This window comes from Pistacia vera, unplaced genomic scaffold (genome assembly GCF_008641045.1).
Source record: "Pistacia vera cultivar Batoury unplaced genomic scaffold, PisVer_v2 Contig693, whole genome shotgun sequence".
Classification (NCBI taxonomy): Eukaryota; Viridiplantae; Streptophyta; class Magnoliopsida; order Sapindales; family Anacardiaceae; genus Pistacia; species Pistacia vera.
Window position 1 is genome coordinate 236,502 of NW_022196549.1, and position 71,013 is coordinate 307,514.

The window sequence follows — 71,013 nt, forward strand, 5'->3', positions numbered from 1 at the left end:
CTTACATAGCCATAATTCCTGCCAAAGAATGACACTTCCAAAAAGGATTTCTCAATATCCTTCAATTCCATCTCAAACTACCTTTCCAACCCACATCTCACTTCTTATACTTGAAATGTATGAACAATCACAAAGCATTAATAATCTCCATTTAAGACTCAATAACATAGCATATAACATGTATATAACATACATCCATAATTGTTATTAAAACCCTAATCAAGAAAATTCTCAAATCTCACTTGGGTTGGGATTACTTACCTTGTTATGAGAGATCTCAGTAGCTCTTCCTTTCTCTTGGTTTGCTTGACTTTTCTCTACTCTTAAAACAAATGAACAAAAACCTCAATATTCAAATATACTCAAAATCTCACAAAATCACATCCAGCAAGAATCCTTACCTTAGGATGCCTTAGATTGATTTTCTACCCCAATCACTCCAAAAGCCCTCTAAAAATCCTTGAACAAAGAAAGAGAATTTGAGAGAAAGTAAGAAAGGAGAGGTGGCGATGGAGGAGAAGAATGAGTTTGCAATGACTTAACTCCTTTAATGAAATTTATGCACAGCATTCCCATTTTGCCCTTACTCTTCCTTAGGAATTCCATCTATATCCTTTGATTCATTACAAACACACCCCCAATCAACATATTCTCTATGAAATCCTTCATATTACTCTCCACTTTTCCTACTAATTAGGGGTAGAATGGTCAAATTGCCCTTAGGGAAGAAAATATCTAAAACTAACAAACATTTTGGTTGGCACGTCGCCGCGGCGAGGAAGCTTCTTTCGCCGCGGCGAAACTGTCCAGCAGCTTCCCGAGGCTTCAACACCGCTTTGCCGCGCGAGGATTATTCTTCGCCCTGGCGAAGCCTGAACACTAAACTTCTTCTATTTTCAACCAATTTCAGGCAAGTGTTCAACATATCACTCTAAGGCCACACAAACAATAATACTAATGAATCAACTCAAAAAGAGCAAAAGAAGAAGCATTAGCAAAAGAAGAGCATTAACTATGTAATAGCCACTACTACAAAAGCTTATAATGAAATACATATAAAAATAACATAAGAAATTGGGCCCAAAATTTTCTTTTATTAAATATATTTATATTATTCTACAAACATATACTTTTTTACATAAAATGTATAACATATACAAAAGTCATCAAAAACTAAGGGACAGTGTAACCGCTTCTTCTCGAACGCCGACATCCATCCGACAGTGTCCTCACCTAGGTCCTCAAACATGGAAAAATAATGGGGTGAGCACTAAATGATGCTCAGTAAGTAAATCCTCTATTCATGCTAGCCCGTAACTCTCTCTCTCTAATTCTTTCCTTACAACACCTCGTTCAATTTCTCTTTGGGTACTTTCTCTTTTTCTCTTTCTCTTTCTCTTAGAACTCTTTCTATTACCTCTTAGCAAGTCACGACCCATCTTACCGGGGCACGGCCGGGACTCGCTCCCACTCTACGTGACCTCTACTCATTCTAGCTGATCAGACTCGGTTATGCATGGATTCGGAACACCTTGGCCATGTGAGTCTATAATCTCTCTCTCTGGGTACTCGTGTACCCTCCGCATGCACTCTCACGGGCTACACCACTTCTCTATCTGATACCATGCTGCTCTGTCAATGCGGCGTACATGCGGGAATACTCTACCCATTACTCACGGGTTCCCCATCACACAACCTACTCTATTCTCTTAACTCTTAAGGAACTTATACTCAAATTCTCTACTAAATCTCAAGCTACTTCTTACTACTTAAGTGCATAAACAATTGTGTGGAGCTAACTCATGCTCACTAGGCACTAATGAAATGCCAACTACAAGATTTCCTCAAAACCGTCATTCTGCACAGGTCCACTAAAAGCGCCATAACTTGTTCTATACACCTCGGATTGCTACGGTTTTGGTCTTGTTTTAAAGCTTAAACACAGGGCTACAACTTTTATGTTTTGGTCTCAGCCCAGTTCAAACCGTAAATGTCTACATATACTTAGAATTACAGCAGTGACAGGGCAGATTTCACTTAGGCATTTCATCAAACACTCATGTGCATATAAACACTCTACTAAATTAATACTATACTTCATTCTCTAGCCATCCAAATTGGGGAAAAACTCCCTCAATACTCATAATCCCGTCAAGAAAAGCACTTCCAAATCTGTTTACACAACATCTCTCAACTTCATCTCAAATTTCATTTCTCAATACACATTAAAACACTCTCATACATGGAATCTATCCAACAACTACAAAAATAGCTACTCTCTCAGCTCAATTTTCTCATCATCATACTACATACTGATCATGCATACATCTCTACTCAAAAACTTATACAAAACTCAAATTGGTAGGATCTACTTACCTTGTGCAAAGATGACTTCTTTAGCACTTTCCTTCCCTTTGTGGTCTTGTCTCCTCTCTACAACCCAAAACAACCACAGGACAACAACAACCAAATAAGACTTCACTACATTATAAGAAAACTCACTCTAAGCATGAATCCTTACCTTAGGATGCTTTAGATGAATCTCTACTCAAAACCCTCTTAAATCCCTTAGAAATCTTGGAAGAATGGAGAAATTGAGAGAAAATGGGCAAATGGAAGAGGTGGTGGAATGAAGAAGTAAAGGGTTTCTCTACACTTAACCCTTTTTAGTTCATATATAAGCATCATTTCCCTTTTGCCCTTGTCCTTCCTTGAAATTCCAGTTTATAGCCTTTTTTACAAATACACCCCCATCCAAACACAATCTCTACTAAAATTCCTTTCATTTTACTCCCCACTTTTCCTACTAATTAGGGGTAGAATGGTCATTGTGTCCCAAAAGAAGAATTCTCTAGAAAACTCAAGAAACTTTGTCTTAGGCTCGTCGCCGCGGCAAAGCACTTTCCGTCGCCCCGGCGAAACAGGGCAGAACCTACCCGTGGTTGCAATCTCCTCCTCGCCGCGGGGAAGCTTCTTCTTCGCCCCGGCGAAGATTGGATTTTCCAAACTTTACCAAAATTCAACCAATTACAAGGCAACCATTCAACCAACTCAACATACAAACTCAATTAAAGTTGAAACAATAAACTTTTAACTAATACAGCAAATCTTAAATACGTACCTCAAGTGGGATATTACAAACTACGTACCTCAAGTGGGGCGTTACAGCATTAGATGATCCTAAATGGAGAGAAGTTGTAATGGAAGAGATGAAGGCCCTTAAAGAAATGGAACATGGGAATTGGTGAGCTTACCTGAGAGGAAGACTATTGTGGGCTATAAATGGGTGTTTACTGTTTACAATAAAATATAAGGTAGATGTTTCAGTTGAGAGATAAAGGCAAGGTTGGTAGCTAGGTGATTCACATAGACCTATGGAGTAGATTACCAGGAAACCTTTGCTCACGTAGCCAAGTTGAATACTATTCGAGTTCTCATTTCCCTGGCTACAAACCTAGACTGGCCCTTGCAATAGCTGGATGTAAAGAATGCTTTCTTGAATGTGACTTGGCAAAAGAGGTGTATATGGAGTTGCCACCAGGTTTTGAAGGTAATCAGATAAGGAGGAAGGTTTGTAAGCTAAAGAAATCCTTGTATGGCTTAAAACAGTCTCCTAGGGCCTGGTTTGAAAAATTTACCAAGGCTATTAGAAGTTAAGGGTTCACACAAGGTCAGACTGATCACACTTTGTTTTTCAAGAATAATGGGGGTTAGATTACTGTCTCAATAGTATATGTAGATGATATTATTCTTACAGGAAACAATTTGGACTAAATGGAGATGGTAAAAAAGGTTCTTGCCAATGAGTTTGAGATAAAGGATCTGGGACAATTGAGATATTTTAAAGGGATGGAGGTTGCTAAGAGTAAGAAGGGAATCTCTATTTCTTAAAGAAAATATGTTTTGGATTTGTTAAAAGATACTAGAATACTAGGGTGTAGGCCTGCCGAGACTCCTATTGAGCCAAATGTGAAGTTTGACCAAGAAAGTGGAGACACACCAGTTGAAAAAGGCAGGTATCAAAGACAGGGTGGGAGGCTGATATACTTGGCTCATACAAGGCCTGACATAGCCTTCTCTGTAAGTGTTGTAAGCCAACACATGCACAACCCATAGGAGAAGCATCTTGAAGCTGTAAATAGAATCTTAAGGTACTTGAAGATGACACTTGGGAAAGGACTGTTTTTTGAGAAAACTAATGAAAGAAAGGTGGAGGCATTCACAGATACAGACTGGGCAGGTTCAATAAGTGATAAAAGGTCAACTTCAGGGTATTATACCTTTGTTTAGGGAAATTTGGTGACTTGGAGAAGCAAGAAGCAAACTGTGGTTGCAAAGCTAAATTCGAGCAATGGCACAAGGTATTTGTGAGCTAATATGGTTAAAAAGACTTTTGGCAGAACTAGAAATCAAGAGTAAAGATCCTATGAAGCTCTACTGTGATAAAAAGGCTGCAATTGGGATTGCGCATAATCCAATACATCATGATAGAACCAAGCATGTGGAGATTAATAGGCACTTTATTAAAGAGACAATTGACAACAAGTTGCTATGTGTTATCTATCTACCTACTAGCCAAAAAACTATGGACATTCTTACAAAAGGATTGTCTAGATAGAGTTTTGACAATCTAGTTTTGAAGTTGGGAATGCTAAATATTTTCTCACCAGCTTGAGGGGGAGTGTAGAAGTTCTTAATAAGGATAGTAAGGGTTTTTTAAACTTAGGATTTATCTTGTTTTTATCTGTTTGAATAAAGGGATAATCCTAGACCTAAGAGTTATCAGGATATCATAATAAAGTCTATATAACTAGACTGTTGATTAACCTATGCAAAAGTAGAATATAATAATAAAAATTATCAGGTGTATTCTTTATGATTTTAGGGGTCATATAAGATAACGAGGTTAATCTTCGTTTATTTTGCAAAATTCCGTTATTTGGTTTATGACAGAAGTTATGTGTATAGAGTTAGGGGTAAATGTGTAAATGTAAGGTAAAGAAAAAATATATATAGGGTGTAATATTATTTTATTATGATTATTGAATAAACTACAATAGAATATTTTATCACATGGTATCAAAGCACTGGTCTTAGGGTTTTTTTCTGGTGGCTGATTGCGTTGTTCATGGTGGCACTCTTCACGCGATACTGTTTGCGAGACATTGTTCACGGTTGTCACTTTTTCGGCGACTAAGTCTGTCACGTCTCCTATTTTCTGGTCTTGTTTTTCGGTTGGTGATATGTTTCTATTATTCTGCAGTTTCCAGTTATTGTGTTTCTTTTTTTTATGTTTATTTTATACTGTTCTAGTTGTGGTGTTGGATTTGAGTCATGAATTTGTTGTGAATTGGTGATTTGGGTTTGTTAGACATTGGTGATTAGAGGTGATCTTGTTTGTGAGCTTAGTAGAGAATTCATTATTGGTTTGATTAAGCTATGGCAGTGGAAGGTAAATAGGTGGTGACTGAAATTTCAGTCCACTCATCTGCAAAGATTACTATAGGAAGATACTGGGAAAGCAGAATTATGCTCAATGGAGACAAACTATTAGGAGATATGTTTCTAGCATTGACACGGGGGATCATTTGACTGAGGATCCACCTACGAATTCACTTCCACAAACAGAGAGTGATAAGTAACCAAATGGAAGTGATAAGAAATTAGAGTGTTACTTTAGCTAATGGGTTTACTATACCGATTATGGGTTGTAACGCCCCACTTGAGGTACATAGTTAAGATTTGATGTTTGGCTTGAATGTTTATTGATTTATCCTCATTGGAGCTTGCATGTTGTCATTTTTGGTTGGTTGGCCCTTAGTTGGATTGATGAGTTGCTTTGGTTGAGTATTTGCCCTGAAAATTATGAAGAATTGGCGAAATTTGGGGTTACAGGATTCGTCGGGGCGAAGAAGAAGCTTCGTCACGGCGAGGAGGTGCTGTTACCCACGGAGTAGCTGCTGGAGTATTTCGCTGTGGCGACAGAAGCTTCTTCGTCGAGGCGACGGGTCGGCTGAAAAAATTTGTTAAGTTTTAGATATTTTTTTCCCTAAGGGCAATTTGACCATTCTACCCCTAATTAGTGGGAAAAGTGAGGAGTAGAATGTAAGGAAATTTCATGGAGAATATGTTAGTGTAGGGGTGTGATTGTAATGAATCAAAGGATATAGGTGGAATTTCCAAGAAAGAGCAAGGGCATTATGGGAATGAATGAGGATATTTTGAGCTAAAAAGGGTTAAAGCTTAGTGAACCCTTCATTCATTCTTTTTCCACCGCCTCCTTCATTCTCCATTCCTCTCAAGTTTTCCTTCAATCTTTCAAGGATTCAAGAGGGCTTTTTGAGTAGGTTGAAGTGGGAAGTTACCTAAAACATCCTAAGAGAATAGACAAGTTATCAAAGGTAAAGAGAAGTGCTAGTGGAATCACTCCATCACAAGTAAGTAAAATCCAACTCAAGCTAAAGTTTAAGAAATCATTTGAGTAGAGATTTCTTCATGTTTGTATGTATTAAGCTTGTTGAGAAATTGAGTTGAGATGTTATGAGTATTTATCCATGTTGTGATTGATTACACTTCATGTAAGAGAATTGTTAAAATGTGATGAGAGGATGTAGTTTGAGATGGAGTTTGGAAGGTTTTGAATGAACCTTTTTAGAAGTGTTTTTCCTTGATAGGAATTGTAGCTTTGTGGGGAAGTTTTCTCCCATTTTGGATGGTTAGAGAAAGAAATAGAGCTATTGTTATAGTAGAGTTTGTATATGCACTTGAGTTGTTTGATGAAATGCCTAAGAGAAACATGAGAATGAGTTATGAACCTTAATTATTGCAACATTGCATATTGGCATTTCATAAGTGCATTAGTGGAGATGAACCATCTATATGCATTATTTGTGCATTGAGAATTGACTTAAGAAAGGGTAGAAAACTTTGTGTATGCACTTGCTTTATGAGTAGAAAACTTTGTGAATGCAACTATTCTACGGGTAGAGAGAATAAGAAGTGCGAGAGTAGGGATAGTTATTAGAAACGGGTTGGTACTTTGTGATCGTCACCCGATAGTTATTAGAAACGGGTTGGTGCTTTGTGATCGTCACCCGATAGTTATTAGAAACGGGTTGGTGCTTTGTGATCGTCACCCGATAGTTACTAGAAACGGGTTTATGCTTTGTGATCGTCATCCGATAGTTATTAGAAACGGGTTGATGCTTTGTGATCGTCACCCGATAGTTATTAGAAACGGGTTGATTCTTTGTGATCGTCACCCGATAGTTATTAAAAATGGGTTGATGCTTTGTGATCGTCACCCAAAAGTCATGAGAAACGGGTAGGTGCTTTGTGGTCTCCACCCGATAGTTATGAAAACCGAGTAGATGCTTTGTGATCCCCACTCGGTAGTCACTAAGAGCGGGTTAGTGCTGTGTGAACTCCACCCGACAGTCATGAAGAGTGAGATGGTGTTGTGAGAACGCCATCCAGCCATGCCTCCGGTCAGAAGAGGTCGTGACATACATTAGAGAACTTATAGAGAAGAGTATGAGAAATAGAAATAGAAATAGTAAGAAAGCAGAAATGAGAAAAGGTCACAAGTAGTGGGAGCTTTGTGATCTTCCAGTCGTGCCTCCGATAAGACGGGGTCGTGACCTATGAGTGAGTAAAAGTCACGCAGAGCGGGCTTGGGTTCCTGGCCGTGCCTCCGGTGAGATGAGGCCGTGACATTCAAATGAGAAAGAACAGAGAGAGAAAAGTATAAGTCACGAAGAGTGGAGCGAGTTCCAACTGTGCCTCCGGTAAGATGGGGTCGTGACAGTTAAGAAACAGTTGATAGAAAAAAGAGCTATGTGGAAGAGAAACAGAGAGAACGAGAGAGTATTGTAAGGAAAAGAATTAAGAGAAAGAGTTACGGGGATAGCTTAGTAGAGGATTTACTTACTGAGCCTTTTTGTGCTCACCCCGTCATTTTCCTTTATGGTTGCAGGTTCTGGGTGAAGATGCAGTCGGATGGGCGTCGGCAAGCGAAGTGAAATAGTTACACTGTCCACCCTGTTTTTGAGAGCTTTTATATATATAATACTTTATATTTGTGTAAAGTATATGCATATTTAATAAAAGAAAAATTTGGGCCCATCAATTTATGTTATAATACATGTATTTTATTATATGTATTTTCTGAGTATATGAGTAGAAAGCAGCTGTTACATGGGTTGGGGTATTGCTAATGCCACCAAATCTATGTCTCTTTCCTCTGTTCTGTGTCTTCCTCACTTTCCCTTTAATCTTTTATCTGTTAGTCAAATCACTACTGCGTTTAATTGTGGTGTTTATTTTTTCCCTAATCATTGTATCTTTCAGGATCTTGGGACAAAGTAGATTATTAGTAAGGGTCGTTTCTCAGGTGGCTTGTACATGCTTGATGGCATCTCTACTCCAGTACCGCCACATGTTACATGTATTAGTGATTTATCCTTCTCTCTCTTCCATGGTTGTTTTGGTCTCCCTCCTCTTCCAATCTTGAAGAAGTTATGTCCTAGTTTACAGCCATTGTCATAGCTTAACTGTGAACCGTGCCAATTTGGGAAATACCATCAAGTGCCTTTTAGTCCTAGAAAAAATAAACGAGTTATTGCTCCTTTTGATGTTATACATTCTGACATTTGGGGTTCTTGTCCTGTTTTATCTAAATCTGGTTATAAATATTTTGTGGATAATTTTTCACGTGTTACGTGACTATATTTTATGAAAAATCGTTCTGAATTATTCTCTATATTTTGTGCCTTTTATGCTGAGATACAAAACCAATTTGCTTCATCTATCAAAATTTTGCGAAGTGATAATGCCAAAGAATATTTTTCCGCCTCTCTCTCTTCTTTTTTGTCCACCAGGGGTATTATTCATCGTCTTGTGTGTATACGCCTCAGCAAAATGGAGTTGCTAAACAAAAAAATTGTCATTTGTTAGAGGTTGCTCATACACTTCTTTCATATGAAAGTCTCTAAAGAGTTTTGGGTAGATTCTATTTCCACTGCTTGTTACTTAATTAATCGTATGCCTTCATCTATTCTATCTGGCCAAATACCTTATTCCATTCTTTTTCCTTCTCAACCTTTGTTCCCTCTCACTCCCAAAATCTTTGGGTGTACTTGCTTTGTTCAAGACGTTCGCCCTCATATTTCCAAATTAGACCGTAGATCCCTCAAGTGTAGATTCTTGGGTTACCCATGGTATCAAAAGGGCTATCATTGTTTTTCTCCTACTTTAGGTAAGTATATTGTCTTGGCTGATGTTTCATTCTTCGAAACTACTCCTTATGTTGACAATTCCATTCCATCTTCTTCTCTGGTCATTGATGATTTTCTTATTTATACCATTACTCACTATAGTTCTCCACCCCTGTATTATCCTCCTGTCACTCAGATTTACTCTTGTCGCCCTCCACCATAACAAATGGTACCAGTACTAGCACCAATATCGGCATCTAAGACACTTAAGACATTGTCCCTACTACCTGCCTTACCCCCGGATCTGAATCTCCCTCCTTCAAACCTAGATCTTCCTATTGCTCTATACAAAGGTAAGCGCTCTTGTACTTATCCTATTTCCTCTTTTATTTCTTATAACTCATTGTCTCTATCTTCCAAGTCGTTTGTTGCCTCTTTAGATTCTGTGTCCATTCCCCATTCAGTGGTTGACGCAATTACTCATGATGGATGGTGAAGGGCTATGGAAGAATATGTTAGAGTAGGTACCCTAGAGCCAATCAATTATTGTAGAATTGACTCTTTGTAATAATATTCATTGATCAATACAAGGCATTTCATTCTATATCACGTAAATCATTATTATATGTATTGATATATGTCCTTAGAATGGTAGAACCGTGACGAGGGTATCAAGTGTTTCAAATCTTGATAGTGAGAACCCTATGAGCACATATGGTGGCTATTCTAGAAGCGTTCGTAGCCCCAGTATTATTCTGAAGTAAGGGCACAAATAATACGATAAGGCTATCATAGTGTTGAACAACCTTGTTGAAAGACAGTGACTGATCTCACTTGTCAAGGTTGTTTGGTGACAACCTGGTGCAACACATGGGTGCTTGCTATAGGCAAGTTCACTGGACTGTCCTACTAGAGGATTCCATATGGATGGTAACCCCAGTGTCTATGGAACAAATCCTCTAACGAATGGTGGTGCATGTGATCCTTAGACTTGACATCACCGGAGCGCTTTGTGCACCGATTGGTGTAGTTTGACACTAACCCAACGTGGTTCTATTTAGAGTTGTCAATATAGTAGTGATTGGCTGCATCAAGGAGTGTATCAAGACTATGGTGGATCGACAGAGGATTCATCCCTCCCGGGTATGGGGGAAGTTATCTCACGGCGCAATTCAGTAAATGGCAATGCAATTAAAACTGTGGCCACAGTTGGATTGAGTTGTTGCTCCATCCAGTTTATAATTTCGGTCATTGGTCCAGTAATTGAATACATACATATCGAGAGTAACTAAGGTTGACACTATTTCTATGTCTCGGTCTTGTTGAGATAACGGATGACGAAAGGATTGAATTGTACGATAACCATATCGTTGACAAGTAGCTGCTTCGCTGAATCCGAATCTATTGGATGGCCATGTTGCCTTGCTAGGGGCCAATCTTGGTCTGTGAGTAGTGAGACGATTAATTGGTGTTAATCGCGATACTACACACTACTGGTATGATAAAGAGCCTACGAGTCACACACATAGAAGATAATTTAAGAGCTAGTTTATAAGAGGGGCATATTTGTCTTTTTAGGCGAAAGGGTATTTTTGTAATTTCATAGTGTCATTAAATTTGTTGAGGTCGTTGCCTTTATTTAATTTGTTAATAAAATTAAATAAGGGCAATTATATTTAAATATGTGTTCGCATATATTTAAATGAATTATAGTTATTGTTAAATGTTAATATATATAAGATGTATATATTAATTGAATTTAATTGATATAATAATAATAATAATAATAATAATAATAATAATAATAATAATTAAAATATCTAAATGGGGCTGTTTGGACATACGGGTTGTTTGGGTTGTTGTCCAAGCCCATTCCATGATTGAATAGGCCATAATGTGCACTATATAAGTGCAACACTTAGTGAAATTATTTAATTAATTTCATTTCATTCAAAAGAAAAACCTCCAACCCCCTTTCCTCTCCTACGCCAAATTGCCTTTTTGCTTGAAACAAAATTTGCTTGATTTGTTCTTGGTTCTTAAGGCTAAAGAAGATCTAGCCAATCCCTTTTTAGTTCCTTGGGGTTATCTTCGTGTGGACTACATTGGTTCGATCCTATTCTTGGGTCGGTAGTGAAACCCATTCAAAGACAAGTTGGAGGAGCCTCCAAACATGCGTATGATTTCTTAACTCTAGACTGAATTTTTTTGCAGATTCTAATATAATGTATAAACTGTAAGTTTGTGCCCTGATCTTGGTTCTAAGGAACGATCCATGTTGTAAATAATTTTTGTTTTCCGCTGCCATGACTTGATTGTTTCCTAACAGTGGTATCAGAGCCTAGGGTACCAGATTTTACAGTTTTTGTGAATGGTTGATTACATGTATTTGATTGATAACATGTTGCCTTGATGAATCTGCACAAAATTTTCCATGAAAGCATGTTTTAAGAAATTAATTAATTGATTAATTTAATTGTTGATGATCTGCAATTTTGGAATATATTGGGTTATGGATTTTTGTTGAAATCAGTAGCTAAGATTGATTACAAAATCTGTTTGGCATATTTTTGGTGGCTGGTTGAACTGATCTGGTGTTGCAGACAAGTGTACGCTCGCCGCGGCGATATAACCCATTGTCGCGGTGTGCGTTGTTTGGCGTACTCGCTGATTGCAAAAATCAGCACTCGCTGCAGCGATATAACACATTGCTGCGGTGATCGTCCTTAGCACGATCGCTAATTAAATATCAGCGCTCGCCATGGCAATATAACTAATTTTTCACGGCAATCGCAATCTAAGGTGCGCGCTGACGAAAATCAGCACTCGCTGCGCGATATAACCCATCGCTGCGGCTATCGCACGTGGTGCATGTACGCTACGCAAATCAGCACACACTGCGGCGATCTAATCCATCGCCGCAGCGACTGCACTTTCGAGTGCACAGGGGCCAAAGTAAAAAGTTTCAAAACTTTTAGACCAAATGTAGATCTACAAATTGTCAGGGGTAATTAATAATTCACCCACCCAATTNTTGCATTAGATATCAATCGGATCCAGGTGAGTGTCACTAGATGTTTGTCAAGAATATTCTTAAGTACCTGAAGAGGACTAAGGACATGCTTTTGGTTTATGGAGGGGAAGATGAGCCCACTGTAAGATGCTAGTTTCCAAACGGACAAAGATGATTATCGATCGCAATCAGGGTTTGTATTTTGTCTCAACGGAGGTGCAGTGAGCTGGAAGAGCTCCAAGTAAAGCACCGTAGCAGACTCTACAATAGAGGCTGAGTATATTGCATTATCAGATGCGGCCAAGGAGGCAGTCTGGATTAAGAAGTTCATTACCGAACTTGGTATGGTTTCCACGATTGTTGATCTAATAGACATCTATTGTGACAACAATGGAGCAATCGCTCAAGCTAGGGAACCACGGTCTCATCAAAAGTCCAGACGCATACTCAGATGATTCCATCTAATCAGAGAAATAGTTGAGAGGAAAGATGTGCAGATCAGTAAAGTGCATACTAACGACAATCTCGCAGATCCACTAACAAAGCCTTTGTTGCAGTAGAAGCATGAAAGGCACTTGAGATCGTTTGGTATTAAATACATGAATGATTGGCTATAGTGCAAGTGGGAGATTGTTAGAGTAGGTGCTCTAGAGCTAATCAATTATTGTAGAATTGGCTTTTTGTAATAATGTTCATTAATCAATAAAAGACATTTTATTCTATATCGCGTAAATCATTATTGTAAGTATTGATATATATCCTTAGAATGGTAGAACCATGATGAGGGTATCAAGTGTTTCAAATCTTGATAGTGAGACCCCTATGAGCACATATGGTGGCCATTCTAGAAGCGTTCGTAGCCCCAATATTATTATAAAGTAAGGGCACAGATAACACGGTAAGACTATCATAGTGTTGAATGACCTTGTCGAAAGGCAGTGACTAATCTCACTTGTCAAGTTTGTTTGGTGACAACCTGATGCAACACATGGGTGCTTGCTGTAGGCAAGTTCATTAGACTGACCCACCAAAGGATTCCATATGGATGGTAACACCAGTGTCTATGGAACAAATCCTCTAACGAATGGTGGTGCATGTGATCCTTAGACTAGAGATCACCGGAGCGCCTTATGCACCGATTGGTGTAGTTTGACACTAACCCAACACAGTTTTATTCAGAGCTATCAATACAGTAGTGATTGGCTGCATCAAGGAGTGTATCAAGACTATGGTGGATCGACAGAGGATTCATCACTCCTGGGTACGGGGGAAGTTATCTCATGGCGCAATTCAGTAAATGGCAATGACACTAAAACTGTGGCCACAGTGGGATTGAGTTGTTGCTCCAACCAGTTTATAATTTTAGTCATTGGTCCAGTAACTGAATACATACATATCGAGAGTAAGTGAGGTTGACACTACTTATATGCCTCGGTCTCGTTGAGATAATGGATGATGAAAGGATTGAATTGTAAGGTAACCATATAGTTGACAGGTAGCTGCTTCGCTGAATCCGAATCTATCGGGTGGCCATGATGCCTTACTAGGGGCCAATCTTGGTCTGTGAGTAGTGAGACGATTAATTGGTGTTAATCGCGATACTACACACTACTGGTATGATAAAGAGCCTACGAGTCACACACATAGAAGATAATTTAAGAGCTAGTTTATAAGAGGGGCATATTTGTCTTTTTAGGCGAAAGGGTATTTTTGTAATTTCATAGTGTCATTAAATTTGTTGAGGTCGTTGCCTTTATTTAATTTGTTAATAAAATTAAATAAGGGCAATTATATTTAAATATGTGTTCGCATATATTTAAATGAATTATAGTTATTGTTAAATGTTAATATATATAAGATGTATATATTAATTGAATTTAATTGATATAATAATAATAATAATAATAATAATAATAATAATAATAATAATTAAAATATCTAAATGGGGCTGTTTGGACATACGGGTTGTTTGGGTTGTTGTCCAAGCCCATTCCATGATTGAATAGGCCATAATGTGCACTATATAAGTGCAACACTTAGTGAAATTATTTAATTAATTTCATTTCATTCAAAAGAAAAACCTCCAACCCCCTTTCCTCTCCTACGCCAAATTGCCTTTTTGCTTGAAACAAAATTTGCTTGATTTGTTCTTGGTTCTTAAGGCTAAAGAAGATCTAGCCAATCCCTTTTTAGTTCCTTGGGGTTATCTTCGTGTGGACTACATTGGTTCGATCCTATTCTTGGGTCGGTAGTGAAACCCATTCAAAGACAAGTTGGAGGAGCCTCCAAACATGCGTATGATTTCTTAACTCTAGACTGAATTTTTTTGCAGATTCTAATATAATGTATAAACTGTAAGTTTGTGCCCTGATCTTGGTTCTAAGGAACGATCCATGTTGTAAATAATTTTTGTTTTCCGCTGCCANATCTAAATGGGGCTGTTTGAACATAGGGGTTGTTTGGGTTGGTGCCCAAGCCCATTCCATGATGGAATAGGGCATAGTGTGCACTATATAAGTGCAACACTTTGTGAAATTATTTAATTAATTTCATTTCATTTCATTCAAAAGAAAAACCTCCCGCCCCCTTTTCTCTCCCACGCCAGATTGCCTTTTTGCTTGAAACAAAATTTGCTTGATTTGTTCTTGGTTCTTAAGGCTAAAGAGGATCTAGCAAATCCCTCTTTAGTTCCTTAGGGTTATCTTCGTGTGCACTACATTGGTTTAATCCTACTCTTGGGTCGGTAGCAAAAACCATTCAGAGACAAGTTGGAGGAGCCTCCAAACGTGTGTATGCTTTCTTAACTCTAGATTGAATTTTTCTGCAGATTCTAATATAATGTATAACCTGTAAGTTTGTACCCTGATCTTGGTTCTAAGGAACGATCCATGTTATAAATAATTTTTGGTTTCCGCTGCCATGACTTGATCGTTTCCTAACAAAATAGATGTTGGCTTTTGAGCATAATAGTACTTGGGATCTCGTTGATTTACCTGGTGACAAAAAGGCCATTGGGTGTAAGTGGATTTTCACAGTGAAGGTTAATCTTGAGCTAAGATCGAGCTTTTGAGAGGCAAGATCCCGCACTTCTGAGCGCCATGATTGCGCTTCAAAGCGGCCAGATATCTCCAAAACACTGAAGTATATTCCAGATCGGAGCTGTCAAATCGTGCGTATCATAAATCTAAGATCGCTCAGGTCACGCGCTCAGATCACTCTTATCTTTTGCTTCAGATTATGCAGCCAGATCGCTTAGATTGCGTGCATTAGACTCTCATATCGCATGCATTAGAGCTTTCAAATTGTGCAGCCAAATCTCTTAGATCACGCGTTTATTTCTCTCAGATCACACGCATAAGAGCTCTTAGATCGCATGCATCTGAGCTCTCAAATCGTACATACCAGAGCCCTCAAATCGCACGCACTAGATCTCTCAGAACGTACGTATAAGAGCACTCTGATTGCACAGCCAGATATCTCAGATCGTGCGGCCAGATCTCTCATATTGCACACATAAGATCTCTAAGATCGTCTGACCAGATCTCTCAGATCGCGTGCATAAGAGCTCTGAGATCACGCACTTTAGAGTTGTTAGATCGCAGGTATCAGATCTCTCAGATCGTGTGCATTAAAGCTCCCAGATGTAATAGCTAGATCTCTCAGATCGTACAGTCTGATCTCTAAGAACGTATGCATCAAAGCTCTCAGATTGCATGACCAGATCTCTGAGATCGTGCAGTCAAATTCCTCAGATCGCGCATATAAGAGCTTTTTTATTATGTGGTCAGATCGCGCACATCAGATCTCCAAGATTGCGCGTATTAGAGCTCTCAGATCGTGCAGTCAAATCTCTTAAATTGGACGATCAGATCTCTCAACTCGTAAGCATCAGAACTTTATGATTGCACACATCAAAGTTCTCAGATCGTGCACATTAGAGCTCCTAGATCGCACGGCTAGATTTCTCAAATTATACGATCAGATCTCTCAGATCGTATGCATCAGAGCTATTAGATTGCGCGGCCAGATCTCTAAGATCAAGCGGTCAAATTGCTCAGATTGCACGCGTATGAGCTCTCAGATCCAGTGGTTAGATCGCTTGGATCGCGCACATCAGATATCTCAGATTGAAAACATCAGAGCTCTTAAATCGCACAATTAGATCTGTTAGATTGTATGCATAACAGCTTCTTGATCACATAGCCAAATCTCTCAAATCTAATTGTGAGATTTGGCTGCACAATTTGAGAGATTTGGCTCAGAACGGGGGCATCAGATATCTTAGATCATGCTCATCAGTGCTCATAGATCGCACGGTCAGATCTCTAAGATAGTACGCATAAGAGCTCTTAGATCGCCTAGCTAGTTGATAATTCGTAAATTATACAGTTTTTATTAGATCTTTTTGTCGGATTTCAGGTACTTTCTAGTGCATTTTTACCTGAATTGTTGCTTAATTCTTTACTTCTCATGTTTCAGGTTAAAATGGACTTTTTGAGCAAATAAAGACAAAATTGGATGGTTTTGACTCAGAAATTAGCGGATCTCAGAAGATAGGAGAGTTCTGGAGCAGGACAAAGCACGATGAAGCTTGTTCCCAAGGAAGAGAGCCGAAAATCGAAGAATCGAACGAAGAAGCAAGCAGAGTGGCAGTTCTGTAATTTCAGAACTTTTTAAGACTTTCCTGCATTAATGTTGAATACAGAGGCAAGAGGGTCCTTTGAATTGTCAGCAACAAAAAATCTAGATGCTTCGTCAATAAAGGCAACAACAAATTTCATCATTACCTCACAATCACGTCATAAATACGTTAACATTTAGTCATCCAGTTTTGAACAATCAAATCTCATTAAAGTTATGCATTTACAAAACTTAATATGTATATACTAAGAAAGAGGCATGGTCAACAACACGTGTCCTACTGGCTACTTCTACATATCTATGTGGAAAAACTTAGGAAGATCCAAGTGATGTAACCATTTTCATGCTCAGAAACTTTGTATCCTATCCAGTGAAAGTTCATAGAAGTTGTGTATATAGAGTTAGGGGTATATGTGTAAATATAAGATAGTAAAAATATATATAGGGTGTAATATTATTTTATTTGATTATTGAATAAACCACAGTAGAATATTTTATCATATGGTATCAGAGCACTGGTCTTAGGGTTTTGTTGTGGTGGCCAATGGCACTGTTCACGTGACACTGTTCACACGATACTGTTCGCGAGACACTGTTCACAGTTGTTATTTTTTCCAACGACTAAGTTTGTTGCATCTCCTGTTGCTAAGATGACCTATGTTCAGTTATTTATTTCTCTTGCAGCTTTTTATGGTTGGCCCCTTTACCAACTTGATGTCAAGAATGTCTTTCTTCGTGGATCGTGGTAATCTTCTTGAAGAGGTTTACATGAAGCAATCACCAGGGTTTGTTGCTCAAGGACAGTTTGGAAAGGTATGCAAACTGAGGAAATCTTTATATGGTTTGAAACAATATTCACGTGCTTGGTTTGGGAGATTTAATGATGTAGTAACTGAATTTGGTTTGCATAGAAGTGCTTATGATCATTCTGTCTTCTATAGGCAATCTAGTTCTGGTATTCTCCTCTTTGTTGTTTATGTTGATGACACTGTAATCACTGGTAGTGATAGTGTTGGTATTCATAGTTTGAAAATCTTTTTAGCTTCCAAATTTCACACGAAAGACTTAGGCTCCTTAAAGTATTTTATGGGAGTTGAGGTTTCTCGAAGTAGGAGAGGGATTGTCTTGTCTCAACACAAGCATGTGTTAGATTTATTGATTAAAACAAGTCTAATTGGAGCCAAGCCGTGTGATACTCCTATGATTCCTAACGTAAAATTGAATGCTGAGGATGGAAAAGTGTTTGATGATCCAGAACAATACAGACGAATAGTTGGAAATTTGAATTATCTTATAGTAACTCGTCTAGATATTGCTTTCTCAGTGAGTGTGATAAGTCAGTTTATGTCATCTCCTAGGAAACCTCATTGGGATGCGATTCTTCATATTTTGAAATATCTCAAAGGGGCTCCTGGACGTGGGATCCTTTATAGTAACAATGGTCATAATAAAATAGAAGGATTTTCAAATGCAAATTGGGCATGATCATTTGTAGACAGGCGTTCTGTGACTGGAATTTGTGCTTTTGTTGGAGGGAATCTTATTTCTTGGAAAAGTAAGAAACAACTTGTTATAGCTAGATCAAGTGCAAAATCTAAGTACCGAGCTATGACACAAGTAACTTGTGAGCTGATATGGACGAGATATCTCCTTACAGAAGTTGGAATTGGTGATCCAGGGATTATGAACTTGTGGTGTGATAATCAAGCAGCCATACATATAACCAACAATCTAGTTTTTCATGAGCGGACAAAGCATATAGAAGTCGATTGTCATTTTGTGCGAGAGAAACTTGAACATAAATTAATTTCCACTAAGCAATTTAAAACAGGAGAACAACTAGCTGATTTCTTTACTAAATCTCTAGTTGGAAAAAAAGTAACCTATATTTGTAACAAGTTGGGCATGATAGATATATATACTCCAGCTTGAGAGAGAGTGATAGAAGTTATGTGTATAGAGTTAGGGGTATATATGTAAATGTAAGGTAGTAAAAATATATATAGGATGTAATATTATTTTATTTTATCACAAAAGTAATGCAAGCTTCAGATTATCCAATCAAAATGACCTTTGACCTTAACCAATTTTTTTGGCAAGCCTCTGATTTGACACTTGTTATTAGCCTGCAGCAATATTATATCTTAAACTTAATCGGCATTGACACCATGATCCATGAGTTACTTGTTTGCTTAATAGTCTCTAAAATGAGATGTAGAGATAGGTGTGAAGATCATATTTCTTAAGAGTTTCATTGCCATGGTACTTGAACTTTATAGAACGTATACAAAACAAAACAGCTCATATACAGAAGCAAAATGAAAATGAGAGGAAAATATGAACTATACCTTGCATTCTAATTTTGCTTATAGAGTAACAATTACAATCCCTATTCATCAGAGGAAATTATCTCTTTGTTGTTTCTTCCACCTTCACTGTGAAATCCCAGAGGTGTCCATATTTCTCATTGAATTCCCAGATGCTCATGGTATTGTAGTCATTGATTAACTTGTCACGAGCTCCCCTTTCCATATTGTATATCTCGGGCTCAAAGTTGTGGGGTTTGTCCGGCTTATCTAACTCAAATATGGTGAAAATTGTAACAAAAACAGCTGCTCCAATGAACAAGTACTCCCCCTAAAAGATCACAAATGAGAGGAGTTTCTCAATTAAAGATGAAACATATAGGTGGTTATTCTCAGTTCTTAAAATCATTAACTGGAGACTCAATAATGAATACTTTCATAGGTTTAAATCTAGATTTAGAGTTACCGGAACATTGAAATACATTCCTGCAGCAACTGCAGGGAGGAAAGCCCATGATATAAATCCTGAAAAACAATAAAAGAGAATTCAATTACTTAAAAATGACAGTGCCTTTAATTTAAGTTCCATGTTATCAAAGGTCTGCAACAGCTATTGATACCTTGAAAGCCTGATGGCGGTTCTGTGGCCCTGACATCGTCGGCAATTGCTCCCCAAAATGATCCTATATATAAAATTTTCAGCAATATTAATAAAATGGTGAAGATTTGATAGTCTCATAACAAAAGGTTCATAAAACATATTCAATTCTTCCTCGAGAAAAAAAAAAAAAAAAAAAATCAACTTTACACCCAGATAAAATTAATCCCTTAAGTTTGATAGACATGAAATTTCAAGAAGAAAAAGAATCATTCACCAAACGCTTATACAACATTCAAGTTCAGAACCCTCTAATTGCAATTACATGTTTATCAACCCAACAGAAAAATAGTTAACAAATGGAATGAAGCCCTTATAGATTAATCAAAAAAGTAAACTTGAGACCTCTCTCGTCGGTTTCGAAGTAAGTATGGTGCCCATCATACTCTCCATATTTAAAATCTTCCTGCACTCAACAACACACATTAAAGCATCAAAACCATTATTTTTAACATCTACTTAAGCATACATGATACAGTAAAAATCTCAATAACATGTATTCATGCAATTTTCACTTCACTTATATATAAAGTTTGAATGAAACGAGTTTACAGCATAATCCATGCATAGAGAGAGTGTTAAGAAGATATACAGGGCTAACACCGAATGTGGCCCAACGGTCAACTGGATCTTCGTTGAGATCTGGCTCGATGAGATTCAGCTTCCCACCTGCATTCAACTTTGTGAGCCCACTTCGACCACTAGATTTTCCGTACAATCCGACATTATAAGAAGCTTTGTTTAGTTTGAGATTGATGTCAGAGTTCTTAGAACTGGTTTTGGGAACTGAATTGACAGAGAAAACAGAGAGTGATGAAGATGAACAAACTGCCATCTCTCTTCTATCATCTTCTTCTTTTTAGCTCCATGTTTTATAGCCTTTAATTGCCCGCCTCACTTAACGGTAAGATAAAGTTCCCGTGACGGTTGTCTCATAAGATGTAATGCAATGTATACGTGGCATCCGATTAGTGGACGTTCTTGTTTACTTTCGTGACAGCCAGTGAGTCGATTGTCAGTCTTGTGTACATTGGAGTTTTGGGCTCCTCCTCTGGTCCTCCTTATCCACTTTGGAGTTTGGAGTTATTACTTCTTTCCTCTCAAAATAAATTAAAAAAAATCTTTTAATAATTGAAGAATAGAATAAAATTAGGAAAAGCATAGCTATTATCTATTCTTCAATTATTAAAAGATTTATTCCTAATTTTATTCTATTCTTCAATTATTGAAAGATTTTTTTAAAAAAAAATCTTATAAAGATTTTTATACAAAGTGATGTGATAAAAAATAAATAGAAAAATAAATTTATCAGTTATTAAAAGATTTTTTTTACGAACAAATCTTATAAAGATTTTCATATAAAATGGTATAGCAAAAAATGAATACAAAAGTGTGTATAAAAATCTTTATAAGATTTTTTTTATAAGAATAGTATTATTGATAGTTTTTTTTTATCACAAAGTTTTAAGATCGGTTTACACGTATCTCAAATAATCTTTAAACTTTAGAATTAGCCCGTACTTAAAACTATCTACTAATTAAGAAGCTTAGGTGATTGATATTAGGTCTTTGTCTTTTTCATCTGCCGTTAACGGTGATTGATAGGTAGGTTTTTGTCTTTTGTTTTTTTTTTAATTTATCATTTATTCTCAAATTGTGTAAAATTGAATTTGAATATCAAGGTCATGTTCCCTCTACGTCCCGTATGAAGTTAAGGAATACAAATACAAAATCTAAAATCAATTGAAATTTATAAATAATTTTGATATCTAAAAAATTATGAAATTTGGTTTTGGAAAATTTCAACAAAACACATGCCTGTAATGGGTAGAATGTTATTATTAAACGACATTATCACTAACTCATGTTGCTTCAACGTGCTTTCCTCTCGAATCTCTCTGCCCTTTTTATCTCATCATCCTCACTCTCACTCTCACACTCTTGGTCCAAGTCTCCTCACTGTCGGCACTTCGGTTTCTATCTCAGCGTAAGTTCTGTCAACTACTAGTTTCAGTTTGGTTTTTCTTTAGTTCCTTAATCAATTGATATGTATGGATGGTTGGATTAAATTTATACTTTGTGAATTCCACTTCACTAATTTCTGCATTTATTCTATTCCATGTCTTGATCAGTTTTATCACTTTTTGAATTGGATGATTTCTGTGTTATTTAACACTCGTATGTTGAAGGTTCATTGCCGAATCATTGGTATTAGTTTTGTTAAATATTTTAATTTTTTTTTAACTAAATTTGTATTTGGTTTCGTCTCAAGTGTTGAAAGTAAATGTACTAAAGTCCAAGAAAACTCTGGATTCTTGATACAAGAAGTGATAATTATATCATTTACTTTTAGCGATTTTGTTGATAGAATAGAATATTGCGGCAAACATATTATTGTCATAAATCGAGTTAATTAACTTCGGGGTTGCTATGACTTATTACTGTCACTGACTGTTGCGGAGGCTTTTTCTTATGTTTAATACATATTAACTGAAAATAACTTAGGTTGGTTAATTTGATTAGTTGAAATTCTAATTGTTGTTTCAGTAATTATCGATGTAACTAGTTGGTTGTCTATGTTTTCCTTGTTTTATAAGTGCAGGCAAAACCTATCATTTCTGATGTTCTTGGTTTTACTTTTTATACCACCTCTAGCAGTTGCAACTTCTTTTCTTTATTTCTTTCTTTATTTTTGGAATATTCATTTGCTTCATCAAGGTATTCAAAGAATTTCTTATTTTAAATTCAGAAATAATTAATTAATTACTCAACGGTTATTTTTGCAGATTTTTTTTTTTTTTTTTTTTTTTTAAATGTTTTGACTCCCAAATTCTATCAGGTTCCTAGAACTTATTAATATGTCTTCACATTCACATGTATATTTGTTGTTGTAAATAGAAGTAAACTATGATATTTTCTTTTATAACTGAGCACACTAATGCACACATAAAAGTTGCTTCATTATGAATTGTTTATATGCACCAAACCATGAAATGGTTATATATACCATGCAATTTATATAATTCAGATTTAGAAATTGTCATACTTTTGTGGGAGAAGGAAAGCGTAAGATTTGGGAGAATGTAATTGTTACATGTGTTTCAGTCCCTGAATCCAATGTTTTATTTGAGGCCAATCTACTGATTATTACTTGAATGGTTGTATTGCACCTTCAATTTTGTGGACTAATTGTGTTTCGCCTAATACAGAAATGTGTTCCCGTTCTCAAAATTCTTACCTGGTTGACTGTTAGTTATTTATGATTGTATTTTTCGTTAAATATGTAGTAAACAACTGTCCACATCTCTAGCCATGGATAGTTCTAAGGCTGACACCCCTAAGGAAATTCCCTCGGGGTTAGACTCATCCACTGAAGAAGAATATGCTTCCCAATCCAAGTTGCTTCAAGAGTTTGTTAATATCTCTACCATTGACAAGGCGTGGACTTTTAAGTCGGGCAATGGTATGACTAGCAATGTTTGCAACTTTTTGCCCTACTTCATTCCTTCATAATGCCCATGGTTCACAATAATTTTTGGTTTTAAATCGTTGTTGCAGGAATAGGCACACAGGCAATTTTTTCAATTAGCCAACCAAATCTTTTGGCTAACAAGAAGAGGAAGTTTATGCTATCTACTGCTATTTCAAAGGAAAATAGTAATTCTGTAAACTTTCAATGGGCCCCATTTCCTGTTGAGATGACAGGTGCATCTACAATTGTTCCATCACCTTCAGGTTCAAAGCTTCTTGTAGTAAGGAATCCAGAAAATGAATCTCCTACTCATCTTGAAATCTGGAGTCAATCTCAGTTGGAAAAGGAATTCCAAATCCCTCAAACTGTGCATGGCTCTGTATACGTTGATGGATGGTAACTAATTAACTGACTATCATTCTTCTTGTGATTAGTCTTTAGTATGCTGAGTTAATCTAAAATATAATTGCCTCTTTGCATGTGTGTTTAGCTGTAGTACTGTTCAATTTTATAAGTAGTTATACTGGTAGTGGCTGTGTTTGTGCTAGCAGAAGAGTTTTTATCCATATTATCTTACCAGTCCCAGAAAAATTGAAAGCTTCCTTGATGATACAGGTTTGAGGGAATATCTTGGAACTCTGATGAAACTCTTATTGCTTATGTTGCCGAGGAACCATCTCCTCCAAAGCCAACATTTAGTATGGGCTACCAGAAAGCTGGTTCCTCGGATAAGGATTGTGGTACCTGGAAGGGTCAAGGTGATTGGGAGGAGGATTGGGGAGAAACCTATGCGGGAAAGAGGCAGCCTTCTCTTTTCTTAATCAACTTTGACAGGTCTGCATCTTTGTTTTGTTTATTCTATTGCTATGATTAGTTAAATAGAGTTTATATTCGAATGTTGAAACCTAAAATTAAACTTCCCATTTCTGTGTAGTGGAGAAGTACAAGCTGTAAAAGGAATTCCAAAATCTTTGAGCGTTGGGCAAGTTGTGTGGGCTCCATCAACTGAAGGCTTGTCCCAATTATTGGTTTTTGTTGGGTGGCCATCAGATTCAAGAAAGCTTGGTATAAAATATTGCTACAATAGGGCATGTGCATTATATGCATCCGTCATCAACTTTACAAATCAGAAGGCAGGTGACTCGAACTCAAGTGGGTCACTGCTTTTTAAATTTCGCTCTTTTTTCTTTTTTAAATTATTTTTTGTGTGTGTTGTGTGCGTGTTGGGGTGGGGGGTGGCCCCGCTGGGTTGGGGGGATGTGTTGATATCATATAGGAGTTGGATAACTACTACTAACTCTGATGTATTGACTATTTTGAATTTCTATTCATGTTCCCGAGATAGCTCCTGTAAAGATTTTCCTGTGGTTAACTTAACTCAAACCATCAGCAGTGCCTTCTTTCCACGATTCAGGTATTACAATGGTCTTGCATTTTTATTATTGGGTACTGTTTGATTTGACCTGTTAAAAACATTTGTTGTTTTTGAAATTGAGGATATACAAATTAATTTATCAAGATTCGAGAAATTTGCCAGGATCAGTAGCCATTACGATTAATTTTATACCTTTATTAAAGTAGGTTTGGTCATAGATCATAGTTTTTTAGTTTGCTTTGAACCTTCTGGTTCTGGTTGAACATACCACTAGGTTTTTTTGTTTCTCTTTTTTCTGTCTTCCAGTCCAATGGAAAGGTCCCTTGTGTTTTTATCTGCAAATGTTCTGTGGACTCTGTGCGCATTGTGCAACAAATTCACTTCACAGAATTTGATTGGTGCCGCCAATGGAAAGCCGTCTACATCTGATAAAATTATTGATGTGGTGAGTAATCTAGTATTTATAATTATTTCTGATATAATCAACTTCATTGACTGATTGAAACCTCATTATTTGTATTCAATACTTTGTTTTCCTTGCATGCTTGTGCAAGTTATGAACCTTGATTCTGCTATGAACCTGTGAAAATAGCGCTTACCTACTAGAATTACTAACCTTTATGAACACAAGTTGGAGATAGAGCTAAATATTTTGTTTGCTTAAGTGCTCCACTCTCTTTTGTTTTATTGGTGATAAATCGCCAACAGCATACTTAGGTAAATAGTTTTTGAAGGATTTGGAACACCTTGATTTCTTCATATACTTATTTATCTATTTATTCTTTTGGTATCTGATATTAGCTGCATTTCACATTGCTTTATTCTATAAAATCTCTGCAGATTTCCATCGTGCAGTGTGCAAAGGATGATTGCTTCCCAGGGCTTTATTGTTCAGATATCCTAAGTAATCCATGGCTTTCTGATAGATGCACTATGATTTTATCTTCCACCTGGGTATTAGTCAAGTAATAATTTCAGTGAATGTGCTGAGGTAACTTAATGATTTTATAACCTTGTTTGGTGAATCTGTTTGAAAATCAACTGATGATAGATTATTAAATTACAGTGGAGTCATTACGCATTAGCCCCACTAAGTCAATTTTTCATGGAATGTTCTTACACTAATGGGGACAATATTATTGCTGGTAACACAGAGATCTGTTCTTTATCCATAGCACATCTTATTTTGAAGCAAAGAAATTGAATTAAATTCTTCTCTTTTGACATTCGCAGTGTCTAGCAGTCCAGTAGACATTCCTCAAATCAAATACGGTTATTTTTTTAGAGCAAATAAAAATGGGGGGGGTGGTGGAGCAATTTGTAAATATTTAACACGGTTATTTTAAATACATTTATTGAAAAATATTACTTAATGTTATTAACATATATATACTAATTTAGAAGGGGGGGGGGGGGGGGTGGGATAACATGGAAATTAAATTTGCTGATGTAACTGTATACAATAAGTAAACATTATATAGATATTTAGTTCTATAATAAAGATGATATGGGATGTGGATATTGTATAAATTGAAAATAAACAAATGTTAATATAATATATTATTGTTGTCTCATTATAATTATATATAAATGGCAATACTAAACAAAAAAAATTTATAATGAAAAATGAATTAAAATGACACCCTTATGATCAATTAAATTTTTTTAATTATATTTAAATTTAAAAAAAAAAAAATTTATTTATCATTCTATTATAATAAAAATTTATATTATTTAAATTTACATAATTATAATTTATAAATATGGAATATGGTTAAAGTAATAATAAAGATTCAGAAAATTAATAAATCAATATATCATGATGTCTATGTGTGGTGTTAAATCTGGTGTTTGAGAGTGCAAATAGAATGGTGCAGGGAAGGTTAAATGTATCAAGCCCCATCTTTAGATGCTCTGAGAAGGTTATGCATTTTCTTTCTTCATACAGTCAATACAACAAATTAAGAGTATATATCCAGCATCTCTACTTGTGCAGGTTAGATCATTGCTCTCATCTCTTAAATTTCAGTATGATAAAAATTCCAGTGAAGGATGTTTCTGCTAACCTAACAGAAGGTATTACAATGATTTTGGTTTAAAGAAACCATAATTTTTGAATTTAAGTGATGCTTCATTAAGGCTGTTGGAATATTACTGATAGCATTCTGTTGAGAGTGTATGCTTTGGCTTAATTAGGACTAAAATAGTAATACTGATGTGTCATAGTATTGGAGGATTTATATTCTATGGTGATAAGAAAGAATAGCGTTGTTTTTCATTAGTTGACGATGGAGAATCTAAAAGATCAATGAAAAATGAAATTTATTGGGGTTTTATGGCAAAGTAGAATGATCTTGAGTGCTCAGAGGTTTGGTGAATAATATAAATCATTGTATTCTTGATACAAGCAATAGGATATTTCTAAAGTGTCTACACAAGGTTCAGACCCTGCAAATATTTGATGCCTTAGTTCATGTAGAGTGATGCATTTATTTAATAATCTTTGTCTTATACCTGGCAGTATTTGAATTCTGAAATCATATACTCATGCACATGATCTTTGAGGTCCTCTATGTGTTTAATTCATTTCAGGTGCCAAAAAACCGTTTGAAGCTATATCGTCTTCTTTAATTAAGAGAGATAGCGGCTGTGATCCACTAATTGCAGTCCTTCATGGGGGCCACATTCTGTCTCTGTCAAGCTTTTCAAAGTCCTGGCTTTTCTCTCTCAATTGTTTCGACTTGTTGATAATAAATTACAGGCAAGTGAATCTTTACCTTTTTAGCTGGTTAAATTAAAATTTAAGCTATAATGTGTGTGTGTGTGTGTGTGTGTGTGTAAACAGAGTATATCAGGGGCGGACCCAAAATTAATTTAGAGGGGGCAAGTTAAAAATAATATAATATAAAACAGAAAAAAAGTAAAGAGGGAGTCATCTAGAAACATTATACAAATTCAGGGGGATTAAAGCAAACAATCAAAATAATAATAAAAAATTAAATTTGAGTGGGGGCCCCACTCATAACTCTCGCCCCAAGTTATATATATATATATATATATCTATATGAGAGAAGAGAGAGAGAGAGAGAGAGAGAGAGAGAGAGAGAGAGACATATATGTAGACATATATATATATATATATATACATATATCTACATATAAATATACATATATTATATATACTACATATATGTAGAGGTATATATATACATATATACATACGTCTTTCTCTCTCTCTCTCTCTCTCTCTACATATATATATATAAGTAATACTATACATACAAAGAAATCTTACAAAGATTTCTATACAAAGTGATGTGGTAGAAAATGAATGGAAGAGTGAATATGATGAGTTTGACTTCTTGTATTCACTTTTCCATTCATTATATATATATATATATTTATATATATGGGGGGACTCAAGTTATGATGAGTGGGGGGATGGTGACCCCACTCAAATTTTATTTTTCATTAATTTAGTTTGATTGTTTGCTTTAACCCCCCTGAATTTGTATTCATGTTTCCAGATTTGACATCCCTCATTTACTTTTTTCCTGTTTTATATTATATTACTTGCCCCTCTAAAATGAATTCCTAGGTCCGCCCCTGGCATATACTTTGTTCTACTAAACCCCAAATCACACAATCCCACTCTGATCACCGAAATTGATTGACCTTGGAAATAGATTCTTTTTTCTCTCTCTCATGTAACCCCTCTCATGCAAAGAAAAATAAGAAAAGGGGCAGGCATAAATCTTCATTCAAGCTTTTTCTAACATGGTAGTTGATCTCAGAGGGTCAGTGGGATTCGGTGAAGAAGCATTGCAATCGCTTCCAGGGAAAGTTGGATCCCAGGTGCAATCCAGATTTGTTATGCACACTTTCATTGTTCATTTCCTTCACGAGCAACTAAATTTTCATGAGCAGATTCTTTAGATATTTTGGTATGAGATGTGTCTCCTAATATCTTGGCTTATTACCCACAGGATGTAAATGATGTACTCACTGCTATAGATCATGTTATTGATATGGAACTTGCTAGCTCCTCTAAAATAACTGTGCTTGGCGGCTCCCATGGTGGCTTTCTAACTAGTCACTTGATTGGCCAGGTGTGGTAGTTTTTCATTTGTGATAATACAGATGTGTCCTACTGATGTTTAGGCGTTCTTCAGTAGACTGGATGTTGTGATTTGTTACAACATTTTTATGGTTTTGTTATACTTCAAAATCATGAAGATATTTTTTTATAATTTTGTTCAGGCACCGGATATGTTTGTTGCAGCTGCTGTAAGGAATCCTGTTTGCAATCTTGCACTGATGGTTGGTACAACAGATATCCCTGAATGGTGTTATGTGGAATCTTATGGAAGCAAGGGGAAAGATAGCTTTACAGACTCACCTTCAGCTGAGCATTTGACTCTCTTTTACAGCAAGTCTCCTATATCACACGTCTCAAAGGTGTGTTTACCAATGTCTTTTACTAGTTTTGGTAGTTGATTCAAGGACGTTTGATTGAAGCACATTAGAATGGAAATGAGATGCCATTCAGTGATCTAATCCAAATAAAACTGAGTGCAAGAAAGCCCTCATCCAAGTGATATTAGAGCATTGGTGATCCACTAAAGAATCCTGCAAGGATTTCCATTTTGGAGAATTGTTACATTATTGTTCAAACTGAATGCAGGGATTAGTGTAGCCAAATGGGCATAATGCCTGTGCATGTTTGATTTGAGTCATTGCTACTGGTTGCTTGGCATTCTTTGGTGATAACATTTGGAAGCTGTGCTCATGGCATGATCTGAGGCAAAATATCGATAGTAAAGAGTGAAAAAATGTAATAGCCAATATCCAACACTCCTCAAGGATACTAGAGCTGAACAAGATGACCAAGATGAATGAGGTGATGATCAAGATTTATATTTTTACATCAAGTTGTTAGAAAGGGTCTTTGTACAATATATGTAGAGACTCGCTTCCTATCAGTACGAGGTCTTTTAGGTGATTGCAGAAGCAAAACCGTGTGGATTAGGATAAATGTGGACAATATTATACTGCATGGTGAAAAGTTGAACCTATGGACTTATTTCCCACACAAGGATGGTGATGGTGGAGTTTCTCAGTGTTTCTCTTCTCTCTCATCTTTTAGCAAAGTTGAACTCTTTGGCTTGCAATAAGTTGGATTTATTTGCCACGTCCACAGATTTAATTTGATACGAGACAGTAAAACATTTAGAACTTATTTTTCTGGTAAAAAACAAATATATTTCAAAGAATCATGACAGTTGATGGATGCCTGCTAAAATAGAATCTTCTTGCTAACTTACACACTTTGATGGTCTCTGCAGGTCAAAACACCGACCCTCTTTCTTTTAGGTGCTCAGGATCTCCGTGTTCCATTTTCTAATGGCTTGCAAGTAAGATATTTTATTCGACTTGGAAAATGAATTATCTTTATATTTCTGCAAGAGCTTGAATGATTACTAAGTTATTCTGCAAAGGAGCACCAGGTAAAACAACCAGAGAAACAATGGGAATTTCAATGGAAACTTGGTTTTCTTTTCTGCCCTCGGTTGTTGTTTTTGTTCCACTCCCGAAAACCTTGGAACAACCATAAATTATTTAGTGTAGACGATTAGCAGATGGTATGTTAAGATTTCATGAACGGTTTTTGTTTGAATTGTTGTCTAGTGCGCACGGGCACTAAAGGAGAAAGGAGTCGAAACCAAAGTCATTTTGTTTCCCAAGGATGTTCATGCAATTGAAAGGTAAAAATGTCCCTTCATGCTTTCATGTTTTATCCTGACCACAACAACCGCAGTCTAGTTTCTGACTTCTGTTATATTTTCCATTTCTGCAGGCCACAGTCGGACTTTGAAAGCTTCCTCAATATTGGAGTGTGGTTCAAGAAGTATTGTAAATGAGCAGGCATTTGACTTATCTCATGCGTTGCTGATCTGTGCGGGATGAATAATATATATATATATTCCTGATTGTTAAAGTTAATTGAAGATGAAATGGGGGTTAAACAAATCCTTCATCTTTATATGGGTAAAGCTGGTTCTCTTTGTAGCCCTAGTTTCATCCTGTAAAACGATCACTCTTAATAATGGCAACGATCTCTCTCTGTCAGTGTATCATTGTTTATGTCCTGCTTGATCCTGTTTATTGCTTTGCAAAAGTTATGTAAAATCAGAATAATTACAATATCTTGAAATGATTGATTAAATAAGTACAGTTTTCTACAGGACAGATCATTTTGCGGAATGCTTAGGCTCCATTTGGTACATATATTGGAATATTTTTCCCAATAAAGTTAACACAAAAATTGTGTTTGGTTCACCTATTTTCAAAATATAATTCTAAATTATTCAAGTTTTTTTAAGCTTCCTAAATTTGTTAATTTAACTAAATAATCCAAAATTTTTTTTTTAAATTGACAAAAACACCCCAATAACCTAAATTTACCAGATTCCGGCCATTACTACCAGAAGCTGGCCAGAATTTGGTGTAATAGCGCACTACTGACTGAATTTGGCTGGTAGTCGATAGTGCATCGATCTAGCCTTTTTGGGTCAGATTTACGGTGGATCTAACCGGAAAAGAACAGATCTATTGACGGCCAGATCTTTGGCCGTAAACAGTAGTCAATGACGGTCGTATCTTTGGACAGATCTAGTTGTAGATCTGGCCTTTTTCGGCCAGATCCACGCTGGATTTGGCCGAAAAAGACCATATCGGCGCACGACCAATAAGATCCAATCGGTCATGCATCGATACGGTGACTCTGACCACCCTCCGGCGGTGGTGGCTGACTGTCTGTATTTAATGAGTGAGTTGGGGGTGTTTTTGTTAACTTTAAATAATTTATTATAGGGGTGTTCAGTAAATAAATATACATAAGAGGTGTTTTTGTTAATTTTCAAAATTCTACATCGTAATACCCACCCAATTTAACTTTTTCCAAAATATTATTCTAAAAACTACCCAATAATGAATCCAAGGAAGCCTTATATATTTTCTTTTATCTATTTACAACTACAAAATATAGAATAAGGGTTTATTTTATTTACACCCTTATAAATTTTATTTACACCCTTATAAGATTGATATAGTATTAAACTCATCCGTTTCGTTCATAAAGGATTAAAAATGTCTTTGATGTTAGTGACATGTTAGGGTTTCATTTCATTCAATTTTAAATCTAAAACTATTATTACCTCTTCCGTGACTAACCAACTTAAATTAATTTCTTCAATACTCCACTCAAATCAACCTTGAACTTACAATTACAATAAATCCTCTCTATAGTGATACTATATATAGGAATAAACTCTACATAGTCATAAAAAACTCTAGTCCCAATTTAGGATAGTTATAAATAAGAATAAACTTTACATTGTAATAAGTTATAATTTTTCTAATTCCCGCCTTAAGGAAACTTGTCTCTATATAGTAATAATTATCTATATATTATAAAAAAAAAAAAAAATGTTATCTAAAATTAAAGGTTTAAAATGAAATAAAATATTTATTTAAAATTGTTTGGGACAATGATTTATGCTTTAGAGTTGTTATCACATCTTTTACCTTACGAGTACGTAATAGCACGTTGGTATGAATACCTTCTTGTTGGAGCCAAAATAGTTTTAGTTTCTCAAGCATATTTAGAGCTTCATGACACATGACTTTTTGTATTTCTGTACTAGTATCCTTAGGATTATTTCATTTCTCTTCTTGTCTAATTGCAACAATGATTTCTCATTCGGTTAAAATATACATGATTTGTTGCTCATTTGGACAATCGAATAAGACATTAATATCCATTCGATTAGTATAGTGAAGTTATCGAATCTGATCACTCAATTCTATAGTGACTCTTTTATTCTTCTCATCCACTTCATTTTTAACTTACAATTCATTGACAATAGTGGTTCTAATTTTGCAGCGCTTAAAACCATTGACAATGGTCTGTGGCTTTATATCAATTGACCATGCATCTATTGCATTTACAGTTCCATCAATGACACTTATTTTTGTTGGTTCTAAGAAACGATCTTTTATCCATTTCAAAAGTAAGCAATTGAAGCGTTGAATTGAAATCATAATATTATTAAAATATGAATCGAAATCCTAATACTGTACTACTAAAATATGAATTATAAAATAAGAAATCAAAACTATAATTTTATAACTATACCTCCATTAAGTTACAACTTCTTTATAGTAATAAAATTAATTAGTCATACCATTATGACTATAGAGATGTTTTATTGTATATGGTTCAAGGTTACACATCTGCATAACAAATATAAACAAAGATTTAATAATAAAAAACCAAATTAAAAATTGAATTTGGTTAAGATAAATGAATTTAATAAAATATATAAAAACAATTTTTTATTTAAAACAATTTTTTTTTTTAAGTCAAATGTTTTGAAATTTATACTATGAGATAAACAATGACTATAAAGGCTGAAAAATTATAATAAACCTTAAAATGATTATAGTTAAGACAAAATAAAAATAAGTGTATTTTAGTAATAAGTCTTTTTTTTCAAAATAATTAAAGTAAAATTTATAAATGAATAATAAATTATGTGAAAACTATTATAATATTTTAATGATTTTTAAATAAATAGAAAGATAATGAAGAATAAAATATAAATTGTTTTAAGTTGGTAAGTGATACAAGGGGTAAAACAGATTTTTGAATTGAAAATTGGATGGAACCCTAACGAATTACGAACAACATGAATGTTTTAATACTTCCCAAATGAAGCATAGTACTAAAGCTCGTAATTTTCTCTTATAATTTCAACGTAACAGTTGAGTTGGCAACTGTCACGTTAGCTTCCACCACAATCAAGATATTAAATGACTTTGGCTAGATGCGAACAATCGTTTCTTGTGAATGAATATTTTTTATAAAAAAGCAATTATTTCTTCGTAAAAAATAATTATTCGAAAGAACTTCTTATAAATAAAGCAGTTATTAATAAACGGTTGCTACGTTGATACTCAAAATGTGGGCTGCCCGTTAAGCATGAACCATACCCGACACCAAGCCTTTTCCTTAGAGCCGAAATTAGACTCACAAGCTCATATCAGCATGAGGCGAGCTTCGAAATGAGTAAGAAGAGCCACCATAATCCATAATCATAATTCATATTTCATAGCTCTGAAACTTTATATGTAGGAATCAATTTTATTATCCATTGTCCGAAACAAATAAAGAAAGAAAGATGTTCGTTAAGCCCCAGTTAGAAACCAGTTGTTTTTACACTTTGTGTTCCGCAAAAATCTCGCCACCCAACAATATTGGAGTTTCTGTTTCAGTTCCTTCTCTAGAAACAAGTAAAGAACCCATTAACAAACGCAGAGATAAAAATTTGCATCAAAGTTCCTATGTAGGAGTCAACAAGAAGTTCAACAGAATTCACAAGTATAACCGCTCTGATAAGCCAAATTCTGTGTTCCATGAAACCGACTTGGAAAAACGAAGTTTTGAGCGAAACCCAGTTAGAGAAGAGGGAGAAAACAGAAGGGTTGATGCTAGAATATTAAGTAAAAGAAATATTGGCAGTAGATTTGAAGATGGTAACGCGAATGGTAAAGTGCAGGCCAGATGTTCGATGAAATGGGCCTCTTATGGAGGTTGTATACCGTTAATGTTGCAGGCTTTGGAGACTGTTAAAGATTTGGACGAGGCTTTAAAGCCTTGGGAAGAGAAGATTAGTAGAAAAGAAAGAAGCATTATTTTGAAGGAGCAGTCAAGTTGGGAGAGAGCTTTAGAGATTTTTGAGTGGTTTAAGAGAAAGAAATGTTACGAGATGAATGTGATTCATTATAATATCATGCTCAGGATTTTAGGCAAAGCTCATAAGTGGAGTAATGTTGAGAGTTTGTTGGACGAGATGGATATTAAAGGGATTGGGCTGATTAATTCTACCTATGGTACTTTGATTGATGTTTATAGCAAAGGTGGGCTTAAGAAAGAGGCAGTCCGTTGGCTTGAAAGGATGAATGAACGAGGCATGGAGCCCGATGAGGTGACGATGGGGGCTGTTTTGCAAATGTATAAGAAGGCAGGGGAGTTCAAACAGGCGGAGGAGTTTTTCAAGAAGTGGTCGTCTAGAGAATCCATGAGGGGGGAAGTAACAGCTAAAACAATGATTGGTAGAGTAAAAAATGGATCACAAACACATGGTTGTTTGAGCTCATATACCTATAATACTTTGATTGATACATATGGGAAGGCAGGACAACTTAAAGAGGTGTCTGAAACTTTTGCACAGATGCTCAGAGAAGGGATTGTTCCGAACACTGTGACTTTCAATACTATGATACACATTTATGGCAACAATGACCAGCTAGGAGAAGTGACTTCATTGATGAAGAAGATGGAGGAACTTAAGCGTCCACCTGACACGAGAACATATAATATTCTCATTTTCCTCCATGCTAAACATGATGATATAAACAAGGCCGCTAGCTACTTTACAAAGATGAAGGAGGCTTGCCTTGAACCAGATATTGTGAGCTACCGCACCCTTTTGTATGCCTACTCAATAAGGCATATGGTTTCTGAAGCTGAAGAACTCATAGTGGAGATGGACAGAAAGGATCTTGAGATTGATGAATATACCCAATCTGCTTTGACCCGAATGTATATTGAAGCTGGGATGTTGGAGAAGTCATGGTTGTGGTTTAAAAGGTTTCATCTTGCAGGGAATATGAGCTCTGAGGGCTATTCTGCCAACATTGACGCATATGGGGAGCGAGGGCATATTTTGGAAGCTGAGAGAGCTTTCAGTTGTTGCCAAGAAGGGAAGAAGCTGACTGTTCTTGAGTTTAATGTGATGATAAAGGCATATGGAATGGGAAAGAATTATGATAAAGCGTGCCAGTTATTTGATAGCATGGAGATTCATGATGTAGCTCCTGACAAATGTAGCTATAATTCCCTTATACAAATTTTAGCTGGTGCTGACTTGCCACACATGGCAAAACCCTACCTGAGAAAGATGCAGGAGGCAGGACTTGTCAGTGATTGCATCCCATATTGTGCTGTGATCTCAAGCTTTGTGAAGTTAGGGCAGTTGGAAATGGCGGAGATACTATATAAGGAGATGATTCAATTTAATGTGGAGCCTGATGTTTTTGTCTTTGGTGTATTGATAAATGCTTTTGCAGATGCTGGAAGTGTTAAGGAAGCTATCAGTTATTTTGATGCGATGGGAAGTGCTGGATTGCCTGCAAATGCTGTCATATATAGCTCCTTGATTAAGCTTTATACCAAAGTTGGTTATCTGAAAGAAGCACAAGAAACTTACCAAATGCTTAAATCACTGAAGGTGCATCCTGATATGTACACTTCAAATTGTATGATTGACCTCTACAGTGAGCGGTCTATGGTTAGACAAGCAGAAGAGCTTTTTGAGAACTTGAAGAAAACTGGGGATGCCAATGAGTTTACGTTTGCAATGATGTTAATCATGTACAAGAGAAATGGTAGGTTTGAAGAGGCCACTCACATTGCTAAACAGATGAAAGAATCGGGACTTATAACTGCTTTATTGAGTTACAATAATGTGCTTGGGTTGTATGCATTGGATGGGAGATTTAGAGAGGTGGTTGGAACTTTTAAGGAAATGGTGAATTCTGGCGTTCAACCTGATGATTATACATTCAAATCACTTGGAGCTGTTCTCATGAAATGTGGAGTTCCAAAGCGAGCTGTTAACAAGCTGGAATTAACAAGGAAGAAAGATGCTCAGAGTGGTTTGCAGGCATGGATGTCAACACTTTCATGTGTGGCTGGAGTAGATGATGATGAAGATGGTGATGGTGATGGTCCTTAGATATTTCTCTGCAACAAGTTTTTTGAGTATGAAATTTCCATTTTGATGTGAAAATTCGTAGTTGGATCAATGATGTTCCAACAATTAGCTGGTATAAAAATTTTGATTGAAACGCCTTACAAACGTATGGTAGCAAAGCCAATGAGTAATCTGCTCTATGATACTGTATTTAGTAGTTTGCAGATTATGTGTCCATTTGAAAACAGTTGGACTAGAGACCAAAGAAAGCTGATTGCCAGTTCTAGAGGCTCCTGATAAAGGTTGTAGGATTCAAGCTTTGTCAAGTTATAGTATGCATCATGTAAATCAATTTATATCAATACTCCTATCACATAAATAACACAGTATGCTAATTGTGTCCGTTCATTTATGGTTGTAATTTTCTCTTCTCAACACCTCTGGAATGTGTCTTCTGCTCAAGCAGAGACACCAAATACATGCTTAGATAAGCAAACAGCGCATTGAACAGTTGCATTCGAAATTATTTCCACTGAACTTTGCTCAAAAAGAATTTTAGCAGTAATTTCCAGGTCCGAGCTAGGAAATAGGCACTTGTAAATAACATCAGATAGAGCACAGTCCCCTAAAGCTGCATAAAATCATTTCCTTCTCAGTTTCGCAGAAGGCAATTGGCTTGCTGAACTCTAGGAAATAGGATGTCAGTACCTTATTGTTCGTAGTTTTATATGACAGCAGCTGGATTGATATCACGTACGGGCTCTGGAAACACTAATCGATCAGGCAGTTCAGGTTGGATTTTTTAGTAAGATGGTCTGGTAAATCAATCGAATAGGTCAATTGGGTAGATGGTGGGAAATTAAAAAGCTCTAAATGGCATTCTTTTTTGTTTGAGTTTAGCATCCCTTGCTTAGTTCCCATATCCCGGTCAAGGCTATCAACCGATTCATTCTTCTTTCCTCCTTTAGCATCGCAATCCATGCGGTGGGAAGGCAGAAAGATTTCGGATTGTGAAAGCTTTCTGAATACAAATTGCAGATGAGCACCTTCATTCTTAAGTTAATCCGGGTTTAAATTAATTTTCTATATGCTTAGGCTGCTCCAACATCAATATTTCCATCTTCTGAAAGCGTCAGTATCTTATACAGTACAATTCTCGTCAAAAGGGACATGATATTGTTTGGTTCTGATTAGCAAGCCGAGAGAATTTCATGTTCAAACATGGAATACTGGTTTATTTCATTATGTAAAGGAACAGAGTTTAGTAATGGATACCACACCTGGTATCTTAGCAGGATTAAGTTTCTAGAATTGAAAACTGAGACTCAGAGCACAGAAGCAAATGATGAACAAAACAATCTGAAGCTTTTATTAAATTACACTAATAATCTAAAATTTTACTGATTTACAATAAACAAAACATAACCCTCAGAGAAGAAGATAATCTAAATCCATGTACAAGATCAGCGCCCTCATAAATCAGTACTCCTAATACCCATCCAATTAACTTAATTCATCATCTCTTCACATAACAATCACATCATTGCTATGCCATGAAAGAACAATATCCTGAAGTCCCACCTGCAAATCGCTCCAATGAACCTCCTCAAACTCCACCACACCGCCGCCACCACCACAGGCATCAACCACCTTCATTTCCACCAACAACATTTGTGGTGCAATTTCCAACACTTCAGCCACCAAAACCATCCTCCCAAGCTTCCCCAACCCTATGACACCGCCACCCTTCCCTCTCTCAACTCTGTAGCCCAACTTCTCGCCAACCTCTTTAACTTTCTCCACCACTCTCTCCGCCTTCTCCACCGTCGTAAACCTCTTCTCCTTCCTCTTCTTCGCCTCAAAAAGCCCAGATAAATCCAAACCAGACGACAGGGATATTATATCAAACGCATTCATTGACACCATGTCACGTTTACTATCTTTGTTATCAAACACTAACTCTGACTCGAACAAACTACTTTCTTGTTCACCCTTCAGCTGCAACGATTTCTTGAACCAAGAAAGATTCATTAACGCTTCAATACTCATTCTTGATTTGGGATTCGGATCAAGGAGCTGATATATAACCGATCTAGCTTGTCTTGAGATCCAAGATGGGAACTGATACTCTTTTCTTTGGATCTTCTTATACATGGTTAATAAATTACTATCATCAAACGGCAAATAACCAGCAAGCAATACATATAATATAACTCCGCAGGACCATGCATCGGCTTTGGCACCATCATAGCCACGCCGACCCATGACTTCAGGAGCCGTGTAAGCCGGGGTACCACAAGCCGTATGCAGCAGCCCGTTCTTCAGCTGCTCCGGTAAAGCCGATAAACCAAAGTCGGAAACTTTCAAGTCACCGTTTTGGTCAAGGAGGAGATTTTGCGGCTTCATATCACGGTGAGCAACCCCGTTTTGGTGGCAGAAATGGAGAGCCGACACAAGCTGCTGAAAGTAGCGGCGGGCGGCGGATTCGGTAAGCCGGCCACGGCGCAAAACCTTGTTGAAAAGCTCGCCACCGGAGGCGTACTCCATCACGAGGTAGATCTTGGTTTTGGTAGCCATGACTTCGTGGATTTTGAGAACATTAGGATGGTGCTGAAGACGGCGCATGGCGGCGACTTCACGGATGATTCGAGACTCCATGTTGGGATCAAGATTCGCATTCTTGCTAATGACTTTAATAGCCACGACGCTGTTGTCGACGATGGAACGCGCCTGGTGGACCTTGGCAAAGCTGCCACGGCCCAGAAGGCGTCCCAGTTGGTATCTGTTGAGGAGTGCTGGCGTGGTGGTGGTTGGGGTGGTTTTGGGCAGTGATTGTGGAGGCGGCGGGGGGCTGGGGCTGGGGCAGGTGTAGGGTTGAGCCCCGGGTGCCATGGCTCGTGTTGGTTACCCCGAGAGAGGGTGTAACCAGAGTTAAAGAGACGACACGAGATTAAGAGTTTGAGAAGTCATGGAGTTTGGCTTTATAAGTGGAGTTGGGGAAAACTGTGAGCAGCTTTTCTCGGCCTCTAGTTGTGTTCTGCCTGTCATTGTTCCAAACTAGGACTTCGTTTCTTTACCTTTTTGCCCTTCTCTACTCCTTTCTCTTGGCTCCCTCTCTTCTTCTCGTCAATTCCCTTTTTGATTTTAATACCTTTTAATTTTTTCAAAAAATAAAATAAAATAATAAATCATTAAGAGAATTTAAATGAGGTATTGTGGTTAAAATAATTAAATAAACACCATTAATGGGTTTTAAATATTGATAAGATTTAATTTCTTGGAAATATTTTAATTATATGATTGTTTTTACTAGTATGGTTCTTTCATTTGTAGAGTTATTAAAATTTTAAAATTAATTGTGATTATTGGACAACTATTCTGGCTTAATTAAAAATTATTTTAGAAATATTTTTTTTTAACATTGACTTTCCAAGTAGAATTAAACAATTAGAAAGCAACTAATTTGATTAAAAAAAATACCATTGAGTGACCGAACGGTTAACTAAAACTCTTGGGTATATTATTCAAGAAATTTTAAGTTTGACCCACTTGGACTGTTAATATGAGTGTTCACTAAGGAGATTTATCCGATTGTCAGGTTCTGAGAGATTAATTGAGATGCTTGTAATTTGGTTTAATAACGAAAAAAATATAAAAAAATTGATGAAAAACATGAATCTTAAATACAAAAACATGATAATTAAAGTATAACGTTGTTAACTCCTGCCCTAAGCAAAATACAATCAATATGGCCAACTGATAACTACTACGTACCCACAACGAAGGTTTAAAATTCAAAGTTAAAAAAAAAAATATAATTAATTATGCACAAATATGTCAAAAACATTAATATGAACGTACTGAATGGGGAATTTACAAATAGACGGTGGAGGAGAGGAGACAGATATTTTGTCAACATCTTTAGAATAGAATTAAAAGCAGCACTATGGAGGCCAGATTAAATTGATAATATTATAATATTATTTTTTAATTGAATGACATCAAATATCAACTTGCAGCAGAGAGACATGAATAAGATACGGAAATCATGTATCGTGATTATTATTTCTAGCTGGTGAAAACTACTGCCACTAACCATTAAGATTATAATGCCAATATATTTAAACCTTATTTATTGATTAAATGGTCGAAAGAGAAATTAACGAATCTCGTTTATCACTTTTTCAGTTTTTTCTTCTACTTTCGTTGAAACTTCTAAAATAAACCTGTGGACAAGTAGAATATGCAAAGCATCTAATCATCATCATCATCATTTTCTTCATCAACTATTAACTGGCTGTCATCAACACAACTCAACAGTTCAGTCAAAAAGGTTCTGCACCTTTATATTCGGTGTATCAAATAAATTTACATATATTTTAATTAATTTTTAAGGTCATTAAATACCTTATAAATCTAATATTAAGTGATCTTATAGTGATTTGAATTTAAAAAATTAATGAAGGGAACAAACTTTTTTTATCATTAGACCAACCCTTTAAAATTTAGGTTATGGACCCTTGATAAATAGAACATACCCAACTAATTAATTCTTTTAATTAGTAAAATAAATGTTGTTAATTACTTCCAACAACCCAATTCGAAATTTTCCGAGAACTTTCACTCATGGGTGCTTGGTTTGCAGCTTGCAAATTGCATTAGCAAAACACAGCTTGCAAATTGCATGCTCTTTCATGGTCAAAGTCAAACTTCACGAGCCAAGTCCAAAGAAAGGAAAAAAAAAAATCACTCTCAACCCAAGAGTTGGTCCCACGGTTAAGAAATTTTGCTCATTTTATTTACTTTTTGGATTCAAATCTTGAGTCGCCTATGGCAAATCTAATTTATGACTTATCTAGAATATAGGGTTTAAAAGGTATTCATTATTCAACACAGTCTAAAGAAAGAAAGGAAAAAAAATCTTTCTCAACTCCAAGGATTGGTCCGACGATTAAGAAGGTTTGCTCATTTCATTAATTTTTTGAGTTCAAATCTTGGGGTCACTAATCACAAATCTAATTTATAGCTTACCTAGAATATAAGATTTATAAGGTATTCAATGAGTCTTAAAGATTGAGGTGTGTATAAATTAGCCCCAACACCTTAGTGATAAAAAAAAAAAAATAATAATCTCTCCCAAGTCTCACTTAAAAGACATGAAGGACATTTAAGTAATTTCTGTAGTCATACCCTGTTACCCAGACAACCCGGTGATAGGGGCAAAAAATCTCTCAACTCACTTAAAGCGACATGAAGGACATTTAAGTAATTTGGATAGAAATACCCTGTTACGGCCTACGGGGGTTTGGCCTCTTGATTTATTGAGCGGGTGAGGGTGAGAGGGCGTGACTCGTGAGTGGTGACCTACAATGTCGCATGTCCCATCCCAGCATAAAGGTTGTTGCAATGCAGCATCAAAACCAGGGTGAGGTGAACGGTTGTCGAAGTGCCACGTGAGCAAGTGACCTATGTGGGGCCCTCAGAAACCAGAAATTATAACTGTGCAAGAAATCGCGTCACGCGCGTGCTCAATTACGTGCTTTAAAAAAAATTGAAAATTAATTGAGCAGGTAAGAGACAATAGTTGACTGACGGAGAGAAGTGGGAAAAATAAAGTATATGCTAAAAAAATAAAGTATATGCTAAATAAAAGGATACCATAATAATAATTAATAAAGTCCAAAGATTCAGTTCGTTTGCCGTCTGCCACTCAAACTCACTATCGTACATTTGTTTTGTAGCATATGTTAAACATGGGTTTGGCACCTTTGTCTACTGAAAAAATTACAATTTCATCCCTGATTGAGTAATTGTTTGGCCTAAACTGTTGGTCCCTGTTATTACCAAACTTCAATTCAGGAACCAAAACGTTACTCAAGTTAGTCAGACAGAACCTTATGCTAATGTTATTTAACAATAAATATAATATTAGACTGTTTTGTTTTTCAGGGATCTTTTCCCTGTTTCTTGTTTTCTTTATATTTCTTTTCTTCACTTTTATTTTTATTTCAAATAAATAAAAGAAAAAGAAAAAAAGGGTACGGCAGCGTTTTGTAGGCAAATAAAGCCAAAGCTAAACATCGCTTTTCATGAGAAAGAGCAGTGCGATTGGTGGGAGGCTCCTGCTCATCAGCTTTTGCAATACTCAAGAATCCTCCATAGTCACATCCTTTATAGTAATATAATTATAATGTCTCATAATTGGTGTCCCATTGCCTTTTAATTCTAAAATATTTATCGGGGTGTCTTTACCCATTTGTGGAGGGCCCATTTCAGCCACTTACTCGAGTGTTTTTGGATTTTCAAATAAAAATATTATATTAAAAGATATTTACCTCCAATAACGACACAACCCAGTGCTTGTACTTTTATTTTTTATTTTTTATTTTTTTGTCTTGAAGATTTTGTATATATTTGAGGTAACAGGGTAAGTCAATGCAGTTAAAAAGAGAAATTCTATGTGGGCAATTGTGGCACTATTGCAAATTAACTTAATCATGTTTAAATTAAGAATATTGATTCGATTATTGTCGATCAAAATGTCTGGATCCCACATTGATCACAAATATTTTTTCTAAAAAGCTTTTTGTGTATTTAGTAAGACCTTTCATCTGTGACTTTGTCAATGTTGTAGGGCTGATATGGTTGAATAAAACTTTCGAATTTGGACCTACTTGATAGTTATTATGCTTTCTGAATTTTAAGGTTTTCTCCATTTGGATTTTTCCTCTTATGTCCGTTCTCTCTTAAATTTCTTAGCTCAATGTTCACCTAAATGGAAATTCATGATAATGGGTAAAATTAATTTTATTACTATGATTAGAATTTGGATTTCTTATTTGTTTGTCCTAACGTAGGAATATTATTTGAAATCATAAAAAAAAAAGTATCCTTATGGAATTGTAAATGTAATTACTGTATAGTCAATTGATGTGAAGTCACATATAATTATAGTTGTTTTAAGCATTGTAAAATTAAGATCCTCGATGTCAATAAATTGCAAGTTACAAATAAAGTGGATGAGAAGAATCAAAAAATTATTGCAGAATTAAGTGACCAGATTCGACAACTTCACTATATTAATCAAATAGATTTTAATATTTTTTTCAATCATCCAAATGAGCAACAAGTTATGTACACTTTAACTGAAGAATAAATAATTGCTGCAGTTAGACAAAAAGATAAAAGAAATAATCTTAAGCAGGGGCGGATCCAACCCATTTTTGGGTGGGCCATGATTTTTTTTTTTAAATATTAATATATATAGTTTTTGGATTTTGGCCCACCCTAACAAAAATATTAATATGTAATTAGTTTTTATTAATATTAATATGTAATTAGTTTTTATTTTGGCCCAGCCTAAAAAAAATTTATGGATCCACCACTGATCTTAAAGATGATAGTACAAAAATACAAAATGTTTCATGCTAAAAAGTTCTAAACATGCTTAAAAACTAAAAATATTTTGGCTTCAACAAGAAGATATTCATGGTGACGAGTTATTACATACCCACAACCAAAATTTAGAAAGTGTGATAACAACTTTAAAACATAAATTATTATCCTAAACAACTTTACATAAATATTTAATTTTATATTAAACATTTAATGTAACATAGCATATATTTTTTACAATATACAGATAATTATTACTATGTGGAGGCAAGTTCCTTAAGATGAGACCTAAACAAATTATAAATTATTACAATTTAGAGTTTATTCTTATTTTTAACTAACCTAAGTTGGGATTGAAATTATTTATTATTACATGGAGATTATTCCTATATAATGTATTACTATAGAAAAGTTATACTATATAACAATTTCTTAATATTTGAGTTTTTTCGTGGGATTTTACTTAAAAGTTAAAACATAAAATAGTATTCTTAGTTTTACCCAGCTTAGAGCATCTTTAATGGTGCTCTTCATTGATTTTTAAATGTCAAGAACAAATTTTTTATTCGAATCCAATAGACCCTTTAAATTTTAAGAGAGAGAATATGTTTTTTCAAGAAAGAAACTTAATATGAGAGATAAATAATAAATAAAATACATAGAAACTTGCAATTTATTATTTAAAATTAGGACAAAGAGTGAAATTTGATTCTCTAAATGTAGAGAGTCAAACTCACTATTTAATTTATATTTAACGAATAAAAATTCTGTTGGACTCTTATTTCTGTAGATAAACTATTTATAATAAAGAATTTAAATCATATAAAAGGTCATTTAGATATGCTCTTATAAGTTACTCTTTAAACTATGTATTATGTCTATCATGCTGAGTAGATTCTTCAATACAACTTATATATATAAGTTGGAAAAAGATTTATAATTAGAGGTAAATGGATGATTCCTGTTCACTAGAGGCCAATCAGCTAGCGTGTGGCAAAGGGAAGAAAAAGAAGGTATGTGGTTGGAAGTATTAGTTAGTTTTGCCATAGTGAAAGGAGCCTAATTATATGATGGAAAATAATACAGTCATCGATGATAGTGTATCAAATTTGTGAACCGAATGACGTAACAAAATTCTAACCATTGATAAATTTTAACTTAATATTAATAAACGGTCAGGATTTTGTTACGTCATTTGGTACACAAATTCGATGCACTACCGTCGATCACTGTAACATTATTCTTATATGATTAAGCAAGTGGATATTAATTTTTATATTATATTATTCAAGCAAGCATAAGTATTGTCACAATAGTTAGAATGATCAACTATTGGATGGCATTATCCATGTGGTCCAACGACAAGACAACATCTATTGACATTGTGCCTTGTTGAACCACTAAAAATTGAGGATTAGGTTTTGCCCTATCAATGTCAATTTAGAAAATATTAATTATGAAGCCAACAAATTTCTAAAAGTATAACTATGTGCAACAAACAAGACACACATTATTTAACATAAATAAAAGTTGAAGTGACGACTAAAATAATCGACCATCAGAAAGCAACTTCTCAACTTTGATTATGTCTCTGCGGCCTTCACCACAACCCTAACCCCAAATCTTAACCAAAAGAAAGTTAGATATTTTGAGGAAATGGTTGAGTTGGCTTAATCAAGATTGTCTAGTTTCTATTTTGAGGCTTTCACCCAATAATTTTCCCCCGTTCAATCAATAATAACTGGCTCTTTCTTTGCATGATACAACACTTGGCTTTGAGGCAGGCCAGATTTGGCCAATTATGCATTGATTTGGCTGTTAACAACAGCCAGATTATGGTTGTAGAGCTAGCCAAAAACAACTATATTAGCGTATGATCGACCAGATCCAACCGATCATGTGCCGTTTCGATAATTGTCGGTTGCCGTCCGACGGCCAACTGTCCTCTTGAGTGGCTAGGGTGCTTTAGTTAATTTTTAATCTTTTATTATAAGGGTGTTTTACCAAATTAACAAATGTATATGGTTAAAAAAATAATCTAAATATTTTTAGAAAATATATCAAACAACTATTGCGCCTTCTAAACTCAGTAATGCCTGAAATTATCTTTCTGCCTCAAGCCACTTTGTCCCAATGACAATGAGACGAACAACACCATCTTTCTCAATCTTTGAATGTTTGTCATTCAAAAACACTGGATTCTCCCCTTGCACATGTTGGATTTTAATACAAAAAATTGGCTGCAAAACAGCAGCAGCAAACCAGTGAAAGAACAGTAATGAAACAGTAGAAGAACAACAGTGAAACAGCAAAAAAATTGCAAGAGAACCGCAGGAAAAACAGCAGAGATACAGCAAAAGAACAGCAGTGAAAAAGCAGGAAAAATAGCAGCAAGAACAGCAGAGAGACAGCAGCAATATAGCAACAATACAGCAGTAAAACAGCAGGAAAAACAGCAGCAAGAACAGCAGAGAGACAGCAGCAATACAGCAACAATACAGGAGTGAAACAGCAACGGACACAGCAGCGAAATAGCAGCAAGACAGTAGCGTCAAGGCGTGCAAACGCACCGTCCTTAAGATCCTTAAGATCAGAATTCCGCCCCTACTGGAAGAATCTTCGTGGTATAACAAGGCTCAACGGCGGATTGACCTCCAAGATACAATGACGAATCTTCTTTTAGAGTGCGCACTCTAAAAGAGATTTAGAATAATATAAGAAAAATAACAATGGTGAAGGAGAGCGGGAAAGTTAAAAAACCACAGAGAAACAAAGAATTTCCAAGTGAAAAGTTGTGTTTTCAAATGAGAAAACCATCCCCTTTTTATACTTGAAATTCTGCCCGTTTCCCTTGCTGTAACCGAAGTCAATCAATGGCTTTTAAAACCATAACTGCCCATTTGAATTGCAATAACTTGGAACAATTCAATTGCCTTTACTACGTAACAGTCCAACAAAAAAGCAATCTTCAATATCAATTGCACATAACAATCCAAAAGCAATTAAAATTTCAATTGCTTTTAACACATAACAGTCCAAAGCAATTAAAATTTGGTATTTTGAAATACCATAACAGCAGCTTTTATTACAATGTACTTGTAGTCAGGCATTTGAGAGATACATATTTTCGATTGGTCCGCACCTCAAGTAAACCCCATGTTTCAGAACCTTGTGCACAATGGCATGCAAAATCTCTCCCCAATAAATTTTGAAGGAGATGGCATTGAATACAAACAGAAACCAAGACCTACCCTGTGTTCTGTCTAACTCTTCCCTGCCCTATGCTCTCCAATGTCGTCACTGCAAGATAGTAACCAAGGTCTTTTGTGGCCTTTTTGCAAGAAAATCTTCCAATAGACTTTTGGAGCATCAGTCCCTCTGCGTCCAGATTTTCAGCTGGGATCACAACGTTCCATTGCAATTTGACTTTGAGAAACATTTGCTCCACCAAAAATGTGAGACAAAAATCAACTATAACCTAATACATGCTACTGAAATTTTCATAGAAACTGTTCCAAATAGGCTATACATAAAAATAAGATTTTTTCTTCTGAGTTTGATGGATGGGTGGGTGGGGTATATCCATCAAACAAATATGATCAAATCTCTTGAAATAGGGATATCAAAGGATCAGGAAAGGGCGTTCAAAACCATCTCAAAGAGACAACAGCTTCCACACTCCCCTCTCATGTTGAGAAAAAAAAAAAAAAAAATGCCAGAGAAGCAACCATTTGTTTCACCATTTTTCCACTATCTTATTCCATTATCCTATCATAAAAAACCAAAAATACATTTTTTTCAATATTCTCAAAGTCCAAGCCTATTTTATTCAACTCAAAACATTAAAACTTCGTTTGTTACGCTATTAGGAATACTATTATTAGTATTCCCAATAAAGTTAAACAGTAAAATATCATTATTTTCAAAATATTATTCTATATTTTTCAATTTCTTTTAAATCCCTATAAATTTGTTAATTTAATTAAACACCCCAAATATTTTTTTTAGAAATTGTAAAAACACTCCGGCCACCCTCCGACGGTGGTGGCCGACTATCCATATTTAATGGGTGGGTTGAGGGTGTTTTTGTTGACTTTAATATTTTATTATATGGGTGTTAGTAAATAAACAAACATAAGGGGGTATTTTTGTTAATTTCTAAATCTTACATCGTAATACCGCCCAATTTAATTTTTTTTCAAAATATTATTCTAAAAACTATCAGAATAATGAACCAAACGAAGCCTAACAATTACAGGTCCGTTTGGTTCATTATTCTGATAGTTTTTAGAATAATATTTTGAAAAAAGTTAAATTGGATGAGTATTACGATGTAGGATTTAAAAATTAACAAAAATACCCTTTATATTTGTTTATTTACTAAACACCTCTATTATAAAATATTAAAAGTTAACAAAAACAACATCAACCCACCCATTAAATACGAACAGCCGGCCACCACCGTTGGAGGGTTGTTGGGGTATTTTTGTAATTTCTAAAAAAAATATTTAGAGGTGTTTAGTTAAATTAACAAATTTAGGAGATTTAAAAAATTGAATAATATAAAATAATATTTTAAAAATAAGTCAATTTTACTTTTTAACTTTATTGAGAATACTCAAGAGTGTAACAGACCGGAGCCTACATTTCTCATAAAAAAAAATAACCCAACTCAACTCAATTCAACTTAAATTTTTTTTTAAAAATACTATTATAAAAACCAATAGAATAGTTCAGAAAATACTATTGCCGAAAAGCCATTATGGCATCCCACCATAGACATTGAAAACTTCTCAAGGTCAAAAGAAGGATCATCTTCATCCACAACTAGAATCTAACACACAAATTAGTACTTATACAACCGTAATTCCACCAAAAACAATAACCTGTACAAATTCCACATTCTACATTGTCATCTTGTACCCGATAAACCCATTCTCAAAAAATTAAAAATCTTTAAACTAACCCAGAAAGACCCTAATCAAAACCACAAACCCCAGAAGAAAGAAACTCAGCTTAATTTTTTAGTGACTAAACTCTAGCAAAATCAACGTACTACCCGGAAATGAAATGACTTTTCAAATGCTAATTGTCCAAAAGAAACCGTCGAAAACACCCCATTTCAGTCCATAATCAAAAGACTTAATAATTAAAATCACAAGACAACAATTAGAATAATAGAAAAATAAAGAAGGTAATCTTTTGTTGTCAAAACCTCACTCTATAGAAAGAATGGTGAATCCTTGTCGTTTCAGCTTCAACTCTCTCTAGGTTGGTGGGACTTCTCAGTTCTCACTGAGTGACTTTTGAAGTGATGATCTGACTCGCGACTCCCCGGGCTTTCTTGTGCTTGTGTGGGCTCTTATTGTTAACGAATCCTAATTTGGGCTATAAACCCATTGCTGATAGAGCGACGCCCGGCTCGATCCAGCCCACCGCCATACACATTCCCAAATTTCCATCTCTTGCTGTCACTTGTCAGCAGTCAGCTGCAGCAATAAAACGGTTGCAACTAACTTAATAGATTTCTTTTTTTCGGTTTCTAGAAAAATTTGCATCTTTCAATTTTCTCGAGAAAAAAAAAATTAAAGGATTAAAATGTCATCTCTGGGAACATCGAAAGGGATTTTGGAGATCGCTAAGTTCGGTCTGTACGTCAGCGTTCCAATCTTTCTTATGTACACTTTCGCCAACAACACCAAGAATATCCAGAAAGTTATGGGCAATGTAACTCTCTCTCTTTATCTATCTTTCTGTACGTGAATTTAAGAAAGTTCATTCATCATGGTTTTGATCAATTATAATTATTTGAAATATAAAGCTCTGACTAGCTATCTGAGTTTGTAAAATTTTTCATCTGTTTAATGTTCGATATTAAATGGGTGTTGTTATATTCTTTGTCGAGTAGGGGTTTTAGAATGTTGTAAAATGAGGTACAAGCAAGCCCAGAAAAGTAACTTTATAATCAAATGCGGCTTAAATGTTGATGATGTTGAAATCTGCCGTTTGATGATGCGAGGAAAATGTTTGATAAAATGCTCCTGAGAGAGTTGGTTTTATGGAGTTTGATTATTATGGACTGTGTTGATGAAGGGTTGAAGATGTTTGGTTTGATTTGTTCTTGAGGGTGTTAAATTGGATTTTGCGATAATGCTTTTCTGGCAGAGGGTTGTGGTGAATTATGTTTTCATGACTTATTGAGTTGAAAAATTACTGCAAAGATTTGATTTCTTCGCTTTACATTTCATTGGGAGGGTAATGGTGTTATAGTAATTTTCTCAAAGATCAGGGTATCTTCACTGGAATTTCTGGCTATCATCTAGATGTCACCATATGGCTTTACTTTGAGATGGAAAATAATAGTTTATTCAAATTTTGAACCTCAAAGGGCTTATTACTCCTTTTGTTTAGAAAGACTATCAAATGGTTTTCTTGTCAAGGTGTCCCTACTTTAATATGTGTTGTTTACCATTTTTGTTTTAACCAGAGTGCTAATGGTGAAGAAATTACCATCTAGATGGACACTGCCTTTTGCGTACTAAATGACTTCTTATTTGCTCATCCTGGTGTTTGTTTAAGTTCTTGGTCAAATGTTAAATCATGCATATGAATCACTAAATTAGGTTTTGCTGGTTCACTTCTCCAAATCATTAAACTATGTCTTCCAGAAAGGCATGTTCCTTCCATCAACCTTAACAACTATCTCAGAGTTGTTCTTGTTCATGGCCACATCATTGTGTGAAAATGTTGTTGTTTTTTTTTTTTTTTTTTTTTTTTTAAGTATTCAATTACGGTTTGGGTTGGGATGGCATTGATCTAGTAGGGCGTGTTATCATAAAAAATTCTACCATTTCTCCTATTATCCAAGCAAATTTCTTGATCATATGACTTGTTCTCTTGGCAATAATTGTCAAAATATGATGGTTTACTGAAAAGCTTATCTTATTTAGGATGCTGTCTTTTTTATTCATACTGTGTTGCTATATTAGACAGTAAGTAATCCATTTTAAATTGGTGCTACCAAATTACTTGTTGTTGATGATATGTGATTGAATGCATTGTTGTTTGTTTGCATTGGATGAGCATATCATTAATGCTTCATAAAAGAATATTAGTGTGCAGCATATGATGCGACGGAATCTTAGCATACCACTGCCATGAATATGTTCATATGTTATAGTAGGTTATTCTTAATACAATATTTTTCAGAAGTTTTAGAATCTCCAAAGCATCCAACTTCTTTCTCATGGATGAGGATTTTTCTATGTTTAAAAATTACTTCTGAAGGCCTGGAGACCTGGAGATTTTTTCTGGCATTTACTTTGCTGATCCAGATTTTAGTTTTTTTGTTTTAATTCTAAACCACCTGTGCTTCTTTTGATGTGAAGCGGTCTTACGTAGTCTATCCCCCGGAGGGACCAAGGCCTCCATCACCAGAGGAACTGAGGGAGATGGCTCGAGAACTAGCCCGCAAGAACAACATTCGTTAAATACTCCTTAGTGTTGTAAGTTACCGATGTATTTTTCAGTTGTATTTTCTGGTACTTCTGAAGAATCAATATGTATGTAATATGTGATAAGCATCGTGGATTTTATTTCAGAATTGAAATAAATGTCTTTTCTGGGTAATGATAAGAGTTTTATAATCATTAATCACATGGGAGATGCATACTCTTTTATGGTTAGGATGTCAACTTTAGCAATTAAATTTATGTATGGTTGTCAGAAAAAAGATCTTTGTCAAAATTTTGTCATGCGTTTCTCTTTGTGAAATATCTTGCCTTGTTCGTTGATACTCGGGTAAAAAACTAGCTAAACTACCAGCCATTTGAATCTGCTCTTTAGATTTTGCCTTGTGTTGACTATTTAAAAATCAGCCATTCAGGAAGTTGTTCTTGGAAGTTGGAACTGAAGAACCAGATTTTTGGAGAACTGACGTATATTGTTCAACTGGAGATATGTGATACACTTTGCACCAGAGTGAACCTGTAATGGTTTAATCAGTGATTGATATCGACATATAAGTTTATGGTCTTGTTTAATGGTTGAGTTGGTCTTTTTAGAATAGAAATCAATATGTTATACCTTATTTTAAGTGCACATAAGGGTCCTAATTGACCCTTGGATGAAGATAGGAATCCTTTGACAAAGATTAGATAAGGTTAAGGCAGTTCAAACTTCAAATCATCGATGATCTACCACAGGATAGGAATGGAATAAACTTATTTTTAAAGAAAGCTTTTGTTAAGAACTTACCTCAAAGAATTTTCAAACTCCCTTGATTAGAAAAAACGGAGAGATATGAAAAAAGAATAATGTTATACTTACAATTGAGTCATATAACAAGACACAAAACATAGGACATAGTAGTAATTTTACATGAATTTTGTAAAAATTTTGTCTAGTTGTATGTTTCAGTTGTAAGCATAATATTATTCGAAGAAAGAATGCCTTGGACATGACTTGTCCTTTCATTTGAGCTATTACTCCTCTAGGTCAACATTCAGTCTATACCAAACAAGTGCAAAAAATTGGGTGGTAGGTGTGTTTATTTTATTATTTCATATCCTATTCCCAAAATACCTGTTTGACTTATTATTTAGGAAATACTATTATATTTTATTTAATTATTTTTAGACCTCTTAAGTTTATTAACTTAATTAAACACCTCCAGAAAAAAAAGTTTAAAAATTAACAAAAACAACCCACCCACCCATAGTTGCCAAATTCTGGCAACCACCGTCAGTGGTAGCCAGAATCTATCACAACGGCCTAAAAACGACCAGAATTGGTCGTTTATTCACCGATCTGGCTGATCTGGTTGAAAATGCCAAATCTGGTCATCAGCGATGGCAAAAGAAATGGTTGTCGTTGACGGTCAACGATGATCATATCTTTGGCTATCTCTGGTCTTTTGCGGCCGTCAACGACCAGATCTGGCTATAGATCTGGCCTTTTTCGGCTAGATTCGACCGGTCTGCGTCATAATGATAGATTCTTATCAGATTCCGGCGATGGTAGCCAAAATCTAGTACTGTGGTGTATGGGGGTGTTTTTGTCATTTTACAAAATTTTTATATATTGGAGTGTTTAGTTAAATTAACAAACTTATGAGGTTTTTTTTAGTTAATTTTTAAATTTTATCTCGTAATAATCACCTTATTCAACTACCCAATATTATTCCCAAAATCTTATCCAAAATAACAAAACAAATATTATTTGGCATTTTAGTTGACAATTGAATAATTTATGGTGCCCATGTTATTTATAACAAACTTGATAGAGAAATTTGGATTACTTCTCTGATTGGTAAATTGAAAGATCTGAATGTGTTGCCACAAAGAGCCAATCCGATTACACCAATTTTACATGATTTATGTACAGAATTGTTTGGACTGATTTTTGCTCTGGCTTCAAATATGAGTTGCATAGTCGCCCACTCGGCCTTAAACAGCCCTGGCCCAAATTACCATTGACCTTTCTGCGTTGCCGGCCTCTTGGAAGTGACAGACATATGAATGGTTGAAGCTGTGAACCACTCCCCTTTGAGAACAAAAAAATGGTTGCAGTTCCCTTATAACTCTGCCTGAACCCCATGGACTTGGATTCAACTCTCCCCAATCACAGACCATAAAAACTACTTTATGGGGACTTTTTCTTTAACTTATGATACTGTCGTCTTAAATAAGTAATAGTACTTAATAATAATATTATTATAACCTTAAATTGCCCACCACTAATACGAATGAAACTTCCCTCCTGCTTTATTTGTAAATTAAATCAATAATTAACGGCGAAATCGTCTGCCACTAAATTTCCCGGAAAAATCAACTTTTGAAGTCATAACATTGACTTCATTTGACTCCGGCAATTGCAATTTCTCCGAAACGTTTAAATGCGCGTAAATGTAAACATTGACTACAATAGCGAGTCTTTCTTGTATGAAGAACCAGACCCCTCTATTCTCCCACCCCACGCTTTTACTAAACTTCCTGTCAATTCTTCCACATTTCACACTGAAAGAAATGTATGCAAAACGACACATCAATGATCAAAGTCAAGCAAACTAGTTTTAGTTATTCTCCTCTCGTTTTCTGGGGATTCAAGCTCTTTCAAGAGGTGATATTTTAGTCTATTTAAGTTTGTTGCTTTGCATAAATGTTTAATTTTCTCTCTAGCTTGATTGGAAATATCTTGCCCAGGGAATGGAGTTTTGAGTTTTACAAGTAATGTTTTCTTGGCACGTGTTGTCATATTTAGACCTTTTCTCTGCAATACTACTTGTAAGCTTAAGGATTTTTTCATTTCTTTTTTATCTTTCCGGTTCTTTTTTCTCGTTATATGATTAAGATGCCAAATATTATGGCTTCGGGAGGTCAAATTCATCCCCTGGATATCTTGTTGCATTTTCATTGAATTATTTATTCTCTAATATTAAAACAGTAAAAGTATTGCAAATTTTGGTGGGGTATTGTTTGATTTTTGGTGTTGGTGTGCACAGATTTGATTTTGATTTTGTTCTTTTTCTGTTAGAATAGTGCACCAAACCAATGAAGGTAAAAAAGGAAATTTAGATATTGGTTTCTTTGTTTGCCAAGCTGATAACTGAATTGTGCTTGAATTATATTTTCAGAACAATAGAATTAGAAACAGGCCCCTGGTGAATGTGTATTATGAATACGGGGATCTTGCAATTGATAAATTTATTGACCTCAACAAAAACAAGGGTATATCTACTCTATTCACTTCTTGTGTTAAGTCAGTGATGTGTTAACATTTTTGCCTATTTTTATTTCCAACCGGTCTGCATCTTTATCTTTTACGATTGATCTTTTAAAATTGTTGAAATAGGTATCCAAGCAAGATTCTTTTCAGTCCTTCATCACATAATTGATCTGTCCCCGTTATTCTAATCCTTTGCTTTTTTTTTTTTTTTTAATTTATTTTTTATGCCATATATATCTTTCTTTTCTGTTAAATTCAGCATTCATGTATTTTGGTTTTGCTTTCAGGGTGACACTTCTTCTAGGTCCACTGAAAATTGGTAAAGTCGGGTAAAAGAGTGTAGTTGAGGAAACATTTTGAAGGAACAAAAGTATGAGTTACAGCTCAAATAATTTATTTCAGGCTATAAATCAAAAGTGTTTCCTTTGGTCTCAATAAAAATTTGGCAGTGAAAACTCATAATGGCATTGGAGCTCATACCTATAGGGACTATATTAACTGTTTTAACGAACCAGGTCATTAAAACAGCTCAGGCTGCAAAGAATATTGTAATCGAGAAGGAAAGTTTCAAGGTCCTGTCAAAGCACCTCTTTGACATTGAAAAAGTGTTACAGGAATTGCAACTTAAAAAATTGAATGATTCCCAAGCTGTGAGGCTTGCTCTTAATAGCCTTGAAGCCGATGTTGAGAAGGCAAATAACTTGGTTGAGAAGTACAAGAATAGATCCCTTTTCTACTTACTGGTCAGATGCCGGCACATTGTCAATGAGATACAAGAAGTCACGAGAGATATTGGAAGGTCTTTGGCTTCATTATCCCTTGCGAGTACTGAAGTCCTTACAGAGATATCTGACCAGGTGAATAGGCTACAAAATGAGATGCAAAGAGTGGAATTCGAGGCTTCACAGTCTCAGCTCCAAATTGTTGACAAATTAAACCAGGGTCTTAGAGATCAGAAACTTGATCAGGGTTTTGCAAATGACATGCTTGAGCAGATAGCAAGGGCAGTGGGGGTACCTGTTGAGCCCTCAGAGATAAGCAAGGAGCTAGCAAGCTTCAAAAGGGAAAAAGAAGAAGCAGCCAACCGGAAAGAAAGAGCTGAAGTTCTATTCTTAGAGCAAGTAATTGAGCTTCTCTCTCGGGCTGATGCTGCGAGGGACTATGAAGAAGTAAAAAAGCAGTATTCTCAAAGGCTTCAGGTTATAGAGCGTTATGATGCAAGGGAAGACTATATCCCTCCCCTTAATCCTTTCATTTGTCGTCTATCTGGGACAGTTATGGTTGATCCAGTCAGCCTTTGCACCGGTACTACCTGTGAGAGAGCTGCCATTGAAGTTTGGTTTGACTGCGGAGAAAAAACTGACCCAGAAACGGGTGAGGTTCTTGAAGACACTTCCTTGAGGTCTAACCTACCCTTGAGACAATCAATAGAAGAGTGGAGGGAACTAAATTATTGTCTTAAAATCAGATGCTGCAGGGTAAAATTGCTGTCAGGTTTGGATTCATATGAGGAGGAAGCCCTTAGCCAAATGCAGGATCTTATGAGAGAAAGTTCCATCAACAAGGACTGGATTTCGATAGGAGGGCTTACTGATATTATAATAAGTATCCTGGGGACTTCACACAACAAAGATATAAAAAAGAAGATTTTAATTACCTTAAAAGATCTTGTTGAAGGGCATGCAAGAAATAAGGTATGCTCCTCTGACATTTAGAAGGCTGGTCTTTGTGTGTGTGTGTGTGTGTGTGTGTGTGTGTGTGTGTATGTGTTGGGGGTGGGGAGAGAGGGGGGAATAGTTGAATTTTGCATGCTTTAATTGTCTGTTTACTATGTATTGCTAATTGTTATGAATATGTTCTTTTTAAATGCCTTCAATTCTATAATTCCAGAATGTGCGCAGATTTTGTGAAGTTAATATCTATGGCCCATAATGAGCTAACGTTTGGAAGTTGAAAAAAAAAAGTGCTTGAATTGATAATTTTGTCCTTCCACCTCCATAAGTTTTTCTCTAATTTGTATTATTCTTAAGTCAATTAGTTTTAATTTATGATATTCAGTATGTATTGTACTGATTCTCCTCTTGTATATTATATACCACGTGTGGTGAACCATATTGACTTGGACAGTGGCTAGACATCTAATCTTAAGTTTTGGTCAACGTCAAATCAAATATATCTTTGGCATAGAACCTGCAACCTGCACTTATATATGTTCTTTGCGATTACCAAACTATAAATGTTAATTAGATATTTTTTCTAAGGAAAAGTGGATTCATTTTACAGGAAGCGGTGATTGAATATCAGGGATGGGATCACATTGTTTGCTGCTTAGGGCGCGACTCCAGTATCTCAAGGGCTGCAGTTGAATTGCTGTACGAGTTATTGCAAGACAGATCTGGGTGGAGCGTGTCTGCTTGCAGGAAACTCTCTCAACAATGCAGTGGCATTCTTTTCCTAGTTACTTTGTTAAAGGGCCCAGTAAGGGAATCAGCAGAATATGCAGAAAAGATCTTGCAGAAGCTTTTTGATCTTGATGAAGAGAATATTTCTCGTGCTGCAAAGTCAGGCTGGTATAACCCGCTAATTGATCGCATCATTCAAGGTTTTGAAAACTCTTTCCTTTGTACCTTTGCCATCGTAAATTATCTATTCATTTAATTCTGTTTATAAATATTGAAATGCCATCTGTTGTTTGAAAGCAAAACAGAAAGCTGTCTTCAGGCCAATTTCTAATATTCCTACTCTTTTAAAAATCTCATCACCCCTTTCATGAGAATCTGAAGGGCAGCAAATAAATCAAGAAAGGAACTGAAAACATAACATTCTTAAAAGCCTTAAAAGAGGAAACATTTCATGTTTCCTGTGGAATCTGAAGATTCCATGGTCTAAAAATGGAACTGTCAGTAGTAATGATTTTATATTATACAAAATTAATATATTTATTTGAAGGAGTTGTTAAGAATTTGTATAAAGACTCAATTCTAGTATACGAAACATAATATGGTGATTTGATATATCTATATATATGTATAAGAGGGTTATTTTATTGTGTCAGATATCTCAATAAATCCTTAATCTATCATTAATTCTGTATGCAGTATAAGATTATTGTTTTGACTGGTTGTTCCATTCCGTGATTTTTATGTTGAGTGAAATTCTGCATGGATGACTATAACCCTTAAATTGAATATGTAGTATTGTAGATTGATCATTCTGAATATTTTCAGGGCCAGAGTCTTCAAGGATATTGATGGTCACTGGACTAGTCAATATGGAACTGGTTGATTCAAATTTAGAACTCCTTGGAAAGGAAGGGATTATACCTCCTTTGCTTGAAATGGTGAAGTGTGGCAGTTTACAATCACGAGAGCCATCCTTATCTGTCTTGGTTAAATTATCGGGTTGCCAAGCCAATAAAGAACTTTTTGCTGCTACTGGTGGGATTCCACTAGTTTTGCAACTAATGTTCTCTTCCCATGTGCACAAGGTTATTATTGTTAAGTGTTCTGAAATCCTTGAGAAACTTTCTTCTGATAATGATGGAATCAAATTCCTTGTGGATGAAAAAGGGGACCAACTTGACTTAGAATGGATCATCACCAATTTGTTAGCTTTGCAACAGAATTCCAATTCTTCCCACAATGTTAGAAAGCCTGCTTTGCGTGCACTTTTTAGAATTTGCAAGTCTGAAGCTGAGTTGGTGAAGACTGCAGTTCTCAAAGCCGATGGTGTATCACTAGTCCTTCCTCTGCTCGATGACTCTGACCCAGAGATTCGTGAAACAGCCATTAATCTTCTTTTCCTCTTTTCTCATCATGAACCACAAGGAGTTGTGGAGTATCTACTTAAGCCAAAAAGGTTGGAAGCTTTAGTAACATTTCTTGAGAATGATGAAAAGAGTGATGTGCAGATGGCTGCAGCTGGTTTATTAGCAAACCTTCCAAAATCTGAACTACCTCTAACCATGAAACTAATTGAACTGGAAGGACTTGATGCAATCATAAAAATTTTAAGATCAGGGACAATGGAAGCAAAAGAAAATGCTCTAAGTGCACTCTTTAGGTTCACTGATCCCTCAAATCTTGAGTCACAGCAGATTGTGGTTGAGCAAGGAGTATACCCTTTGCTAGTTAACCTTCTAAGGGTTGGTTCACTGACAGCAAAGGCAAGAGCAGCAGCTCTAATTGGTACTCTTTCCACAAGCACTCCGAAGCTCACTGTTGTGACAAAATCAAGAAGCTGCTGGTGTTTTTGGCCCTCCCGTGTCCATCTATGCCCAGCTCATGGAGGTATATGCAGTGAGAACACTACATTTTGTCTCCTGCAGACAAATGCTTTGCCAGATTTGGTAAAACTCTTACATGGAAAGGTTCATGCCACAGCTTATGAAGCAATTCAGACACTCTCCACTCTTGTTCCGGAAGGCAGTCCTCAAAAAGGAGTCAATGCCTTGCATGAAGCTGATGCCATAAAACCTACATTGGAGATTTTGACCTGGGGAACTGATTCTCTTAAAGAAGAGGCTTTGGGACTCTTGGAAAAGGTTTTTATGTCTAGGGATATGGTTGAAATCTATGGATTAACAGCTAGATTACTTCTAGTTGGTCTGACAGGCAGGAACATTCATGACGATGGTTGTCTTGGGAGGAAGGCTACAAGGATCTTGTCGCTTATTGAACGCTATTCAAGATCATCAACGTCTCTTCTTCCAGGACTGTTTGGGTAAATAAATTAATTATCAGGTTCAAATATACTGATACAGTTAAATTATAATATGATTGCAGTNTTGAATAAATTTGTTAGAGTAGCTCAATTTGTTTGCTCAATTAGCTCTTCCTCTATTATCATTGCATTACATTCGTCTATTTTTATTGACGTATCAATGAATACGTCTTCTTTATTGATGTCATCTGCATCTGTATCCTAAAATTAGGGGTGGGAGAAATAATTCGGAAACCAAACCAAACCGAAAACCGGTCCGAAACAGAACCAAAAATTAGGTTTTTTTGTAACTGATTCGATTTTCGGTTTGCAAAATTTTAAAAACCAGAAAACCGGTTCGGTTTTCGGTTTGGGATATTTCCCAAACCAGTTTTTAAAACCGATTTTACCCTATGTATATAAGCAAAATGTGTTTTGATTTTTTTGCCTTTATGTTTTGCAATATCTCATCTATTTACTCTTATTCTCTATTTCGCCTTTATGTTTTGCAATATCTCATCTCTTTACTCTTATTCTCTATTTCTCTTCTCCACCTCCAGTCTCCACACTCCAAACCAGACTCCATCTTTGCACTTCGCCAGCAACGCCACCTACACCTATCAGGCCATCACCAAACTCAAACTCCAAACCCATCCAGCATCCATTTTGCCGACACCCAACATCATCATTCACCACAATAACCACCCACTCACTAGCGACGACCACAATCCATAGCTGTTGTGTTGTAGTTCATAGCAATCACCCACTCACCCACAAACCACAGTCCACAGTTGTTGCGTTGCGCTGGATCTATTCCTTGAACCAGGAATAGAGACGATGTCATGATAGTCGACCACAACTCCAATTTCCACCACCGTTCAGATTTGCAATCCTCAGTTGCTCGCTTGTTTTGAATGTAAAAATTGAAGAATTTTAGGGGTGAATTTGAAAACCGGTTTGAAAATGGGCTAACCGAATATTCAGTTCAGTTTACAATCAGTTTATTCTATAAACCGGTCCAATTTTGGTTTGTATTTTGTCTAAACCGAATAATCGGTTCAGTTTCCGGTTTCCCCTATCCGGTTCGATTAACCAGATTATTGCACCCCTAGCTAAAATAACGAAGAATTTTTCCTTTTTAGATTATTTTTCTAGATGAATTAAATAAGAAAAATGCTAACCTTACTCACGCCCTCTACTCACTTCTCTTACTCACCTTTGTTAAAATAACATATGGTATCCATACTATGCGTATGGTACCCTTACTATGTTTTATATTTACAAAGGTGAGTAAGAGAAGTGAGTAGGGGGAGTGAGTAAGGCTAGCATTACTCATTAAATAATCAACTAATCGTTAAATGAATGGATTAGAGAACCAGAGACTTGTGTGTATTATGGTTTATTTGTTTAAAATAGAAAATAATAAATTCTTATCAAGTTCATCAGTATATTTGTGTATAATGAACATTTCATTATACACTCCGCAATTCAATATGATCATCGAATCATTCTTATCTTGTTCAAATTTATTTGATGCTCGACGGATTTTGCAACATCTCATCGATTATATTTAATATTAATGTATACTGAAGCACATCAAAGTAGGAAAAATTTTAAAAAAAAAAAAAGAAGATTTAAAGTCCTCAAAAGAGCTTGAGCATATGCATATATATAACTCAGTACATATTTTATTCAACTAATAAACACAAAAATATCAGTCACTCTTACAAATAATAATCATAATCATGGATGTCAAACTGATGTAGGACAGATTTTCCTAAAATAATTAGGATTCTAATTTTAGGAAAATCTGTCTTATATCACAAACCTCGCAAACACTCTAGATCCTAATTTTAGGAAAATCTGTCTTATATCACAAACCTCGCAAACACTCTATGTACAAGCACACCTATAATCTTCTTGATGAGTTCACCCTATCTTTATATATGTATCGGTTTCCATCCAGAAATTTCCACACTTTATACTGTAATATAAGAATATTTTCTAAGCTAATAATTTCTTTATCTACATATATACTTTTTCCACTCCCAGATGAATAAACCCTAGCATCCGTATACACATTAATTTGTATGGTCACTTTCAGTGAAGGCCACGCGTGTTATTAAGCTGATCTTGAAATTGCATAATGGAGTTCCACTGATATTGGCTGAAATTATTGTCACCCTCTGACTGGTCTGTTTCATTGATGTTCATCTCAGTAATGCTATCGTTACTTACAGATATTATATTTTCCTCCTTTTCAACATCTCTCGGATTCGCCATTTTCTTACTCTGTGGAAAATCATCCTCTCGCTCAGTTCTCTCCGTGCTGAGCTTTCTTTTCAGCGGGTTGAACAAGTTGTCGAAAGAAGAAACTGAAAATGGGATGTTCTCACTTTCTTGAAAGCTTATGCTTGAGGCTGTAGTACTATCTATGGAAGGAAAACTATCTTGAGAGGCAAAGATGTAAGGTAACATCGGGCAATCGTTGAACAGATAACTTTTCACCATCTCCATTTTGGGGTTTGCACTCATCGGCCAGAGCTCATTCACTTTTGGGAGAAAGCTAGTTTCTTGATCACATACAGGATCTTTTATATCCTCCCAGTTGTTCCTTGGGTTGCTGCAGATCTTTTGCCTCACTCGACACAGCACCCAATCATCCAACTGCAATAGAACAAAAGTATTTCAATACACTTATACTTGAATATTCAGATTTAGATATCACAATTTCTTAAATTTGAGCTACGTATGAATCTGAACAAGCAATGAACATAGAGATAGACTCTGAACAAACAATTAATACTATACAAATATGAGATAAGGATCTTCTCCTGATCTGAACTCATCTGAGGATTTAAGGATCTTATGATACCTACGTATTTTATTTATTTATAATGCAAATATATTTGTCTAATATATTAATATTTTGTAACTGTTAATCGCAAGCCTTTAAAAGTTTATATAGATCAAGAGAGGATGTTAATCCAAACAAATGACTTGAAGACAGACTGAATTCGTCTCAAAAGATCATAACTTCACTGGTAAAACTTTTTTCTAACGAAAAATCACTTCGTCACTCTTTCGTGGTAAAATCAGCGTAGTTCATTATAAGTTAAACTATATATATATATATATATATATATAACTCACCCTCATAGAGCCTTTCCGCTTTGGGGTCCAAGCCATGGTATCGAGTAATCGATATTCATGCATGATCCAGTCTGTCTTGAATCCTTTCGGAGGGCGACCTTTGTAAAACACAAGAGCTTTCTTGACTCCAATACTTTTAGTTCCACAGGAAGTAAGAATCGGTTTATCAGTCCCTGTAGCCTTCCAATAACCTGAAGCTGAAGCTCTATTAGGCCGTGCTCCATTAGGGTATTTTCTATCTCTTGGGGTGAAAAAATACCATTCATCCTCTCCAAACAACGCTTTCTCTACTCAAATAAACAAGACATCATGCATATATTTGTTAAAAAGTTTAAAAAAAAAATAAATGAATAATATATATTGAAATATATATGAACCAATACATACTTGGAAGATCCCATGGGTTATATTTATATAAATTGATTTCAGCGATGATGGAAGCTGGAAGGGGAGTTGAAGTGACTTTGTTTTTCAAATAATGAACGATGAGCTCCTCATCAGAGGGGTGGAATCTAAAACCAGGAGGAAGCAGTTGAATATCTGAGGTGGGTTTTTTCTCCATGGAAGGATTAAGCATTGTTAATTCTTAGTGCTGAAAAGAACAAGAAGAGACAATGATATTATCGATCTATACAGATGTAAATGTTGGAGCACTGTGCAAAGTTAGTGTTATTATATAGAGATTGATTTTGTGTCTCATGCAAAAGCGGAAATGGGCGTTATTTACCGAATAATTAATTAAATATTTTGTGATAATGATATAGTGAAGGTTCAAAGAAACAGATCGATGGATTGCAACTTATTTGTCCTAATCAATCTTATGTTTTCTTATTGGACTAAAGTTCTTTGATTAATGATCATTTTCATAATTTTTTATTTTTGTTTATTTTATACGATTACAAATTAAGATTAAATTAATTAGTATGCATTTATTCTCTAACTAATCTGTCATAAATTGGATATACTTTAGTAGGATTCATTAGTTAATGACAATGCTAAACAAATTCGATCTCCTTTCTAGGACCTTTCACTTGTTTTTTATAGATCGATGGACAATGATAATGTGTTCTTACCGCATGATACAGAATAATCTTAAAGAATATTGATACAGAATAATCTTAGTTTTAAACGATTGAATATATGCTGTGCCGTAAATCATAATTTTTTTTTTTTAATTAAATTCTATCATTTAGTCTCCTAAATCTGAAAAAGACGCATTGTAATCAAAGGAATTAAATTATAGATCCATTTTCATGAAGTATTTCAATTAGTTTAACTTTTTATAAACATTCTTCTTGAAAAATGCTTCAGGAAACATCATGAGATCAAATATATGTACATAAAACAATCTCAATTAGCTTAATCTACATAGCTTAATTAAGACTTTTACCAGGGCTTAGTAATATCTAAGTTATGATTCGTCTTTTAAAAGTTTGATTCAGCAAATCTACGACCTAGATATATACCTAGTGTAAGGATTGAGAGGGCAAAAGAGACAATTGAAGAGAGTGGAGTATACCCGAGAGAGCAAGAGAGACAACTGAAAGGGTAGAAGTATGCCTGAGAGGAATTCAATTTAATTGTATTGAGTTGTGTATTTTAGTTGTGAATACATAATCTATTTATACAAAAGTGTGACAATTATGTAAGAATTGAAAATATTACAAATAATGATATAATCTCAATAATAAAGCAAAGGAAATCATATCTTAACATAATTAATAATGAGAATAATTCACTTATTCTCATTCCATGTCTGAATTATATGTGAATTAATGTCATATATTTTCTTCCTTGTCAACACTTAGTGACAATGTTTTTGCCATTTCATTTTCATTGCTTAACCAGCAAATATACAATTTATTATTTTTTTCACAAGATTACTTTAAAAATAGACAATGAGACTGTCATATAAGTTTTTTATTTGATGAAAACCCCTGGACACTGCTCACAATTATTTATAAAGAAAACATGTTTTGTAATTCCTGTATAATGAGTTTTTGTAGAGCAAGAGTAACTATTTCAACATTAATTGAATATTAATTAGTAATTAAGCAGAGAACAAATCACATTAACATCACCAATGTGATGGTGATGATGACATGTTGGTGATAAGAAGTATTGAAGTGATGGACAATTTCATAAAGTAAAATATAAAGGTAGAATGAAATATGCAACCTTTTGTTTTCATTTAAACAATACCCAGTTGCTTTCATTCAAACAAACAATGGCCAATACGATTTTTGTAAAGGATGCTAAACTTTTGTTTACAACTGCTTTTTATATGTTTAATTACAACTTTATATTTATATATTTTATAATGTTTGGTTGTATTTTTTATTNTTATTGTTTATTCTTTATGATTGATAAACAAAATTCATAAATAAAAGTAAGATCGTATATTATTTTATATGAATTTATTTTTGTTTATTGTTTTGTTTTGTTTTGGTTGAGGGTATTAATGTCATTTACTGTGATTTTGCTAAATTAAACTGAAAAAAACCCTAATGATAGGGCCAATACTATAGGGGGTTTATGGTTTTAGACCAAACCACATCTACCATCTAAAGCAAGTAATACAACATATAGTAAAACCTCTTTATAGTCATAATGGTGGGACTAATTAATTTTATTATTATAAAGAGGTTATAATTTAATAGAGGTGCAATTACAAAAATTTCTTATTTTATAATTCATGTTTTAGTAGTACAATATTAAGATTTCAATTCATGTTTCAATAAAATTATGATTTCAATTTAACGTTTCAATTGTCTACTTTTTAAACAAATAGAAGATCGTATCTTATAACCAGCAAAAATAAATGTCCTCGATGGAATTGTAAATACAGTTGCTACATGGTTAAACTGATGTAAAGCCACAGACAATTGCTAATTATTTTAAGCATTACAAAATTAGGAGTACTCTTGATGTCGATGAATTGCAAGTTATAAATAAAGTGGATGAGAAGAATCAAAGAATCATTGTAGAATTGAGTGATCAGATTTGACAACTTCACTACACCAATCGAATGGATATTAATATCTTCCTCAATCATTCAAATGAGCAACAAGTTAAGTATACTTTAACTGAAGAAGAAATCAATGCTATAATTACACAAGAAAAAAAAAGGAAATAATCATGAGGATGATAGTACGAAAATACAAAAAGTTTCATGCGAAGAAGCTCCAAACATGCTTAGAAGCTCCAAACATGCTTGAGAAGCTATAAATATTTTGGCTTCAATAAGAACATGTACATGCTAACGAGTAATGTACTCGCAAGTTAAAAGATGTGGTAACAACTCTAAAGTATAAATCATTCTCTCAAACAATTTTAAATAAATATTTTATTTCATCTTAAATTTTTAATATAACAAGTAACAACTAATATATTTTTTTTTTTTTTGCAATATACACATAATTATTACTATATGGAGGTAACTTTCCTTAAGATAGGAATTAAAAAAATTATAACTTATTACAATATGGAGTTTATTCTTATTTATAACTATCTCAAATTGGAAATATAATTTTTTATAATTATGTAAAGTATTTTATTCTTATATAGAGTATCACTACAGAGAGGTTTTACTGTATAATGCTAATGTAAATGGGTTTGAAAAAGTCTCTAAGTTGATTAGTCAACGATCTTCACTTCGGTCAAGGCCTCACAAAGAGAATTAAATATGCTCAGTTAATGGCTTNCGTTTCATAAAATTACTGGCTCGAGCTTGGCTCGAACACTTATTAACCGAGCCGAGCTCGATTAAATAATAATGCAGAAACAAAAAGCCTCTCTCTTCTGTTTAACTCAGATCAATTATCATACACATACACTGCAAATCAACAAATAAAAAAAAAAAAAAATCAACTTCAATTTAATCAATTTCACCAAAATCCCAGAATTCAAACTAGGAAAATGAGCCAACCACTTGATCCCAAAGAAACCTTCATCCCAAAAACAACATTCAAAGCAAAACATAAGCAAACCTTCATCCCAAAAACAACACCCAAGCAAAACACAAGCTGTAAATTTAACAATCCTTATCCAAAAACAACATTCAAAGGAAAACACAAAATAAAAGCAAACATTAAGCATATGGAATTAAGTCCATGGGAAACAAAAAAGCATCCTATATATCACACGTCTTCTTCTATAGTAGCAGTTACACATGCTACACAAACAAGAGCAGCAACTTCTCTTTCTTGCATCCATCTGACCCACGAAGCTTCTCTTTTCTTGCATGAACAACAAGACCAACAGCCAAAGATATTTCATTTTCCATTTGGCTACCAAATAGGAAAAAAAAAAAAAAAAAAGAAAAAAAAGAAAAAAGATTGCATCAGATTACTAAAACAACAATGTGAATAAATAAGAATATTAATGAGAAATATTCAAAGCTTGTGCAAGGTAAATGAAGGCTGAGGTGAAATAAGGTTGAAGGGAAAATGTCTCTATTTTAGGGATTTTATGGCGCGGAGGTGAAATAAGGTTGAAGGGTAAATGAAGGCTGGTCGCTGGACGGTAGTAGCTGAATGAAGGCTGGACAACTGTGGCGTTTTAGATCTTGTGGTGTGATTTGGCAGAGGTGAAATAAGGTTGAAGGGAAAATTTCTATGTTTTAGGGATTTTTCGGCTGAATGTATTTGTTTAAGATTTTTGGGCAAATCTGAATATGCGAGCTAAAACAAATCGATTGATCTCACGAGCTCTCCTATTCGAATGACGTCTCGAGTTTCTCAAAAGTTTGCGAGTAGTTCGAATTGAGCCTGAAAAGCTCGTCATTTTTCACAAGCTTGAAGATGTAACGCCCCACTTGAGGTACGTAGCTAATGCTTCTTCTTTTGCTCTTACTTTGAGTCGGTTTATTAGTATTATTGTTTGGTTGGCCTTTGATTGAGTGGTTGAGTGGTATGTTGAATACTTGCCTTGAAATGGGTTGAAAATAGGAGAAGTTTAGTGTTCCAGGCTTCGCCGGGGCGAAGAATAATCTTCTCCGCGGCGAAGAGGTGTTGAAACCCATGGGGAAGCTGCTGGACAGCTTCGCCGCGGCGACGTGCCGACCAAAATGTTTGTTAAGTTCTAGATATTTTCTTCCCTAAGGGCAATTTGACCATTCTACCCCTAATTAGTAGGAAAAAAGGGGAGTCAAATGTAAGAAATTTTCATGGAGAATATGTTAATATGGGGGTGTGTTTGTAATGAATCAAAGGATATAGATGGAATTTCCAAGGAAGAGTAAGGGCAAAATGGGAATGCTTGTGCATAAATTGTATTAAAAGGAATTAAGTCATTGCAAACCCTTCATTCTTCTTCTCCACCNATTTTGGCATAGAAGGAGGGCCCTCGTGGGATTTTGGTCCATTCCAAATGCAACCCAAGACGTTACCACCGGATCAGCCACTATGTCCTATTAAAAATTGCGCGACAAACAAGAACCAACAGGAGTTAGCCTGGCACCAATCAAGCAAACACCTTCGAGATGGAAGGCCCAGGGAAAAACCAAGAAGTTGCCAATAACCTTCCGTCGGTCATTTCGCTCCCCTTTGGAGAAAACCACTAGCACGCGGATACACTTGACCTAGAAAATTCACAAATCTTAGAAATGTTCTAGAAAATTACTCACGCAATCGTGAATCTCTAGTGGGAGATGACAGACATGAGGGAGGGACAGGCAACAGACAACGCTCCAGACTTGTGAAACTTCAATTCGCCAACTCCCAGTTGGAAGCGTAGGACTGTCGAGGAATATTCTGGCACAGTAGGAGGATCATAGCAAAATCAACCCATAGACAGGAGGTCATCGGGACTAGAGTGTCTGAAACAATGTTGGGGAAAGCAGCCAAAGGTGGAAGAAGCCAACCACCAAGAGCTCGCCTATTCTCGATAGACGACCAGTCAAGTCCAACATGATGACATAATTACTCGAGCGCGTTTCCAGCGAATTGGTTCAAATCGCATCCCACAACATCACGACATTCAAGATTAGTGTGTCAGCTCAAACTGCTGTCGTAATAGATCATAGGAGTCTACCTCTGGCCATCCTTATTATTCGAGCAACCGTGATTTATCATCATGCGCAAGCACGCCCGATAAGGGAAACCAACAGAGCCTTGATCCCGATCTCCGTGGACACCTCAATGTGCAAAAGCCTGATCTCCGCTAGTCGCTCAATTAGAATAAAGGGATCAAAATACCCCTAGGTAACCCTTAGGTTAATGTACAATTGGATGACATGTAATGAATGCTTGATGACTTGTGAATTCGGTAAGTCGAACAAGCAACAATAGCCTCCAACTCTTCCTTTCCAAAGGAGATGCAATTAGCACCCCTGCCTCCTAGGTGCAAGACCCCGACATCAAGTTCAGTGGGGAACGCATATGTCCTTGATAAACCTATTCCAGTTGTGCCTGTAGTTGATGCTACATGAGAGCAAAGAGACACATATTAGAGATATCTTGATGATGCTGACAATGTGCAGTGCATAGTGTTAGCATCTGTGACATCTGATCTGCAAGAGCAACATGAACACTTAGATGTGCAATCTATAATTATGAATCTCAAAGAGCTCTTTCTGGATCATGCTAGGCACGAAAGATATGAGCTCTCTAAGGCACTATTCAGATGCAGTTTGGTTTAGCTAATCAAAGTTGGCCTGCATGTAATCAAGATGATTGGTTACATTCAAAAGCTTGAGACGTTGAGTTTAGCATTGGGCGGTGATTTGTCAGTAGATCGCGTTTTGCAATTTTTGCCCGATTTCTTCTCATAGTTCATATTGAACTTTAATATGAATAGTATGGAGAAGACCCTCTCTGATCTCTTTAACATGCTCAAGATAGTTGAGTCAGACATGAAAAGATCCAAACTAGCGATGCTAGTAGTTGCTGCCTCTGGGAAACGTAAAGGTAAAGGTAAGGGCAGGTTTTAAGCCCAAATCTAAACCCAAGCCTAAGGATGGACTAAAGCCTACTGGAGGCGTCAGCAAGGATAGGAAGATGGTTTGCTTCCACTATGGCAAGCCTGGCAATTAGAAGAAACATTGCAAGGCCTTCCTAGTAAGAAAGAAAAAGATTACACCTTCTTCAGGTATGTTTATGATTGAGGTAAATTTATCTCCTGTAACATCTAGGGTCATTGACACTAAATGTGGTTCTCACATTTGTAACAATGTGCAAGGACTATGGTAGAGCAGAGAGCTCAGCCGAGGGGAGGTAGACCTACGCGTTGGAAATGGAGCAAGAGTTGCTGCATTGGCCATAGGGTTTTATTATTTATCGTCGCCTTCGGGCCTTATCATAGAATTTGACGATTGTTATTATGTCCCTACTATTTCCAAGAATATTTTTTTGTGTCCACTTTGGACAATTATAGATATCATTTTGAGATAGCTAACATATTGCTGTCTTTTAGTTTGAACGATATTCATTGTGGAACTGCTAGTTTACGTAATGGTCTTTATGTTGATTTAAATATTAAGGGTCTGCTTGGGAGTTTTTTTTTCACTGATTTTGGGGGGTTTTTAATTAGACTGGTTTTAAGGTGTTGTAAAACCATTTCTTGCCAGATTTTTTATGCACTGGTTTTGACTAGTTTAAAAACCCCCCAAAACCAGTGTAGTGTATTTTTGAGGGTTTATAAAACACCCCAAATCGGGGTGTTTTGGCTGGTTTAAAAATTTTATCCCAAAAAAACCCATTTCCACTATTATTCTGTGATATACAATAATCCCGTTGTTGCTAAAAAAAAAGTCACAAAATAGAGGGCCAAAGGAAAAGACTAACTAATAAGAGCTTGAAAATACACATTTAGTGAGTGGTTTTTGGGGATTAATTGTGGGAAATTAGGCTAAATTTGGTAAAGTTGCTTAATATTTTTATAATTGCATTTTATGGGATCACGGGTGTTTTTGAGTGTTTTTCAGGTTACTAGTTCTTAAATGTTATGTTCGGATGAAGAATCATGTTGGCAATGGAATGAGTGACGAGTGGAAACAAACGGATCAAGAATCGGAGTTGAATTGAAAAAGTTATGGAAGTTGAAATAAAGAGAAGATTCTAGATTACGTTCCAGCATGAGCATGTCTTGGTATTTTAAGAATATCTTGAGTTTTATAACTCGGATTAAGACAATTATTGGACTGTTGGAAATATGATTCAAAGTGCTACATTTCATATGTTTACCACTTTCCAAATTTCATCATTATCAAGTTCAAAAATCACCATCTCTGAAGAACAGTGGAATGATGCAGGAAGAAGGCAGCAGCTACTATGCCACGACACACTTTTTCCAGTAGCTACTGTGCCGTGGAACACTTTTTCCAGTAGCTATTGTGCCATAGCACAGTGTCGTGGCACAGTCACGGAAGTTACTAACTTGTTATCCGTTTTTAGGTAGGAGAATTGGGTTAAGGGTTCTAAATCAAATAGAATTAAGGAAAAACAAAACCCTAACCCTTGTGGGATATAAATAGAAGTCTTTTAGCATTATTTGAGATTTTCTTGGGTGAGAAGAAAGGGAGAAAAATCTGCAGAAAAGAG

At 35.5% G+C, this 71,013-nt stretch overlaps 7 protein-coding genes and 1 pseudogene across 10 annotated transcripts; 4 read left to right on the forward strand and 4 right to left on the reverse strand.

Moving 5' to 3' along the window:
* Positions 1-19,194: 19,194 nt before the first annotated feature.
* On the reverse strand, positions 19,195-20,711 carry LOC116113976 (photosynthetic NDH subunit of subcomplex B 5, chloroplastic-like). The gene is made up of 5 exons (XM_031400123.1): positions 20,426-20,711; positions 20,179-20,239; positions 19,796-19,858; positions 19,642-19,700; positions 19,195-19,506 (listed from the first exon to the last, which is right to left on the reverse strand). The coding sequence occupies exons 1-5, from the start codon at positions 20,666-20,668 to the stop codon at positions 19,276-19,278; spliced, it is 657 nt and encodes a 218-aa protein (XP_031255983.1). The 5' UTR covers positions 20,669-20,711; the 3' UTR covers positions 19,195-19,275.
* Positions 20,712-21,638: 927 nt separating this feature from the next.
* LOC116113966 (acylamino-acid-releasing enzyme 1-like) lies at positions 21,639-30,651 on the forward strand. Its single transcript, XM_031400115.1, has 16 exons — positions 21,639-21,820; positions 23,121-23,296; positions 23,392-23,701; positions 23,921-24,139; positions 24,240-24,442; positions 24,647-24,719; positions 24,987-25,125; positions 25,521-25,645; positions 26,710-26,756; positions 27,273-27,441; positions 28,475-28,535; positions 28,667-28,789; positions 28,941-29,138; positions 30,026-30,094; positions 30,369-30,445; positions 30,538-30,651. The coding sequence occupies exons 1-16, from the start codon at positions 21,648-21,650 to the stop codon at positions 30,599-30,601; spliced, it is 2,226 nt and encodes a 741-aa protein (XP_031255975.1). The 5' UTR covers positions 21,639-21,647; the 3' UTR covers positions 30,602-30,651.
* A 3,154-nt stretch (positions 30,652-33,805) lies between these two features.
* LOC116113973 (pentatricopeptide repeat-containing protein At3g23020-like) lies at positions 33,806-36,572 on the forward strand. The gene has a single exon (XM_031400121.1). The coding sequence runs from the start codon at positions 33,923-33,925 to the stop codon at positions 36,539-36,541; it is 2,619 nt and encodes an 872-aa protein (XP_031255981.1). The 5' UTR covers positions 33,806-33,922; the 3' UTR covers positions 36,542-36,572.
* Positions 36,573-37,845: 1,273 nt separating this feature from the next.
* LOC116113975 (CBL-interacting serine/threonine-protein kinase 7-like) lies at positions 37,846-39,507 on the reverse strand. Its single transcript, XM_031400122.1, has one exon. It carries the CDS (start codon positions 39,389-39,391, stop codon positions 38,024-38,026), a length of 1,368 nt encoding a protein of 455 aa, XP_031255982.1. The 5' UTR covers positions 39,392-39,507; the 3' UTR covers positions 37,846-38,023.
* Positions 39,508-45,954: 6,447 nt separating this feature from the next.
* Positions 45,955-47,333, reverse strand: LOC116113967 (annotated as a pseudogene).
* A 2,070-nt stretch (positions 47,334-49,403) lies between these two features.
* LOC116113977 lies at positions 49,404-51,523 on the forward strand. The gene is made up of 2 exons (XM_031400124.1): positions 49,404-49,621; positions 51,283-51,523. The coding sequence occupies exons 1-2, from the start codon at positions 49,493-49,495 to the stop codon at positions 51,382-51,384; spliced, it is 231 nt and encodes a 76-aa protein (XP_031255984.1). The 5' UTR covers positions 49,404-49,492; the 3' UTR covers positions 51,385-51,523.
* A 2,265-nt stretch (positions 51,524-53,788) lies between these two features.
* On the forward strand, positions 53,789-59,368 carry LOC116113979 (U-box domain-containing protein 43-like). Of its 4 annotated transcripts, none has more exons than XM_031400128.1 (4): positions 53,789-54,013; positions 54,907-56,313; positions 56,903-57,221; positions 57,847-59,368. In XM_031400128.1, exons 2-4 carry the CDS (start codon positions 55,081-55,083, stop codon positions 59,343-59,345), a joined length of 3,051 nt encoding a protein of 1,016 aa, XP_031255988.1. In that variant the 5' UTR covers positions 53,789-54,013; positions 54,907-55,080; the 3' UTR covers positions 59,346-59,368. The 4 variants fall into 4 exon arrangements, with proteins under 4 accessions (XP_031255988.1, XP_031255987.1, XP_031255989.1 ...); XM_031400127.1 differs by lacking the exon at positions 53,789-54,013 and adding an exon at positions 54,031-54,177; XM_031400129.1 differs by lacking the exon at positions 53,789-54,013 and adding an exon at positions 54,032-54,120.
* A 1,785-nt stretch (positions 59,369-61,153) lies between these two features.
* Positions 61,154-63,045, reverse strand: LOC116113978 (NAC transcription factor 29-like). The gene is made up of 3 exons (XM_031400126.1): positions 62,861-63,045; positions 62,474-62,760; positions 61,154-61,987 (listed from the first exon to the last, which is right to left on the reverse strand). Exons 1-3 carry the CDS (start codon positions 63,033-63,035, stop codon positions 61,421-61,423), a joined length of 1,029 nt encoding a protein of 342 aa, XP_031255986.1. The 5' UTR covers positions 63,036-63,045; the 3' UTR covers positions 61,154-61,420.
* Positions 63,046-71,013: the final 7,968 nt, after the last annotated feature.

Bases quoted from the DNA above. Each gene is read 5' to 3' on its own strand.
- LOC116113975 (XM_031400122.1), bottom strand. From the start codon at position 39,391: ATGGCACCCGGGGCTCAACCCTACACCTGCCCCAGCCCCAGCCCCCCG.
- LOC116113977 (XM_031400124.1), top strand. From the start codon at position 49,493: ATGTCATCTCTGGGAACATCGAAAGGGATTTTGGAGATCGCTAAGTTC. The intron at 49,622-51,282 runs GTAACTCTCTCT...TTTGATGTGAAG, and splicing joins TCCAGAAAGTTATGGGCAAT to CGGTCTTACGTAGTCTATCC.
- LOC116113966 (XM_031400115.1), top strand. From the start codon at position 21,648: ATGCCTGTAATGGGTAGAATGTTATTATTAAACGACATTATCACTAAC. The intron at 23,297-23,391 runs GTATGACTAGCA...TCGTTGTTGCAG, and splicing joins GACTTTTAAGTCGGGCAATG to GAATAGGCACACAGGCAATT. The intron at 24,140-24,239 runs GTCTGCATCTTT...ATTTCTGTGTAG, and splicing joins TTCTTAATCAACTTTGACAG to TGGAGAAGTACAAGCTGTAA.
- LOC116113976 (XM_031400123.1), bottom strand. From the start codon at position 20,668: ATGGCAGTTTGTTCATCTTCATCACTCTCTGTTTTCTCTGTCAATTCA. The intron at 19,701-19,795 runs GTATCAATAGCT...ATTGTTTTTCAG, and splicing joins ACCGCCATCAGGCTTTCAAG to GATTTATATCATGGGCTTTC. The intron at 19,507-19,641 runs GTAACTCTAAAT...GTGATCTTTTAG, and splicing joins GAATGTATTTCAATGTTCCG to GGGGAGTACTTGTTCATTGG.
- LOC116113978 (XM_031400126.1), bottom strand. From the start codon at position 63,035: ATGGAGAAAAAACCCACCTCAGATATTCAACTGCTTCCTCCTGGTTTT. The intron at 62,761-62,860 runs GTATGTATTGGT...TTATTTGAGTAG, and splicing joins TAACCCATGGGATCTTCCAA to AGAAAGCGTTGTTTGGAGAG. The intron at 61,988-62,473 runs GTGAGTTATATA...GTTCTATTGCAG, and splicing joins AGCGGAAAGGCTCTATGAGG to TTGGATGATTGGGTGCTGTG.
- LOC116113973 (XM_031400121.1), top strand. From the start codon at position 33,923: ATGTTCGTTAAGCCCCAGTTAGAAACCAGTTGTTTTTACACTTTGTGT.
- LOC116113979 (XM_031400128.1), top strand. From the start codon at position 55,081: ATGGCATTGGAGCTCATACCTATAGGGACTATATTAACTGTTTTAACG. The intron at 56,314-56,902 runs GTATGCTCCTCT...TTCATTTTACAG, and splicing joins AAGGGCATGCAAGAAATAAG to GAAGCGGTGATTGAATATCA. The intron at 57,222-57,846 runs GTTTTGAAAACT...GAATATTTTCAG, and splicing joins AATTGATCGCATCATTCAAG to GGCCAGAGTCTTCAAGGATA.